The sequence below is a fragment of the Mchenga conophoros genome, linkage group LG4, assembly GCF_057382185.1.
Source record: "Mchenga conophoros isolate Kocher_MC1m ecotype Shallow Benthic linkage group LG4, M_conophoros_male_GT1.1, whole genome shotgun sequence".
Classification (NCBI taxonomy): Eukaryota; Metazoa; Chordata; class Actinopteri; order Cichliformes; family Cichlidae; genus Mchenga; species Mchenga conophoros.
This window is the reverse complement of record NC_140529.1, coordinates 5,087,298-5,159,386: the sequence shown is the minus strand read 5'-3', so window position 1 is coordinate 5,159,386 and position 72,089 is coordinate 5,087,298. Positions and strand designations below refer to the sequence as shown.

The window sequence follows — 72,089 nt, the reverse complement described above, 5'->3', positions numbered from 1 at the left end:
CTAGCATTAGCGTCGGGGGGTATATACACGGCAGTGAGTATGATCGAAGTGAATTCTCTGGGGAGATAATAAGGTCTGCATTTGACCATTAAAAACTCCGCATTAGGTGAGCAGTGACTCTCAGTAGTAGTGGAGTTCATGCACCAAGCATTGTTAATATAAATGCACAAACCTCCACCTCTGGTCTTGCCGGAGTCATCTGCTAGCCTGTCGGCTCGGTGTGTGTGGCGTCCTGCTAACTCGATAGCATTGTCCGGGCAGCTGTTGTTCAGCCATGTTTCGGTGAAAAACATGACATTTGAGTCCATAATCCGTCTGTTGTTAGTGATGGAGAGCCGTATCTCATCCATTTTGTTTGCCAGAGAACGGACATTGGCAAGAAAAATACTGGGTAAAGGCAGCCGGTGTGGTGTTAGCTTTAGCTTAGCCCGTAGCCCTCCGCGCCTACCTCGCCTTTGTTTACGATCTCGGCGCCGTCTGCGTGCACTTCCGCCCAGCCGGGGAGAGTGGGCAGCCTCCGGTGTTCTGGAGATCTCTGGGATGAGTCGGAGATCGGCGATAAAACTGTTGGAGTTGTGAGTCCAGATGTCCAGAAGCTCTTGTCTGCTGTAGGTCAGCAACGCACAGCAATTCTGGACGAATAATCCGGTTAAAAGTAGATAAAAAACCGCTAAATAGCAGATTCTGGAGAGACACTGAGCCTCGCGTTGTTCACGCGCCGCCATCTTGGATCTGTAACGGTCGAGGAGAGAGACCCTTGCCAAGGCGTTGGAGTTATCCAGGTGAGTGCTCTGAAGTTAATCAAAGATTCTGACACTACTCAGTCTTTTACACCAGACCAGATTTACAGAGCCCAGGAAGCAGCTGAAGTTCTGGCAAGGGTGCTCTGGTATAAGTCGCTGGGTAGAAGACCGAGTAGAACTGAGGTGAAGTCAGAGCATCCTGCAGTAGCTGGACTACTCAAGCAGTGGTTGAAGCTTCACGTCGACCAAAATGGTGTCTTGCGTTGCCAAACATCACGCCGAGAGCAGCTACTGGTCCCTAAAGCCTATCGTCCCCTGGTTTTTAAAGAACTCCACCAAGACATGGGCCACTTAGGGGTGGAAAGGACGCTCGACCTGATTCGAGACAGGTTCTACTGGCCGCAGATGGCGAAAGAGGTTGAACACTTTGTTACAGAAGAATGTGAGTGTTTTAAGAAGAAGAAACCGAGTAAGCAGACCCGTGCACCTCTGTCCCCGATCCAGTCCACTTACCCATTCCAGCTGGTGTCCATAGACTTTCTTCACCTGGAAAAGTGTAAGCAGGGCTACGAGTATATACTTGTTGTCATGGATCACTTCACGAGGTTTGCCCAAGCCTATGCAACGAAGAACAAAGCAGCTAAAACAGTCGCTGACAAGCTCTTCAATGACTTTGCACTCAAGTTTGGCTTCCTGACCAGACTACACCACGACATGGGCAAGGAGTTTGAAAACAAACTCATGGCAAGATTGAAAGAACTCTCAGGTATCCAGGGCTCCCACACAACACCCTACCACCCGCAGGGTAATGGACAGGTGGAGAGATTCAACCACACCCTGCTGTCCATGTTGCGGACCCTGGAGGACAAGGAGAAGAATGATTGGGAAGAGTCGCTAGCTAAAGTCGTCCACGCGTACAACTGTACGAAGAATGACGCAACAGGCTACGCTCCATATTACCTCATCTTCGGACATTCCCTACACCTGCCCATCGACTTGCTCTTCGACCTGAAAAGTGATGAAGCTCATGTGGACTATGATGACAATGTTAGCTGCTGGAAAAAGAGAATGCAGGAGGCGTACACAGTGGCTTCTCAAACTGTGACCAAGGAAGCTGCTCGAGGCAAAGCATACTATGACAAGAAAGTTAAAGGGAAGGATCTTCAGCCTGGGGATGGAGTGCTCCTCTGAAATCTCACTCCTAGAGGTGGACCCGCAAAGATCCAGTCCTTTTGGGAGAACCAAGTGAAGGAGAGGAAAGTAGATGACAGTCCAGTGTATCTGATCAGCCCTGAAAATGGCCAAGGCAGAGATAAAATGGTGCACAGAAATCTCCTACTGCCCTGTGACTTCCTGCCATCAACATAGACTATTCAGTAGGGCTGCCACAAACGATTATTTTGATAGTCGACTAGTCACCGATTATTTTTGCGATTGGTCGACTAATCAGATCATCATCCATTGGACGTAAAACGTACAGCTTATTGCACCAGCAGCATCTGCTCTTATATAACTATCATTAGCTTACAGCTTTAAGTGTTTAAGGTGCTAACTAAAAATAAAGACAAGATGATAGTTTATTAAATTTTAATGAAATTTGCAGATTGTTTCGGTGAAGTTTAATAAACTCCTTGCTATCTAAAATATAACAGGACACCAGAGTAAATTCTTGAGCATCTCACACTTCTGATAATCAGCTGTCTGCTTGACGTTTATTCAGCTGTGTAAAAACTATAACTTTAATCTCAGCCAAACCGATTTACTCAGGAACAAATAAAATACTAAAAAAAAGCCAAACAATAACATTTCTAAGTTATCTAAGTGACTTATATATATTTAACCTGAGTAGCGAAAGACGGCGGTGGGTTTGAAAATGATTTGCCGGGACTCCGGTGTTCTCACGGCTCTAGTGACCTTGCCCCCGGCTAGCTATCGAGCTAGTGGGTAACAGACGTCTCCGGAAACGTCGGAGCGCTTTTGAAAATATGTGGTGTCTTGATAAACTGAGCAGATATTTGAGGTTTCCACAGCTACATTCTCGCCTGAAAATATGTTAAACGTTTATTTTGTGACCCAGAAAGAATAATAAGAGTAATATTAAAACTAACTGGTTGTAAACTGAGCTCTTAAATCCTACTACTTATTCCTGCGTCTTTTGTGATCTTTCAAATGACGCGTCGACTATTAAATCAGTCGTCGATGATTTTGATAGTCGACGTAATCGTGACTAGTCGACTAATCGTGGCAGCCCTACTATTCAGCCCCAAAAAGACTCTCCGACTGTGACACGGAAGAAGTTCAAACCTCCACGTAGACAGCAGCAGCCAGGGAATGGCGACACATCAGATGAACACACCATGGCACCTACCAGTGGTACCTCAGGCTGGTTCCAGGGAGACGACAGAGGCAGACTCCGCTTAACCCTTTGGCAGAGTCCTTCCAACCTCAACCTCTCCGCTGTCAAGAAGAGGATGTGCCACTACAGAGCGAAGAGACTGTGCCTGGGCAGATCCAAGGCCCTGACCCTGACATTGACAGGCCACTGAGTTGTGATGCTATGACTGACATTCTAGCTGCAACTGGTGGTGAGACTGACTCTGTGAGGCAGCGACCTCAAAGACAAAGACAGCAACCAACTGCACTGAGCTATGACACTTTAGGTCAGCCAACTTTGGTTCAAAGGAACTGTACAGTGATTACTGCTCAAGTTATTGACTGTAATGGCTTCTGGAGACCATGGGCTGTGGGAGTGTGTTAAAGCTATGGTTGAATAGATGATGCAGACAGAAATGTCAGGAGACATTTAACAGTCAATCGGAGCGGGGCAAGGAAAACCCGACGGCGTCCCTGGCCGTCCTGTCAGTCTCTCCGCTCCGGAGTACTGGAAAAGAGAGGGGCCAGCGACAGTCACTGTTCCTTCGAGTGGACCGGATTATTGCAGCGCAATACGTTTCGGGACTTACCCCGGATGGGCAGAGCTCTCAACTCCGCTCGCCACCTTTCTGTGTCACGCCAGCACTGTGGTCTCGCCGCAGGAGGTAGGGCGCTGTCCCGCTGCCCACCAATTCCCCACTGTAGTGTCGTCTGGCATCAAGCTACTTCAGCAGCAGCACAGCGCCCTCTGCCTCTCCGCTCACTGGTCGTCGTATGCCGTCGCCACGCACTGCTGCACCAAACCGCACCAACGCCGCCACCTCTTGTGGCCGCCGCCGCCTGCCACCATCCGCCATCTCTGCTGCTCCCCGTCTCTTCTTCTGCTTCTTGCCTTCTGCTCGACAGCATAGCTGTACATGCATACAACAGCCCATTTATCTTCATTACTGACACTGGATTGGCCAATCAAATATCTTAATGCGACCGGCCCCTTCTATGCCTTCACTGTCCTCATGCAGCTTGTCAAAAAGTTTTAGTGTGGAAGAAGTGGCGAAAAAGTGGAGCTGAAAAGCTGACAAAAAACAATAAAAAACAAACAAACAAAAAAAACTAAAAATAGATGAAGTAAATAAAATATATGAAGGGGGTGTTTTTTGTTTGTTTTTTCGACTAGTGTTTAAAAAGAACAAGAAAGAAATTAACTGTGTAGCTGTCGATTTGAAATGTAATTATTATGTGACTGCAATGTTCAAAGTTGGGTGTTTTATCTGGTTGCATGTTGTGTTGTTGCCACCTACTGGTGGACTTGAGAGTTGAGAGTGCTTGTGGTGTGCATGCTTTTGGCGGATGTTCAATTAAGCGGATATTCCGCCAGAGACAGAGGACTTGAGCCAGAAAGAGCAAGCTGGCCGTGTACTGATATTGTGGACTGAAAGTGCCCATGGATGTTTGGTAGAAAGGCGCACACACGTAGACATTGAGGGCTAGCAGGAGGGACCATGCGCTTACCTGCTGCTCTCTGGCAGGTAGCTCCATGCCCTCCTGGGTTTTAAATGCACCTTAGAACTAGAGATGGACCGATCCGATATTACGTATCGGTATCGGTCCGATACTGACCTAAATTACTGGATCGGATATCGGAGAAAAATAAAAAATGTAATCCGATCCATTAAATATCAGGAAAGCACCTCACAAAACTTGCAACACGCCGTAACTCGCCTCAGAACGTCGGAGCAGTATGCATCACGTGATAGAGCAGCTGTGGCATGCGGGACCTGTCCGCTAGCAACCTGGCATTTCATCTCCGACAAAGTTATCCCCGAGAGAAGTAAAGCAAGTGTGTAAGTCCATCTCTGAATGTTTGTAAAGCATTCCCACGTTAAGCTTAACGAGCGACTGCCTCTCGCTCTCTGGCTGCTACTTCAATCGTGAAACTGCTAATGATCAGCTGATCGGCTTTTCTGTCATGAGTCTCTCTTGTTTGTTTTTGGTCCACTTTGCGCCAGAAAGAGGAAACCAGCGGCTGAACAACAGCAGCACGTTTAAGCTTGATAAGCTGTTGTTAGAATTTATTTAATATTACTTTCTACACCAGGATCTTTTTCTACGTAGCTGACGCTGGTAACTGTGCAGGGGCGGATCTAGCAAAGTTTAGCCAGGGGGGCCGATAGGGCATTAACTGGGAAAAGGGGGCACAAAGACATACTTTTCTTTCTTATTCTCATTTAAAATGTCTAGCTTTTAATAAATAATTATCTGACACCCAAAGTTTTAATTTGATGTAAAATGAATAGAAGTCAATTACTGTATATAGTGACTATTAAGTCTAATATATATACCCTAGTAAGCTATAGTACATTTTCCTTTGGGAAGGTACCATCTGTGCAGTCTGCAATTTTGTTGAAGAAAGATGTTGAATCTATTTAATATTTCTTGAAAAATAATTGATTTCTGTGCATTTTTTTTCACACTGCATCAAATTAAGGTTGATTACGTTGATTAAGCATCATGAGGTGGAGCTTCCCTATTTTTTATTTATTTATTTTTGTTGTTGCTGGGAGTTGGAACCCTATTAGTTAGGTTGCTTAATATTTACGCTAAGTACTCTTTAAAATACCAGAATAGGGAGGATGGTGTAGGTCTAAGTTTATTAGATTGATCAGTATTGCTGAACTATGAAATATTTTTTTTGTATACAGGTATAACAGAATAGCTTTAGTGTAGTTGTTGTTTTAAACTTGAGTATGAACTTGCAGACTTGCAAAATGCAGCAAGATATTTTAAAAAACAGTTTTGTTGATTAAAAAACACTATATCGGATTCATATCGGTATCGGCAGATATCCAAATTTATGACATCGGTATCGGTATCGGACATAAAAAAGTGGTATCGTGCCATCTCTACTTAGAACACACATGCATCAACACTACAATGAGCGGGTGGAGGGAGGTTTGGAGTCTTCTCTCACCCCCATTCTCTGCGACCTGCTGGAGCGGGGGGGCTAAGAGGAGGAGTTGGCCGTCCGACTGCGGTCTGGAGTGTGGGGCCTTCCTGCTGCTGCGGAGTCGGGGCGGTCTGCCTCCCCCCACCGCAGGGAAAAGGGTAACACCACCTGGGTCTGGGTGCAGTTCCCCCCTCCAGGGGCAAGGGTACCTGGACCCGGTTTGTAGAGTACGCTTGGGGAGTGTGATCATGTGTACAGCGTCTCTTTATGTCTGTCTCCACGTTGGTTGAGTGTGGAGTAAGTGCATATGAGAGCATGAGGGTGGGAATGGATGTTTGTATCTGTGTGTGCCTGTATGTCTGTGTCTATATGTCAGGTTGGGTGTCAGGCGCCACCTCTCTGGGGACATCTCAGGCCCTCCAAGGTTTGGAGGCCTATCTCCCCCTACCACCACTTCCCCTGCCAGTGGCGGACCCCCTCAGACATCGGTGCGTTGGTGGTTCTTTGTGTCCGGGGATGGGCGTCCAGGTACACACCGGCTCACTCCTTGGCGGCCGCTTATCGGGGCCTGGAGCCTGGGGCTCGCTCAGGCCACTTCGGAGGTGGGGTGCCCCCGGCCTCTCGGCCTGGGGCTCGGTCACTCAGGCGCGGCTGGCTGCCGGCGGAGCTCACGGGCGCGTCACTGCAACTCCCCCTGGCTTCTGCTCCGCGGCTGCTGAGTGAGCCCTCATCTGGGACTCTCCTCAGCTCTTTCTGGGACAGTGGCGCGGCTGCCCCTCTGTTGGTCTTCCTTGGTCTCTTGTGTTCTGGGGGCCTCTGGATGTCTGGAGTTTTGATCTCCTCCACACCTGCTTCATGCCCTGGAGGACGGGGCTGTGGCCCCCCCACACCCTCTAGCAGATTATTACATGAAGGAACCTTTTAAAAAACAAAAAACAAGCGCGTCCATGCTCACAGGTGTACACACGGGTGATCACACCCACAAACTACACCCTTTTTAGCTCCTACCTCAAAGCACACTGTGTTCTGTTGATCTTATGTGCTGCACAATAATGTTTAACATTTAGTATTTACTGTCATATTCCCATATATCATTGTGATGTTGTTTATTCTGTTACTCTTGTTCTCTTCTGCTTGTTTTCTTTTTTCTTTCTCAGCAGGTGATCCAGGTGATTGATATATGCATTTTTTTTCTCTGCCCGTTCTGTTGGTTTTTGTCTTTTGCCCTTCTCCCCCGTCCCTCTTCTCAGCTGTTTCTCTTTCCCTCTTTCTTTCTCCCCTTCTTTCCCCCAGTCAAGTCTGTCCCGTATTCAGTAAGTGAAAATAAAATAAACAATAAAAGGTGAATCAAATGGACCATTACGGCAAGGCTGGGATGGTCAATTTGGTAAAGTAAATCCATTGGGCATCTTTCTTTGCCTTTAGACAATAATTCTGATGGCAAAAGAGCCAAACGGAACAGGCCAAAAAAAAAAAAAAAAAAAAAAAAAAAAAAAAAGGCGCACACAGTACGTTTGTATATTTTACTTTGTGTACATTTTATGTTGTAATTTTATTTTGCTGACATAATATCCGTGTTTTCATTTCTTATTTCACCGTATATTTTCACGGTGTTTGCTGGTGAAAAGAAGATTAAAATACTGGTTAAACATAAGTTGGAGCATGGCCCTTTATTCTACTCCAAACATCAAAAAGAATTACCTTCAGGAGCAGTTATAAACTGGACAGTCTGAGCTACCAGAATTTTTTCTGTAATTTTACACGTTTATTTCTTACAATTTAAGACCAAAGAGTTGTGCTGACAGATGTCTTTCTTTGTTGCAGCAGCTTTTTCTTTGTCCTGTGGAAAAACAGTTAAACATGTAACTTATTTATACTGACTGAAGATCCCAGTGATCTTCAGTCAGTATAAAAATCTTTACTGAGGCTGAAGATCACTGAGGTCTGCGGATCACTGAGGTCTGCTCCTGGTTGTCCCGAGATCCAGATTAAAGCACAGAGGAGTTCGGGCCTTTGCTGTAACTGCTCCTAAATTGTGAACCGAACTGGCCCTTCACATCAGGACCTCCCCAACACAGGACACTTTTAAAACCCGTCTGAAAACACACTTTTACGCCATGGTTTTTAAATCAGAATGAGTTTGTTTTACTTTTATTTATCTTACTTCTTGCTCAAATCTTCTTATTTTATGATTGTTTCCTTAACTTTTATCATGTCTGTTTATCATGTTTTATTGCTTTTGATTATCTTAATTGTACAGCACCTTGATCAACATTTGTTGTTTGTTGTAACGTGCTATATAAATAAATTTGACTTTGACTGACTGACTGGTGCGACCCAAGGTCATAGTGGGCTGTTTGACACACCACAGTTGAAGTGTAGCTTTTAATTATTGTAACATTGCTACGGTGTAACTAAGAAATAACCCAACAATAATTGTACCAACCTGATTAACACCCATTTCAATATCAATAATAAAACATATTTGATTAAAAACAAACAATCAAAAGTGTTTGCCCGAATCCTTATTCTAGCAGATAAAGACCAACATTTCTCAAATATAGGACTGCAAAAAATGTTTGTTTTTTTAAAGGCCGGGTTGTAGTACTTCTATAGTCAGTGCAAAGGGTTTTTTTTTTCAACCCCTGTAATGTGATGCCTTCACAGCGGTGGCTTTAAGTTATGTATCAACACAAACATACATCCATAGGCTAGAATACGATGGTCGGTGGTGATGGTTTGCGCCGCTTTGGAAACAGAAACAGTTGGTTTGAAAGCCTGTAGTGCCTCCTTGTGGCGGGACTCCGTAAGATGTCCAACAGTGTCAGCTGTATGCTAGAAAGTCATACAAGAAATTTTCTGGGGTCACCATGAAGAGCTTACTTCTTTTCTTGCTCAGTCTACAAAATGTGGCAGTTAATGGATTGAAAAGAAAAAAGATGACACCCTTTAGTTCACACTAGTGATGATGATTCAGGGTTTTAATTTGTCAGGTTTCAATTTTGAGTCGTCATAAATTTTAACCTCCTAGGACCTGGCATCCACATATGGGGACATCCCATTTTGGGTTGTCTAGACCGCAATACTAAATTTGGTTCTTTCAAATGAGCCATATTGCTCAAAGGGACACAATTGTTGCTTCTTGTTTTGTTTTTGTACTCAGGAAAAATGCAGCTGTTTTCAGACACCAAACACAGACCTATCCGGGTGCCACTTGTGTCAGCTAAGAACAGAAACCTGAGGCTATAATTTGTGCAGGCTCACCAAAATTGGACAATACAAGACTGGAAAAGTATCGCCTTGTCTGATGAGTCTCCATTTGTGGTATTGGGTCAGATTTTGGTGCAAACAACATAAAGTACAGAACCATCCTGATCAGCTCAGGCTGATAGTGGTGTAATAATGTGTGGGATATTTTCTTGGCACACTTTGGGATCATTAATACCAGCTGAGCATTGTATAAACATCACAGCCTTCCCAAGTATTATTGCTGACCATGTCGAGCCCCTCAAGATCACAGTGTACCTATCTTCTGTTGCTTCCAGTTGGACAATGCAACACATGACAAAGCTCAAATGATCTCAAACTGCTTTCTTGAACATAAATGACTTCCACATTCACCAGAGTTCAGTCTATTAGAGCATCTTTGGGATGTGGTTTAGCAGGAGGTTCATGGATCGTGAATGTGCAGCTGACAAATCTGCAGTTTTGCAGCTTTTTTTTGCAACTTTGTGATACTGTTATAACATAGTCAAACACAGAAGCCTTCTTATCTCAAATTAAAGCTGCCATTTGCTCCAGGTTATAAATTAACATGTAGGATTTTACATTTGAGCTCATGTTTCCTGTCTTAATGGTTTCAGATAAGTTAAACTCTGTAGTCCATCCATCCATCCATTTTCTTCCGCTTATCTGGGGCCGGGTCGTGGGGGCAGCAGCCCAAGCAGAGAAGCCCAGACCTCCCTCTCCCCATCCACCTCCTCCAGCTTATCCGGGGGAACACCAAGGCGTTCCCAGGCCAGCCGAGAGATATAATCTCTCCAGCGTGTCCTGGGTCTGCCCCAGGGCCTGCTCCCTCCCGGGTGAGGTTTTCCGGACATCCGGACATGCCCGGAAAATGCCCGGAAAACCTCACCCAGGAGGCGCCCAGGAGGCTTCCTTGTCAGATGCCCGAACCACCTCAACTGGCTCCTTTCAATGTGGAGGAGCAGTGGCTCTACTCTGAGCCCCTCCCAAATGGCCGAACTTCTCACCCTATCTCTAAGGGAGAGGCCAGCCACCCTTCGGAGGAAGCCGATTTCCGCCGCTTGTATTTGACCAGTAAATTGAGAGCTTCACTTTTACACTCAGCTCTCTCTTCACCACAACAGACCGGTACGGTATCCGCATCACTGCAGCCACTGCACCAATCCGTCCGTCGATCTTCTGCTCCCTTCTCCCATCACTTGTGAACAAGACCCCGAGATACTTGAACTCCTCCACTTGGGGCAGGAACTCATCCCCGACCTGAAGTGGGCACTCTACCCTTTTCCGGCTGAGGACCATGGCCTCAGATTTGGAGGTGCTGATTCTGGTTCCCACCGCTTCACACTCAGCTGCGAACTGTTCCAAGGCAAGCTGGAGGCCATCACCTGATGAAGCCAACAGAACCACATCATCTGCAAAAAGCAGAGATGAGATCCTGAGACCACTGAAGTGATAGCTTTCAGCCACTTGGCTACACCTAGAAATTCTGTCCATAAAAATTATGAACAGAATTGGTGACAAAGGGCAGCCTTGGCGGAGCCCATCACCCACCAGGAACAAGTCTGACTTATTGCCGGCAATGCGAACCAAGCTCTTGCAGTGGTCATATAATGACTGAATGGCCCGAAGCAATGGGCCAGGCACCTCATAGTCCTGGAGCACCCCCCACTGGACCTCCCGAGGGACACAGTCGAATGCCTTCTCCAAGTCCACAAAGCGCATGTAGACTGGTTGGGCAAACTGCCATGCACCCTCAAGTATCCTTGAGAGCTGGTCCAGTGTTCCACGACCAGGACGAAAACCACATTGTTCCTCCTGTATTCGAGGTTTGTGCTACTACAAATTCTGTAGTAAAAAGTAAAATGTAACCTCTGCGTCCAATGTTTTCTTGTGTAATAAAGTGTAATAAATGAGAACCCTAAAGGATTTTAGTCACTTCTTACCTGTACTTACCATCAGAGCTTCTGTAAAATGGCACAAATGCTTGCAGCCAGTTCAAAAACTCCCAGAAATGTAGACTTTATTTAAGAATCAGTCACTTTTAGACCATATAAACATATCATGTATCAATGTTGGTGCTAATTTAAAAGCTGAATTGTGCAAAACAAAAACAAACAAACAAAAAACCTGCTCCTTTTAAAGCAGTCCATTCAGTGGCCAATATTGACGACAGCCTTTGTTTCATTATCACAATGAATACATTTATCACTGAATTCCTCATTAACAGACCACAATAAATAATCACTGGTCCAATACACAGTGTGTGTGTATACAGTGTGCTAAGCCAATTAAGTAGATATTATACATGCATAGATGTCCTTTGTAGTTAGACACTTTCAGATTTTATCCTGCAGAAAAGGATCATTGGGACAGCCATGGCACATAAGTGAGGGGAAGAAAAGTTTAAAAATTTAAAAACTAAGGTAAGAAAAGGTGCTAAAATGAGAAAAATGAAACATCCATTCACCACATTCATCTTAATACAGTGGGGCAAAAAAGTATTTAGTCAGCCACCGATTGTGCAAGTTCCCCCACTTAAAATGATGACAGAGGTCAGTAATTTGCACCAGAGGTACACTTCAACTGTGAGAGACAGAATGTGAAAAAAAAATCCATGAATCCACATGGTCCCCTCAGGAGGCAGAAGCTGGAGGATGTCTGGTCATTTGTTCTAACACAAGCTGTTGGGGAATTATATAATATTTTTAACCAGTTTATGAAAGAGGATCCAAAACCAAATTTGTTTAAAGTTGCAAATAGAAATTTCCAGTTAACTCTGTCGAATGCTTTTTCTGCATCTAAAGAGAATATTAGTTTCTAGGTTTTTACTGTATGAGTAGTCTATCAAATTAAGTAATCTACGTGTATTTGTTGATGAGTGCCTACCTTTTATGAAACCAGTTTGGTCAGGATGAATTAAGAGGGGGGTTATTTTCTCCAGTCTCTTTGAGAGAGCTTTGCAGATTATTTTAAGGTCTACGTTTATAAGGGATATTGGACGATAGCTTGAGGGATATACAGGGTCTTTGCCTGGTTTTAGCAGGAGATTAATGTTTGCAGAATTCATATTTGATGGAAGTCTGCCCTTTTCTTTAATTTCCAACAACGTTCTGTAGAAAACTGGTGCTAGAATCGACCAGAATTCTTTGTAGAATTCTGCAGGAAAGCCGTCTGGACCTGGAGCCTTATTATTGGGCATACTTATCAGGGCTTCCTGGAGTTCACCTGGTGTCAGTGGTGAATCCAGTGCCATTGCTTGAGTGTCTAATAATTTTGGAAGAGTTATGTTGTCCAAAAACTGATCAATTTCTTTTTTAGATGGGTTTATTTGTGGTGAACAAAACGTTTTATAAAAAATCCCTGAAAATGTTGTTTATTTGTTTTGGGTCATATATTGTGTTCCCAGATGAATCTTGAACAGCACATATAGTTGTTTTTTCTTTATTTATTTTTAGCTGGTTTGCTAGAAATTGTCCGGATTTATTACCATGTTCATAATTTTGTAGGCGTAGTCTTTGTACTAAGAATTTTGTTTTTTTATCAATTATCTCATTTAATTCTAGTTTTGTTTTCTGTATTTTGTTCAATGTTTCCTGATCTTGGTGGGACACATAGGCTTCTTCTAGTGATTTGATGGTTTTTTCTAATTCCTGAATATTTTTGTTTTCTTTTTTCTTTTTATGTGATGAGAAAGAAATTATTTTACCTCTCATCACAGCTTTCCCTGCTTCCCATAGAACAGAAGCTGATGTTCCGGGAGTGTCATTATAGTCCAAATATGAAGTCCACTCTTTTTTAAAATATTTAATAAAGTCTTCATCTTTAAGCAGTGATGTATTAAATCTCCAGTTCTTACTTGGCGTAGTATTATTCTTGTGCATTAGTGTTCGCGATACAGGAGCATGATCGCTGACAGCTATAGGGTGAATCTCTGTGTCTGAAATGTCACTCAGCAGTGAGCTGCTGACCAAAAGATAATCCAGACGAGAGTAGGAGTGATGGACATGTGAGAAAAAAGTATATTCCTTACTGGTGGGGTGAAGGGAGTGCCATGCTCCAAAGGGTATAATACTTACTGCTAAGAATTATTGTTCCAGCAAAGAAATAATCAACTAAAAACAAATTCCCTGACGTTTGGTGACAAGTAATAAGGTTATATAATGCAGGTAGTGATGTTTTTTAACGTCAGCAGGCTCTTTGGTAGCAAAATACCTAAAATGACTGATCTAAAATTCTAGTTCTACTCTACATTCTAAAGTACATTCAGATCCAGTGCCCATTACAGAGGTTTTTTTCATGAAGTTCTAGAAATGTACTGTAGGTGAAGATACAAAAATAATTACCCAAGTGTTAAAATCACGTATTATCTGTGAGACAATACAATTAAAACATGGGAAACTGATCTGATCTGTTAGCATCTACCAAGAGGCAAATGTCAGAATTTTTACCTTTTTGTAGGTAAAAATTGTTGACAAAGAATATTTGTTTCTTGTTAGTTTCGCTGCAACCAAAAGACTGACCAGGAAAATACAGGGATGGGTAATATACCATTCAGCACTTTCATGAGAGTAAAGTCATAGCAGCCCTCAGTCTGCCCACTGAAGCAAGGGCCTGCTTTGCAGGTATCAGTTAGGTAGAAAACAAAAAGCGCAGAAAAAAGTGCTTTTATGAATAGGTGAATGAGTCAAGTTGTAGAAAGTGCTCTGAGTGCTCAGCATATCACATCTTCACCTGTCTGTATTACCTGTCTCCACTAGTTACTGGTGATCTGTTGTTGACACATAGGATATTAAACACGTACGTAACAGTAATCAGTATGTAGCTTTTTAGGTGATAATCATAATATCAGATTGGGGCAGCTCTAGGACTTAGTCCATCTGTACCCCTGTTCAGCCCAGTTTAATCTGAGCTGCATTTAACACCAACAATAACTCATATAGAGCTGCTCATCACAAGATTGTGGCTTTTGTGTGTCCTGATCATTCTAGTAAGCTGCTTTGCTCATCTGCCCCCCCCCCCCCCCTTTTTTTTTCAAGGTTCAAGGTTCAAGGTTCTTTATTTGTCACATGCATAGTTATACAAGTATAACACACAGTGAAATGTAGCCTGACACGCTCCTCGACATGTGCAAAAATTGGGGGGGGGGGGGGGGGGGGTAGAGGAAGAACATTATATATATATATATATATATATATATATATATATATATATATATATATATAGTATATACACTGGGTGAATGTGCAGTAGTAGCAGCAAGCAGGTGAATTCTGTACATTAATATGAATAGACATCTGACTATTTTACAGGATAGACAATATAAACATATTTAAAATTAAAGGAATTGAAATGTACATTGTGCCTTGGTTTAGTGTCTGGAAGAGTCCTGACTCAGTCAATTATAGATGATGTGAGAGGGCGGGTGTGTGTGTTTAGGGCACGGATGGCTTGGGGATAGAAGCTCCTCTTGAGTCTCTCTGTCCTTGCCCGGAAGATGCGGAACCTTCTACCAGATTGCAGAAGTTGGAACAGTTTGTTGCCAGGATGGGACGGGTCCTTCAGTATCTGCGCTGCTCTAGTCCGGCATCTCCTGGTGTAGGTGTCCTGAAGCGGGGGGAGAGCAATCCTGCAGCAGCGTTCTGCTGTACGGATCACTCTCTGGAGAGCTTTTTGGTCCTTCACACAGCTGTTCCCAAACCACGATGTCATGTTCTGTGTGAGGATGCTCTCCACAGCGCCTGTATAGAAAATCCTGAGGATCTTTGGAGAGACCCTGAACTTCCTCAGTTGTCGTAGGTGATACAGGCGCTGCCTAGCCTTTTTGGTCTGGACCTGAATGTGGGCAGCCCATGTCAGGTCTGAGGAGATGTGGACACCAAGATACTTGAAGGACTGCACCCTCTCCACTGGAGCTCCATTGATGATAATGGGCTTGTAGTCTCTGTGCTGACCCCTTCTGAAGTCCACCACCAGCTCCTTGGTCTTGCTGACGTTCAGCTGGAGGTGGTTGTCCTGGCACCACGATGCCATATTCTTCACTTCATCCATGTAGGCCGCCTCATCGTTGTTGGAGATGGCACCCAACACCACTGTGTCGTCAGCAAACTTCACAATGGTGTTGGAGCCATGGGTGGCCACACAGTCTGAAGTGTAGAGGGAGTAGAGCAGTGGCGAGAGGACACATCCCTGAGGTGCTCCTGTGTTGATGGTGATGCTGTTGGAGAAGCACCTGCCCACCCTCACCACCTGAGTTCTGCCAGTGAGGAAGTCCAACACCCATGCACACAGACGGCTGTTAAGTCCCAGATCCCTCAGCTTTGTGAACAGTCTGCAGGGCACTATTGTGTTAAACGCTGAGCTGTAATCAACAAACAGCATTCGCACATAGTTACCCTGTTTCTTGTCCACGTGGCTGAGTGTGGTGTGTAGGACGTGGGCGATGGCATCCTCTGTGGATCTGTTGGATCTGTAGGCGAACTGCAGCGGATCTGTGGTCTGGGATGGAGGAGGAGATGATGTTCTTCAGCAGCCTCTCAAATCTTGGTCCAAGATGGCGCTGGAGTGACGGCAGCCTTTCCAAGTAGCTCTGCAACACCGCACCTTTTTTGTTAACTTTAACTTTTTTAGACTAGGCTTTTCAAACTTTTTTTCACCTTCCTCTACTTATACCTCTTAGATATAGCGATACAAGATGGATAATGCACTTTCAAAACTTCTGGAACCAGATGGTAAATGGTAAATGGCCTGTATTTGTATAGCGCTTTTCTAGTCCCTAAGGACCCCAAAGCGCTTTACACAACCTGTCATCCACCCATTCACACACACATTCACACACCAGCTCCTTCATCTATTCGAGAGCGGAGCTGCTGGCACTAAGAACAAAGGGACAGACCGGCATGCGACACAACATCCCGACCGAACTAAAGAGGAGCTACAGAGGCTGCAAAGCTGGAGCGAGGAGAGCGGATCACCGGAGGCGATTCAAACCATCAATCCCGACAGTGATCATGGGCAACGTGAACTCGTTACAGAATAAGATTGACGAACTGTGCGCTCTGAACAACCACAGACTATACCGTGAGTGCAGCTTGTTTATCTTCACGGAGACGTGGCTAACCGAGCTAACGCCGCAGGCTAACATAGACCTATGCGGTTTCACATCCGTGAGAGCCGATAGGGACACGCAGGCCAGCGGGAAAAGCAGAGGTGGGGGACTCATTGTCTACGTTAACAACAGATACTGTAACCCTGGACACGTCTCCGTTAAAGTTTCGGTATGCCGTCCGGACCTGGAGCTGCTAGCTGTTAGCTTGCGGCCATATTATCTACCTCGGGAGTTCAGTCATGTGATCTGTGTGTGTGTTTACATCCCTCCGAGGGCCGACGCAACAGCTGCCTGTGAGAAAATACACACAGTCACAGCAAGACTTCAGACACAAAACCCCGAGGCTTTCATTATTATATCTGGAGACTTTAACCATGCCACACTGGACTCTACTCTGGCTGCTTTTCACCAGTTTGTGAATTGTCCCACAAGGAGCAACAGGACAATTGACCTACTGTATGCTAATGTGAGAGATGCATACAGAGCCACCCCCCTCCCCCCACTAGGGAAGTCAGACCACAACCTGGTTTACCTACAGCCACAATACACACCCCTCGTCCAAAGGCAACATGTCACAACGCGCTCCATCCGGAGATGGACCCCAGAAAAGGAGGATGCTCTGAGAGACTGCTATGACACCACAGACTGGGATGTGCTCCTGAGCCCACATGGTGAGGACATAGAGGGGGCGACACACTGTCTTACAGACTACCTCAACTTTTGTGTGGACACAGTCGCCCCTGCTAAGACGGTACGGTGTTATCCTAATAACAAACCGTGGGTAACACAGGAAGTCAAAGCTGTCCTCAACATGAAGAAGAAGGCTTTCAGGAGCAAAGTGAAGGAGGAGATGAAAGCAGCACAGCGGGAGGTGAAACGCTGCCTGAGGGAAGCAAAGGACACCTACAGGAGGAAGGTGGAGCAGAAGTTGGAGAGGAACAATATGAGGGAGGTCTGGAATGGTGTGAAAACCATCACAGGCCACAACACCAAGAAAAGCACAGTGGGGGGGACTGTGGAGAAGGCAAACGAACTCAACAACTTCTTCAACAGGTTTGACCAGCCCACAACCCCCCCACCCTCACCCTCACCTTCACTACAGAGTCCTCTCCCCACTCTCCTGCCTCCCTCGCTTCCCCCCCTTCCTGACACCATGACACCCCCCTCCTCCAATCAGCAGCAAGACATCTCCCCCCCTCCCCTCCTCCCAAACATCTCCCAGTGTCACAGTGGATCAGGTCAGGAGGCAACTGAGGAAGCTTCGCCCCAGAAAGGCAGCAGGCCCAGACAAGGTGTGTCCTAGGATGCTTAAGGCATGTGCTGCTGAACTTGGGGAGCCGCTACAACGAGTCTTCAACCTCAGTCTGCGACTGGGGAGAGTGCCCGCCCTATGGAAGACATCCTGCATCGTCCCGGTCCCTAAAAGGAACCGGCCCAATGAGCTGAATGACTTCCGACCGGTGGCACTGACGTCACATCTTATGAAGACTCTAGAGCGGCTCTTCCTCAACTTCCTCCGACCACAGGTACAACATGCCCAGGACCCACTACAGTTTGCATACAAGGCGGGTGTCGGAGTGGAGGATGCCATCCTGTACCTCCTACACAGAGCCCACTCACACCTGGATGAGGGAAAAGGCACGGTCAGGATACTGTTTCTTGACTTTTCCAGTGCCTTTAATACCATCCGGCCCTGTATGCTTCAGGAAAAACTGAACAGGATGGAGGTGGACCCCTGCCTGGTGGCTTGGATCTCCGACTACCTCACCGACAGACCACAGTACGTCAGGCTGAAGGACATCACGTCTGACACAGTGGTCAGCAGCACAGGAGCACCACAGGGAACTGTGCTGTCCCCCCTTCTCTTCACCCTGTACACCTCTGACTTCTGCTACAACTCTGAATTATGCCATATTCAGAAGTTTGCAGATGACACGGCCATCATGGGGTGTATCTGGGATGATCAGGAAGAGGAGTACAGAAGTCTGGTGAGGAACTTTGTCGCATGGAGTCACACAAACCACCTGCAACTCAACACCTCAAAGACTAAGGAACTGGTTGTGGACTTCGGGAGGTCCAGAGAAGGTCCACTGCCGGTTCAGACAGAGGGGGAGGAGGTGGAGGTGGTCAACAAGTACAAGTACCTCGGGCTGTGGGTGGACAATAAACTGGACTGGTCATGCAACACAGAGCACCTGTATAAAAAAAGCCCAAAGCCGACTGTACTTCCTCAGGAGGCTGAGGTCTTTTAACATCTGCAGGAAGCTCCTGAGGATGTTTTACCAGTCGGTGGTTGCTGGAGTACTTTTCTATGCTGTGGTGTGCTGGGGGAGCAGCACAGCAAAGAAGGACTCATCCAGGCTGGAGAAACTGATCAGGAGGGCTAGCTCTGTGGTCGGCATGAAGCTGGACACTCTGGTGACAGTGGCAGAGAAAAGGACATTAAAGAAACTGATGGACATTATGGACAATGCTGGGCATCCTCTGCACACGGCCATAAACAATCAGAAGAGTCTGTTCAGTGACAGGTTGCTTCTCCCCAAGACAAGAACTAACAGACTTAAAAACTCCTTTGTCCCACACGCCATCAGACTGTTTAACTCCTCTCTGGAGGGGAGAGGGAGGGGAAACAGGAGGACAAAGGAGGGGGGAACAACTAAGCTGTAGTGCCTCTGCACCTCACTGTACAATACCTTGTGCAATACTTTTTGTAAATAGTCAACAGTGCAATAGACTCAATACTTGAAATGTGCAATTCACTTGTATTTTTATTTTTTATTCCTATTTATTCTATTTATCCCCTTTGTATATTTTATTTATATTTGTCTCTGTATTTATATATGTGTGTGTGTGTGTGTGTGTGTGTGTGTGTGTGTGTGTGTGTGTGTATATATATATATATATATATATATAACAATTCTGTAACTGTAACTTCGGTCGTTGCTGTGCTTTTTGGAAGTCGAATTTCCCAGAGGAACCCACCCGAGGGATTAATAAAGTTCTATCTTATCTTAAACACCTTCATTACTACCGAGGTCAGTGCAACTGGCCGGTAATCGTTCAGGGATGAGGGTTTGCTGTTCTTGGGCACAGGGATGATGGTGGATCTTTTGAAGCATGTGGGGACCACAGACTTCGCCAGGGACTCGTTGAAGATGTAAGTGAACACACCCGCTAGCTGGTCAGCACAGCAGTGCAGCAGACGGCCGGTGATGCCGTCTGGCCCCGCCGCTTTCCTTGTGTTCACTCTCCTCAGTGCCGCTCGGACGTCATGCTCCGCGATGCTGGTCACCGGTCTCTCGCTGATGACGTCACTGTCCTCGGTAGTCAGGCGGTAGATAGCATTAGCCACCTGGCTAACCTTGAAACGGGCGTAGAACCGATTCAGCTCGTTGGTGAATGCAGAGTCGGCGTTGATCGGCGCAGTGTCCCTGGCTTTGTAGTCCGTAATGGTGCGTAGTCCGTGCCACATACTCCGTGTGTCGCCCTGGTGGAAGCGGGACTCCACACGTTCCCGGTGCCGGCGTTTGGCATCTCTCACCGCACGCCGCACGCCGTATGAGGCCGCTTTTTTTCCAAATCCAACAAAAGTGGTATCAAACGTTTGTGCTACATTTGTGCTGGTTTGTGCTGCAAAACATTTTGTTTGTGCCACTATCATTTTAAAGATAATAATAAAAATTTCTAGAGGTCATCAGAAGTCAACCAGCAGGTTGTTGTTGCTGCACCACTTGGCCAGATGTTTAGCTTCATTCCTGTAGTAGGCCTCATCATTGTTGCTGACGTGACCTACCACAGTTGTTTCGTCTGCAAACTTGATGAAAAGGTTGGAGCTGTGTGATGGTGTGCAGTCGTGGGTAAGCAGAGTAAAGAGAAGGGGGCTCAACACACATCCTTGGGGAGTCCCCGTATTCAGTGTTCTTGGGCTGGAGGTGTTGCTGCCGACCCGTACTGTCTGCTGTCTTCCTGTCAGGAAATCCAGCATCCAGTTACACAGTGGGGTGCTGATCCCCAGCAGATCCAGTTTGTGAATGAGTTACTAGGTAATGATGGTGTTGAATGCTGAACTGAAGTCTATGAACAGCATTCTAACATATGAGTCTCTAGTGTTCAGATGTGTGAGGGCTGAGTGAAGGGCAGTTGAAATTGTATCATCGGTTGAGCGTTTTGACTGGTATCCAGGTTGGGGGAAAGAGATAATTTGATTTGATGCATGACTAACTGTTCAAAGCAATTCATAATGATGGAGGTGAGTGCAACCGGACGGTAGTCCTTAAAGCAGGAGATAGATGACTTCTTTGGTACACTAATGATGGTGGAGGCTTCAGTGCATGTGGGAACGACAGCCTGACCCTAATGATGTGTCAAAGATGTCTGTGAAGGCATTTGTGAGTTCCACAGCATAGCTCGTCCAAGGATATTATCAGGACCTGGAGCTTTGCATGTATTGATTTTGGCAAGGGATCTCCACACACTGTCTGGGGATTATGTCGCCACGGTTTGCAGAGTGGGCTTGTAGTCTGTGATGGTTTGTATTGCCTCTGATGGCACGTGACAGGTTTGTCCTTGCTGTTCTTAGGCTCACCTAATCCCCAGCTCTGAAGGCTGCATTTCTCAACTTTAGGAGCCTTTAGAACTCACCTGTGAGCCATGGTTTCTGATTGGTAATAGTCCTGGTCTAGGTGACATCATCGATGCATTTTGGGATGTAGGCAGTGACAGTTTCTGTATATTCCTGAAAGTCTGTGGTGTTGTTGTGTGTCGCAGACTGTTTAAAGATCTCCCAGTCTGTAGTGGAAAAGCAGTCTTGCAGTGCCTCTGAGGACCCTTCTGGCCACACACGTACCTGCTTACGAACTGGTTTGGTGACTTTGACCAGGGGCCTGTATGCTGGCATTAGCACAACAGTGATGTGATCAGAGGCACCAAGGTGGGGGAGGGAGAGGCCTTTGTAATCTCCTCTCTGGGTGGTGAAAACATTGTCCACAAAACAATGACACAAATGAACATAATGACACCACAGGGAAAGAGAAACTAAACACATTGAAAAAGACACTCAAGACTAGGGATGGGTATCGTTTAGGTTTTATCCGATACCGGTGCCAAACCGGTACTTTTGAAACGGTGCCGGTGCTTAAACGGTGCTCAAACCGGTGCTTAAAGAATGGAGAACACAAAATTGGTCCAAAAACCTCTCATGTTCAGCTGTTTTTTTGTAAAAAGGTAACAATGTTAGCCTTTTCTGCAGCTATGGGGCATATATGGTATCACTCTTGGCTGGAAGCAGTGCTTAAACAATGGAAAAAACACAAACTTTGTCCAAAACCTCTCATGTTTAACTGTTTTCCGCTTTTTCTTTGGTCATTTTAGCCTTTTTGGCCAGGGTGAAGGGAGTATCTGCCATCAAACAAGAAGACAGCCGCATGTAGCTATGATGATGTTTGCTAGTTCACCTTACATGCATTAATGTAATAACGTGGTTAGCCTACTCAACGTAAATTACACACGAACAACATTAAGCTACTCACGCAGAGAAGAACGGCTGCTGCTGCATCATCATCCTCATCATTTCTGCTACACTGGCAGGGCTAGGGGCCAGGACTCTCCTCTTCGGGTTTTTGGGGGATGTTGCTCCGGGTCCAATAACAGGCACCACACCCACAGTAGATGCGCTCGGTGTGAGGTCTCGCAGCAAGCTATCAAATACGGCGCATTTTTCGGCTTTTAAAAAAAACGCTATGCATTGCCAGGTGTTTCATCAGATTCGAGGTGTTACCTCCTTTGACAGTATCACAGTATCAGCTTAAAGCACTTGTTGCAGGCTGCTGAGTTTGCATCTTTTGCTGTGAAGTACAGCCAGACTTTTGACCGCTTCGCCTTGGGCATTTTTAATCTGTAGCTCTGCTCTAAAAGAACGTACGTACCTGGCCCCGCCTACTATCCTCGGAAACGTAAAATGATTGGCTAGAATCTAAAGTGTATCACAGCTCAGGAAAAAAAAGCACCGAAATAAAGCACCGAAATGTGCGCTGCTTTTCGGTCTGGTTACTACCGTTTATGTCAGAACCGGTGCCATCAAGGCACTGGATACCGGTACCCATCCCTACTCAAGACTCTTTCAAAATAAACCAAGAAAAACTGAGAAAATAACAATAATCAAAGAATAAAACTAGAACACACAAAACACTGTGTCGTAGACCCAGTACCATGACAACATGGTACTGGGTTGCCTCCCTGGCTGCTGTGTCAGTGGGGATGGTGTTCGCTCTATGTTGTAGCGTCCTGATGACACCCAGTTTATGCTCCAGTGGATGATGAGATACTGATCCGTATGCGTAGGTTTACGGTACACGTCAGCTTTTAGATGTCCCCTATTAATGATGGAAATCTCACAGTCTAAGAAGGCTAACCTGCCACTTTCATATCCTCCCTACTGAATTTGATGTGTTGGTCCACCAAATGTGATCCGTAAATTTTGGTATGTCCTGAGATTTGATTTTCACCCTGGTGTCATCCGCATACCTGAACCAATGACTTGGTGGTGTTCCTGGGTAGGATAACTGTCACGGTACTGGGTCTGAGACCCAGTGTTTTGTGTATTTTTGTTTTATTTTGTTGATTATTGTATTTAACTCTGTTTCCTGTTTTATTCTGAAAGGGTATGGTGTGTTTTTGTCATTGTGTTTAGCTTCACTTCCCTGTGACATCATTATGTTTAATTTCAGTCAGTTGTTTCCCCATGTGTTCTCACTTCCCCTGATTACCTCCTGTGTATTTAAGTCCTCTGTTTTCTGTGCTTCATTGTCAGGTCGTCCGTTTTCCTACACCATAGTCTGTTAAATCCAGAATTGAATTCAAAATCCTGCTCCTCACATACAAGGTCTTAAATAATCAGGCCCCATCTTATCTTAATGACCTTGTAGTACCATATCACCCTATTAGAGCGCTCCGCTCTCGCTCTGCAGGCCTACTTGTTGTTCCTAGAGTATTTAAAAGTAGAATGGGAGGGAGAGCCTTCAGTTTTCAGGCCCCTCTTCTGTGGAACCAGCTTCCAGTTTGGATTCGGGAGACAGACACTATCTCTACTTTTAAGATTAGGCTTAAAACTTTCCTTTTTGCTAAAGCATATAGTTAGGGCTGGACCAGGTGACCCTGAATCCTCCCTTTGTTATGCTGCAATAGATGTAGGCTGCCGGGGGATTCCCATGATGCATTGAGTTTTTCCTTTCCAGTCACCTTTCTCACTCACTATGTATTAATAGACCTCTCTGCATTGAATCATATCTGTTATTAACCTCTGTCTCTCTTCCACAGCATGTCTTTATCCTGTCTTCCTTCTCTCACCCCAACCGGTCGCAGCAGATGGCCGCCCCTCCCTGAGCCTGGTTCTGCCGGAGGTTTCTTCCTGTTAAAAGGGAGTTTTTCCTTCCCACTGTCGCCAAAGTGCTTGCTCATAGGGGGTCATATGATTGTTGGGTTTTTCTCTGTATCTATGAAGCGCCTTGAGGCGACTTTTGTTGTGATTTGGCGCTATATAAATAAAATTGAATTGAATTGAATTGAATAGTCTCGTCATAGCTTTTATAATTTGGTCACCATTTCATAGCCTGTCCTCAGTTTAGTAGTTACTGTTTTTACCTCAGCGTTCATTGAATAGAATGAATGCTTTATTGGCCATATGCAGGTTGCCCCGCAGAGGAATAGGACTACCTCCAACGCTTCCGTGACTGGGATGTAAGTGAAGAGAGATATAACGTCTCTCTTCACTGTACAGGTCCTGTTTATAAGATTGGGGAAACCTGCAGTCAGCTGAGACTGAAGAAAGGTTTCTCCCACTGAAAACACTACGTCCAGATGAACAGAATCAACCTTTTGGGATTTACTTACCTGGATGATTAACCCTCTGGGCTCTATCCTGGCCATTTGTGGCCAGTTCACTTTTCTTTTTTCAACCATTTTTGTTCTGTTAATGGAATGAAACTTCCCAAAGGTGTGTATTTTTTTCAGATTTTTTAATTTTCAACATCAGCTCCTTAATAATGTCAATAATATTCACTATACACCAAATTGTTCCTCTTGACTCTATCGTGACCATTTTGGCCAATTGAAACCCATTATAACCACCTTTTTTGATCCCTTGTTATTGGCAGTACTATATCATGCGATTTAGATAAAATTGCTTTCATTCTAAACTCAACACATGAAAGTTGTAGTGTTGTGGAAGTTTTCCATTTAATAAAGCCCACAGACGAGCAGTGAGCGTAGTAATAATCTGACTGATATTCAAAGGGTATAATATCTGAATTTGAATTATATTTTGGCTTTCATGACTAGGACTGGTGCTAATTTAAAAAATCAAGTCAATGAAAGTAGAAAAATGTTTTAATATATATTAATTTTATAGTATTTTGTAAACGCAAACAGGGGGTGGCCATTTTTGGCCACGAACAAGCTGAGAGGGAGTGTTTTTGTTTTTCTGTCACTGCAAAAAAAACAAAACAAAGATGCATAAAACTCATTGATACTTTTAATTATTGCTACACATCTAACCTCCGTCATGGTTAGAAAATAAATCAGTTTGCATTTGGGATTTTATGCTTTTATCTAGGGCTGGGTATCGTCACTGATTTCTAGAATCGATTCAATTCCGATTCACAAGGTCCCGAATCGATTCGATCCACGATTCGATTTAATTCAATTTAATTCGATTTGATTCGATTCTGGGAAATTTTGACAGTCAGAAATATTATAATTCAGATCAGTACATTTACATATTTTTGTATATATTAAAAGGAAGCTGACACACGCAAGACTTTATCAAAGGTGTGAGCGTCACAGCAGAGGCCTTTGTGTCAAAGTAGCTGAAGATAAAACACAGAAAAACATGAAGGTGATTTTCCTGTTCTGGGATTTTATAAAAATATTCTGCAGTACATCAAAAACGAAATAAAACCATTAATCAACATATGAACATCACCTCTGAAGTTACAGCGGTTTTATTAGAGACACGGCTAAGCGTTTTGCATTTTGCTTAATTTTAAAAAGTTTAAATTTGTTCAATATTGAACGGCAGAAATTAGGTTTACTTTTCGGAAGTAAGTAAAAGGGAAAAAAAAAACGTCGGCCGACAGCCTGTAAACAACAGTAGACTGGTGCGTAACAAGCAAGCGAATAATACAGAAAAGAGAGAGAGAGAGAGAGAGAGAGCTGTGCATGAAGTGTGATTTTTATCCTGAAAAGTCAGCAAAAGTCAGAGGGAATTCATGACGATGTTTATGTGAAGCGTGGTTTGGATCTTCTTTTGCTGCTGGTTCGGTCAATATTGTTTGGAGACAGATAAAACTAACAGCCATATGATCAGCGCAAAAAGGCAAGGCAAGGCAAATTTATTTGTATAGCACAATTCAACAACAAGGTGATTCAAAGTGCTTTACAGAGACATTAGAAACAAAAACAAATAAAAAGCATGATTTAAAATTGATTAAAACAAACAAACTAACTAACTAAACACACACATTTCACACCTGTTCGCGCGATCTGAACCCTTATCGTAAGGGGAGCTACCAGTCCTTCTGTGGACGAGCTACTTTCTATTTTAAATTCCCTGAATTTAAAATACTCTCTAGACCCAGTTGGGGAGCTAAAAAAAGGGCGTAAACACACAGCGCGGACCCGCGGATCAGAATCAGCGAGCTGTCGGCTTTCAGCCCCGACTGTCAGCTGAGAAAGGCGACATCTCACTGATTCTGATCCGTCGGCGCTGTGTGTTTACGTCTTTGTGCAGAAGCCGTGTACCTGCTCTCATTTACTGTCTTAGCTGTTTGGTGGTTGTTGAACTTTTGTGATCTTTCACCTGAGATTCTGGCATTTCGGGCAAAATAAATTAATATTAAAAAATCGATTCAGGATTTTAATGAATCGATTTTACGTTATCCAAGCCAGAATCGATTTTAATCGATAAATCGATTATAAAAACCCACCCCTACTTTTATCCCTATGTAAATCATTAAAATTATGTGATTTAACTGGTATTTAAAGGGTTAAAATTATGGTTTTGATTGAAATTTTGGTCTTGATGAACAGCACTGATGCTAATCTAAAAAAAACAAGTCAAAAAAAGTGGAACTTTTTCTTAATACATATGAATTTTATAGCATTTTATAAACGTAAACAAGGGGTGGCCACTTTTGGCCACGAACAAGCTGCGAGGGAGTTTTTATGTTTTTCTGTCACTGCACAAAAATAACAATGCATTATAAACAATGTTGATGTGAATCAATTACATGCCCCAGACTCTACTATTAATAATACAAGAAATTTCAGTAGCAATGCAATTATATAAAATTGCGAGATTTGAGGTTGTCTTCCAGCTAGTGCAGCGGACAAACAAACTGGTGTTTAAAGGGTTAAAAATTTAAAAAGTAATAACTATTTTATATTTATGAAAAGAACTAAAGTTACTTAAAAGCTTTATGCAGAAAAAAATGGCAAAAAACATAAAAAAAATAATAAAAAATTACAGACCTAATGATAGCAGCACAAACCAGCACAAATGTTTGACATCAATTTTGTTTGATTTGGGTAATGGGGGGGCTGCTTGACCTCAGATGACCTCTGTAAATTTTCTTTAATATCTTTAAAATGAAAGTGGCACAAACCACCACAAACTTTTGATACCACTTTTGTTGGATTTGAAGAAGGTGGGGGGGCCACCTTCACTCTCACTGGGCAAGATACTGAGTCCTGAATTTCCCCGATCCATGCATTGGACTGTCAGTATGAGAATTTTAGGTTAAAAGAGATCAGGAATATAACAAAGTGTTTGTGTGAATAAGGCTTGTAGTAACAAAAGTGCTTTGAGTGCTCAAATAGAGTAGAAAAGTGCTGCATAAGTCGCAGTTCATTTATTGGTTACTTGAAAATGACTAAACATAAATAACCTGTACACAATGGTTTCTTACTAAGTCTGCTTTAACTTGCAGCGTCATGCATTTTCCCAATTGAAAAGATTCACTCACTCATGCACGCACGCACGGAGACACAGACACACACACCTAAACAAACTAACAAGGTTGGAGAGAACATTTTAGTACTAGTGCACACTCTCTGTCACTACCATAAGTATTTGTGGGTGGTGAAGAACATTAACATAAAACTGATCAATGTCTGAATTCTGTCACTTTAATAAAATAATGTTATCCCAGATCTAAAAAGTGCTTCAGTCACAACCATGTTGTCCTGGGCTGGTGTTCTTCAGACTGTGGTTGGAGCTTATAAAAGCATCATATGGTACAGGATCTGCTGTCTTTCTTCACAACTTGAAGAAGTCAACAGCCCTTACTAGTACATGCCATACAAATGAAACTAAAATGGCCTCTGGAGGGTGTTGGGTGGTGAGCCTAAGCTGCTTGGACTGTGGAAATTTGAATCATAGGAGTTGGGCGTCAGTCCCACAATGCCCTCGGCTTGAGGCGTCTCTCCACATAGGAAGTCATCCTCATCCTCCTTCGAGCCCTGAAACACACAGAATGAACAATCACAGTCAGGCATTTACATTTTAATGTTCTCATGAGTTTTAATATTTCCCCTTGCAGTTGGTTGCAGTCTGAGGGGGAACAGTATTGAGTTCTTATATAGTGCTTTTCTACTCTCCTGGAGTACTCAAAGCGCTCTATACAACATGTCACATTCACCCATTCACACAAGGACTTTCTTCTATGCTTTTAAGTGCTCCCTAACTACCATTCACACAGATTCTTACTGCAATGGGTTAATATGAAAGATATTTGGCATGCAGATTGGGGGGAGCCAGGGATCGAACCACCAACCATCTGATCAGTAGATGACCTGCTCTACCTCCTGAGCAGGTCCTCCAACTGCTAGCAACAGCAGCCTCCTGTAACTGTGCAGCCAGGTTTCTAGTAGTCGTTGGTACTACTCTTCACAGTGCAGCAGGCCCAACAGCTAACATGTTGGCTATTTGACAAATTTAGCTGCATTTATTATTAGTTTCTTTTTATTGTCTTCTCTCAGCTTTTAGGTCTTTTCCACACAAATATTAAAAGCCTGTATTTGTCATGTCTACATTTTCTATGCTGTTAAGAATTTATGCTTGTGCCAGTGCAAATACACCTTGCTGGCTATAGAGATATAATCTCAGTTTGTTATGATCGAAGCAGATAGTGCTCTCTAGTCAGAGGCATGCACTTTCACTGCACCTGCAAGTGAACAAAAGTTCCACCAGAGAATGGTACAAAAGAAAAGATGATGGTGTGGGTTTGTTTGTGGATCTGACATATATAGTGTGGCTGAGGTGGTAGATTTGGTGGTCCATCGCAGGTTGCTCCAGTCTGTATGCCCGAGTATCCTTGGGCAATATACTAAACCCACGTTGCTCTAGATAGGTTCAACTCAGAGTGAATGTTAGATAAAAAGCCCTTAGATGTTGAAAAAAAAGTGCTTGTGTGTGAAATGTGTGTGAAAAAATTGTAAAAAGTGCTATAAGTGCTCAAGCAGAGTAGACAAAAGAAAAGCGCTATATAAGAACCATAAGTCCATTTATCATACTAGCATAAATGTAACTTGATAATCTCTAAACTATAAAAGAGAGAAAAGTTAACTATTCATTATTTTGCTTTTACATGTTAGGCAGTGGGAAGCGCAGTGGTGTGATGATTAGCACTGTTAGTGGGGTTAGGTTCATTGGTGCTTTAAAAGTTTATGAACCAGGTTATAATTTTATGCATGGTATGTGTGCCTCCACACCTGGGTGTGTAACTGTTCATTTTGTCTGTTGTTTCAGGTGGCAGCTGATCAGTGCTTGGAGACTGAATAGGGCTGAGTATAATTTGGGACCTGTCCAGACTGGCAGGTGACGCTTTTCCATCGTGCATCAGAAATTTCTGCTTTTGTGGCACCACCATTGTTTAAAACCTTTTCTCTTGTTTAGGTTAGGAAGACTGGTAAGATGCTTGGATTTTCTTTTGGATTCTCAGGTCGAGTATCAGACGCCACCTCTCTGGGACAACGCAAAGCAGGAGATGAAGCATCGCTGAAAATGTTTCCAGAGCAACTTCATTCTAAGCCAAAGACTAGAAAACATGGTGAAGCAAATCTTCCCTTTGGCTTCACCTGCACAAGTGCCGAGGTAGGTCTCCCTGCAGGATTAGTTTTTCCTGTGTCGGGAGCAGCGCTGGGCTGTTCAAATCACAGATAAACAGGATCCCACATTCTTGACTTTTAGTTCACAAACACTTGTTGTAATGACTAACTGCTCCTGACATGTTGGAGATGTTTGCTCTTTCTACAGTAAAAGTTACAGCTGGATACAAATAACATCAGGCTGATCCTGACACGATTTGTTCCCTCGGTTCAAATCACGGACAAACAGGATCCCACAGCTGTTTATGTTTTTAAACCTATTTTGCACAGAGAAGCATTTTTTGAAAAATGTATTGATGCAATGTTGAACATTATTACTCAGGAAAAAAACAACTACAGTAAAATAATGACACTGTGACGCCTCTGCCTTTGTAAATGGAGGGACAGTACCTGCACGTAAAACCTGCAGACAGTCAGATTAACAGTATTTTGTCTCTGTCATTCTGCAATTCATCCCATGTAAACAATAACGTGGCCACAGCGTGACGTGAAAAAGGCACATACCTTTGATGTTGTGTGACCAACTCTGTATTCCTCGTCCACACGGAAACGTAAAAAAAGGAGTTTTTAAAAATCTCAGTTTTCGGTGATTCGAAACGCCGTTTACATGGACGAAACAGCTGCGTGTTCAAAAACACCCGTGTAGGTGCGGACGTAGCGTAAAAGAGTTAGTAGTTCATTTTCTTACTACCTGTAATTTATTGCAGATTATTGTATTTGCTTAATTGTTTACTAAATGTTTGAGGTGTGAAATAAACCACAATGGAGCAAAATATGGGCGTGTGTGGTTGGAGGATGTGTGCATGTGCACGAACATTTTTCTTGTAAAACAAAGGTGGGCCCAGCAAAAAAAGTTTGGGAACCACTGCTCTAGCAGATCATTACATGAAGGAACCTTTTAAATAAATAAATTCAAAGCACACTGTGCGCTGTCAAACTTACGTGCTGCACAATAATGTTTAATATTTAGTATTTACTGTTATATTCCCATATATCATCGTGATGTTGTTTATTATGTTGCTCTTTTTTTTTTCTTCTGCTTGTTTTCTCTTTTTTCTTTCTCAGCAGCTGATCCAGGTGATCGATATTTGTATTTTTTGTCTGTTAGTTTTGTTGGTTTTTGTTTTTTGCCCTTTATCCCCGTCCCTCTTCCCTGCTGTTTTTCTTTCCCTCTTTCTTTCTCCCTTTTCTTTCCCCCAGTCAAATCTGTCCCATGTTTAGCAAGTGAAAATAAAATAAACAATAAAAGGTGAATGAAATAGACCATTACGGCACGGCTGGTATGGTCAATGTGGTAAAGTAAATCCGTTGGGCATCTTTCTTCACCTTTAGACAACAATTCTGATGCAGAAGAGCCAAACGGGACAGGCAACAAAAAAAAAAAAAAGAAGTTATAGGCCTGCTTATTTTTTTGTCCTGTCCAAATCCCCTACTTTTAAAAAACCCCTCATAAATCTGTTACAATCATCATCTTACCTGTTGCCCTCTTTTGGTGGGAAATGGCTCTGTGTCTGATAGATCATCCCAAACCTGGTACAACGGTTCAATGAGCTGACCAGACCTGTAAATATACAGTTTATATTTACAATCCTGTTTGTGCAGACATAAGTGCTGGGAAAACTATCATGCTTCAGTTTTTTCCATATAATCAGGAATCAAATTTCCAATAAACATATTGGAAAGAGTAAAATAATCTAAGTAAAATGGTTTAACTGCTAAATCGTGGAAATAGTAGAAAGAGGACTAAACAGAATAATAGAAGTGCGAGATGCACTTAAACAATGAATGTATGGAAAATAATCAAAGGAGCTTGCAAAGAAAAGCGTCTGGACTTCTGTAAGTTGCTTGAAGACGATTCACCTCTCATCCAAGAAGCTTCTTCAGTTCTAAGGTCAAATGGTGGAGAGTCCCAGATATAAACCTAGTGGGAGTTTCCCCCCACAGAGGGACAAAAGGACCCCCTGATGATCCTCTAATCGCCTGAGCCAAGGTGTGAAACTGGGTGTGGGTCCCAATCAGCCAGAGTTTCGGGTGTGTTCATTGTGAAACCTGGCCCCACCTTATCATGTGAATTCCTGAGGTCAGATGGCCCAGGATGTGAGTGGGCGTTAAGGCGTCTGGGAGGGATCTCAAAACTGGATTATAGATGGCAGAGAGTTGGTGTCGTAAGCCCCGCCTCTGTTCAAAGATGGTCGCTCACAGTGGACATAGATGCTTCTTTCACTCCTCTTTCAAACCATCTGTCCTCTCTGTCCAAAATGTGAACATTGGCATCCTCGAAAGAGTGACCTTTGACCTTAAGATGCAGATGGACTGCTGAGTCTTGTCCTGTGGAGGTGGCTCTTCTGTGTTGTGCCATGCGCTTGTGAAGTGGCTGTTTGGTCTCTCCGATGTAGAGGTCTGAGCATTCCTCGCTGCACTGTACAGCATACACCACATTGTTAAGTTTGTGTTTTGGAGTTTTGTCTTTGGGATGAACCAGTTTGTGTCTGAGCGTGTTGCTGGGTCTGAAATACACCGGGATGTCATGCTTGGAGAAAACTCTCCTGAGTTTCTCTGATACACCGGCTACATAGGGGATGACAATGTTGTTGCGTCTGTCCTTATCCTCCCTCGCTGGTGTCTGGTCTTCTTTTCTGTGCCTCTTTGCTGACTTTAAGAACGCCCATTTAGGATAGCCGCACGTTTTGAGTGCTTCCTTTACATGTGTGTGTTCCTTCTTTTTCCCTTCAGGCTTAGAGGGAACATGTTCTGCCCGGTGGTGTAGGGTCCTGATTACTCCAAGTTTGTGTTCCAGAGGGTGATGGGAGTCAAAGAGGAGGTACTGGTCCGTGTGTGTGGGCTTCCGGTAAACTTCGATGTTGAGGTTGCCGTTCTCTTCAATGTGCACAGCGCAGTCCAGGAAAGGCAAACAGTTATCCTTTGTGTCTTCCCTGGTGAACTTGATGTTTTTATCCACAGCGTTAATGTGCGCAGTGAAGGATTCCACTTCTTGTGTCTTGATTTTGACCCAGGTGTCGTCCACATATCTGTACCAGTGGCTGGGTACTCTTCCTTTGAAGAGGCTCTTGGCTCTTTCAAAGGAAGAGTACCCAGCCACGATGACCTGGATGACTGAGAACCTTCACAGACGTATGGAAAATAATGGAAACGTAGCAGAGCTTCCCGTTCGTTTCTTTTAATGTGAGAAAAGTTACATTTTCCCCATGTCTCCAGCTTCTGCTGGAGCTGAAGTCACATGCTTCAAGTGGCTGATTTAGTACAAAACGTACAAAAAGTGTACGTTTTGTACTTTCAAGCAAATATGATTTTAGCTGTTTGTTTACTCTCGTACTAATTTTCTTTTCTCATCATGGTGGAAGTGGGAGATAAACTCCCCCATGGGTGTTCCCCAGCACCAGTGTCATAGTGAAGGATGGATAGCACCATCTTCATGGGTGCACATTAACTCGACCCCTCCACTCCAGAGACTTTGGTATCAGTATTGGTGATGGGGAACAAAGGGAGCAATCGGAGTATGAAGAATGTCGCTTAAGCCTAGCTGCTGAGTGCGTAAACCAAAATAAATGGAAATAAATCAAACAATGAGTGTACCTCTTGAGCAGGTAGGGGTCGAAGGGGAAAAAACTGTCGAGTGGGTTGGTGTTGGTGGTCACACAGTCTCCTCCTGCAGAGCTGCGGACCACTGGCAGCACACACCGGTTGTTCCTCTCTATGATGGTGTAGCAGAACACCACTTGGTACTTCCTGCAACAAAAACAACTGCTGGTAGGAATGACGAGGAGGAAAAATACCAGCATTTTATAACTGATGCAAAGACTTTCTTCTAGTCTACACACTAGTGCGTGCACTGTGATCTACTGACAATGCTGTACACTTTAGCGTTTTTACATCAGTTAGAAAACAAATGTAGAGCTTTTACTTGAAGTCGACCAGAGGCCCCCTCAATATTAGCATGTCTAATAATCATTTAGTTCTTGAAAAGTTCCTGGAAAATAATCTAGAGGGTTCAGGATTACAGGAAGGTCAATGGTATTTGGGGGCATGTGCACCTTGTGATGGCAGCAAACATGTTGGTGATTGAAGGTAGGCAGACTCTGAGAGGATTCAGCTGACACATCACCACCTGCTCCAGGTTCAGACTCTGCAGGTATTCCAGACCTGACGTACACACACCCAGTGAGGAGGAGTCAGAACATATTCGACAAGGTGTGACCAAAAGGTCCGGAGAGCATCAAAAACAAAAACCATACCTGATTTAAAAACAGTTGATCAAGCTCATGTGTTCTAGTCAGTCTAAATGAATTCCAGCATGTCTGCCATTTTCCCTAAAATCCTCATTCTGACAGCTTACACTGTGCGCTATTCTTTATCATGGATATCTCAAACTGACTGGAATTTTGCATAAAGTATCGTTTCTGGTGATGACCAAGCAGTTTTCAAGTTAAGAGGCTTAAAGTTAGTCAACGCCAAGTTCTAAGAAACATCCTGAGGCATCTGAGGGAGAAGAGTCACAGGAAATGTCCTAACGGGCGATCGTGGCTCAAAGAGTTGGCAGTTCGAGCCCCGGCTCGGACAGTTTCGGTCGTTGTGTCCTTGGGCAAGACATTTCACCTGCCGCCTACTGGTGTTGGCCAGAGGGGCCGATGGCGCGATATGGCAGCCTCGCTTCTGTCAGTCTGCCCCAGGGCAGCTGTGGCTACAACTGTAGCTGCCTCCACCAGTGTGTGAATGAATAGTGGCATTGTAAAGCGCTTTGAGGGCCCCGAAAAGCGCTATATAAATCCAATCCATTATTATTATTATTATTATTAAACCATGCTGTGTGCCATTGTGTCATGGTGCGTCAGCACAGTGCTTTGAAAACAATCTTTGTTCCCCATCTGGTGGCCTCAACAGATCTGACAGCCATCTACTTCATGAAAATTAAAAAGGATCACTGTTGTGGCACGCAGGAAGAGAGAAAGCACCCATCCCAGAAATGAAGGGATTTCTACAGAGTGAACTCAAATAATTGCCTTGCTGAAAGCCATTAAAATACATAATGAGACATCTTTAATGTGACACTAGAGACAGTTAAATCAGGTAATGATTCAGACCCATTGCTGAAACCTGTGCTTACATCTAACTGATTTTAGTAAATTAAACCAAGCAGCCTGAGGTAATTTTTGCTCCCATGCTATTTTATTGTTGTTGTTTTTTTACCTGTAATTAAAACAAATAAACTGATATTAGCTCAAAGTTTTCTATTCTACCTTTCTTCATGTTGGCCTCTAGCAATGCTCTGTGTCTGAAGATGATCGTGTAGAAGACAGCCTGGCAGGAAGTGTAGAAGGGCCCGTGCAAGCTGACGTCACAGCAGACTTGTTTCCCACAGCTGTCCTGGCTGTAGATGTACTGATGGATCCAGGAGCTCAGTAAATCAAGACAGGCCCGCACAGTGCTATAGGAATCATCATTGACACAGAATGAGAGAAGAACCCGTTAAAAACCTGCACCTGCTGCATTTGTGCTGTCTTAAGCAGGTGTCGCATAAACTCACCTCAATGGGATGAACTTGGCTCGGGCCAGGAAACTTCCCAGGTATCCAGCAGCAGCCTGGCGAAGGACAGCAGGCAGAGACGGGTTCTGCAGGATCTTCCACAGGTGATCCAAGAAGGCCTCTGCCAGGGCCTGTGACATATATCACAGGAAACACATAATATACACAACTCCAGAAGCTCTTAGTCTCAAAGTAATGAATGATAAACGTCAGTACGAATAAACCAGCTAAATAAATACATGCATTATAAATCATATATTCTGAATGTTGAGGACAAGGATGATTTAGAAAAAGCCAGTCTACCCATGAACATGAGTAAATATAATATGCGTAGCAACGTCAGTGGCAGCTGAGATATAAGAGACAGGGCACTCTGAAAGCCTGAATCTATGGAAGAGCTCTACAACAGCAGTAGGAGACACACTGGGCAGCACTCCTGTCAGATCCAGTCTCACCAAGACTGGACGATAGAAGCAAACTGTAGTCTGGTCTGATGGATCCATCCTGTATCAGTCAGGCTAATGGTGTGTCATGTTGTGGGGCGTTTTCCTGACTATAGTCAGGGTTGGATCAGGTGACCATCCCTGCTGCGATAGGCTGCTGGGGCCTTCCTATGATGTACTGAGCGTTTCTTCTTCACTCTCTATTAGGGCTGCGTATCATCACTCATTTCTATAATTGATTCAATTCGATTCCATTTGGACTCAGAGAGAAATATTATAATTCTGATCATTATCCATATCAGATACATATTTTTATATCTATGTATAAAAACAAAGTTGGCACTTGTGAGACCTCATCACAGCAGAGGCCTTTGTGTCAAAGTAAGTGAGCATAAAACAGAAAAACATGAAGCAGATTTTCCTGGCCCGACTTTTTACAGCAGCCTTAAAAATATTCTGCAGTAGAACAAAAACTGAAGAAAACCACGAATCAGCATCTGAACATGACCTGATGCTGCTGAAGTCACAGAGGTTTGATTAGAGACAGAGCTGAGAGTTTTGTAAAAGTTGACATTTCTTCAGTATTGACAGCAGAAATGAGGCTTTCTCGTCCAGAGTCGTTTTTGAAGTTTTGCTGTACAAATTAGAGATGGACCGATCCGATATTACGTATCGGTATCGGTCCGATACTGACCTAAATTACTGGATCGGATATCGGAGAAAAATAAAAAATGTAATCCGATCCATTAAATATCACGAAAGCACCTCACAAAACTTGCAACACGCCGTAACTCACCTCAGAACGACGTTAGCACGTCGGAGCAGTATGCATCACGTGATAGAGCGGCTGTGGCATGCGGGACCTGTCGGTGGTCTGGATAGCATGTGGAGCGTCGCTAGCAACCTGGCATTTCATCTCCGACAAAGTTATCCCCGAGAGAAGTACAGCAAGTGTGTAAGTCCATCTCTGAATGTTTGTAAAGCATTCCTGCGTTAAGCTTAACAAGCGACTGCCTCTTCTTGCTGCTACTTCAATCATGAAACTGCTTAATGATCAGCTGATCGGCTTTTCTGTCGGGAGTCCGTCTCTCTGGTTTGTTTTTGGCCCACTTTGCACCAGAAAGAGGAAACCAGCGGCTGAACAACAGCAGCACGTTTAAGCTTGATCAGCTGTTGTTAGAATGTATTTAATATTACTTTCTACTCGAGGATCTTTTTCTACGTAGCTGACGCTGGTAACTGTGCAGGGGCGGATCTAGCAAAGTTTAGCCAGGGGGGCTGATAGGGCATGAACAGGGAAAAGGGGGCACAAAGACATACTTTTCTTTCTTATTCTCATTTAAAATGTCGAGCTTTTAATAAATAATTATCCGAATCTTACACCCAAAGTTTTAATTTGATGTAAAATGAATAGAAGTCAATTACTGTATATAGTAACTATTAAGTCTAATATATATACCCTAGTAAGCTATAGTACTTTTTCCTTTGGGAAGGTACCATCTGTGCAGTCTGCAATTTTGTTGAAGAAAGATGTTGAATCTATTTAATATTTCTTGAAAAATAATTGATTTCTGTGTATTTTTTTCACACTGCATCAAATTAAGGTTGATTACGTCGATTAAGCATCATGAGGTGGAGCGTGAGGGGTGGTTCCCTATTTTTTATTTATTTATTTTTGTTGTTGCTGGGAGTTGGAACCCTATTAGTTAGGTTGCTTAATATTTACGCTAAGTACTCTTTAAAATATCAGAATAGGGAGGATGGTGGAGGTTTAAGTTTATTAGATTGATCAGTATTGCTGAACTATGAAATATTTTTTTTTGCATACAGGTATAACAGAATAGCTTTAGTGTAGTTGTTGTTTTAAACTTGAGTATGAACTTATACAAAATGCAGCAAGATATTTAAAAAACAGTTTTGTTGATTAAAAAACACTATATCGGATTCATATCGGTATCGGCAGATATCCAAATTTATGATATCGGTATCGGTATCGGACATAAAAAAGTGGTATCGTGCCATCTCTAGTACAAATAATGCAGAAAACAGAGACTGGAAGCTGTTCCTGAAGTACACAGAGAGACAGAGCTGCGCAGGAAGTGAGATCTTATTGTGGTGGAAGCTAAACAGCCAAAGTCCGAGTGAATTAATGACGATGTTGATCAAACATGTAGTTTGATCTTCTTTTGCTGCTGGTTCAGTGAATTTTGGTCCGAGTGATGAAACCTGCAGCATCAGAGTCTGTGAGGTGTCGGCGTTCAGCAGCGACGTGTCTGCACACGTGCTGTCGGGGCTCCATCCACGCTCCGTGTTTACATCTTTGTGCACAATCCGTCTTCCTGCTCTCATTTACTGCTTTAGCTGTTTGGTGGCGGTGAAATAGTTTCGTGAGCTTTAACCCGAGTTTCTGGCAAAATACATTTATATTTAAAAATGGATTTAGGATTGAATGAATCGATGTGGCTTTATTCAAGCTAAACTCGATTTGAAACGGAAAATCAATTTTTTTAAACCCTCCCAGTAGAGCTGGGCGATAGAACGATAACGATATGTATCGCGAAATAACTTTTTCTCGATAGAAAAATTAAACTATCGCGATAGACCTCACCGCTCTTGTCCTCTTAAAAAAAAAAAAAAAAAAAAAAAAAGAACAGCCAATCCAAATTAAGTAGTGCAGAGCCGAACCAATCACAGCCGCAGCGTCACGTCACGTGACTTGTTACGTACAGCGCAAGTGCCAAGCCGCACATGTGTATTTGTTTGGGAAGCAGCCAGCAGTAATGGAGGAAGTGAGTGCGCTGACTAGAGAAAAATCAACGAGAGCGTGACCGAAGAGAAAACAGATGATGGTTCCAACGCCGGAGAGATTGTTGAACAGAAGAGCCATAGAAGTCCCGTAGTGTGAAGGTATTTCGGCTATTTCAAGTCTGACAAAAACAGAGTAGCGTGCACTGTAAATTGTGCCGAAAGCAAGTCTGGAAATACAATAAAGCGGTGCAGCTCAGTCTCTGACTGGAAGCGCTGATTCGTCATTCGGCTTTTGTCAGACTAAAGTAACTGTTACAACTGTTTGAAAAGCTCAGCTATACAACAAGGAGAGATTGAGAATTTCCTTTTAGTTCTCAGTTTATTTGATGTTGACAAAAGTTAGTCAGTTTTGTCTGTTCTTCTGTAAAACAAACTAAGATTTATTTTTAGAATTAATATTTTGTTTCTAAGTGGAATTGACAATTTAGTCTGTTTCGTTTGTTCTATTTTGAAACTTAAACGCTTTAGCGGCTGCCTTTTGTGTAGTTTGCAATATTTGCCTTTATTTATCTGAAAAAGTCTCATGTTCCTTAAGTACATCTACCCTGTTGAACTTATTATGGGAAATAAATATTTAAATAAAAACAAGCTGCTGATTATTTCACATTTTACTTGTGAGCAACGGCACATTTAAATCTTACAAATATAGTTATTTGGCTTATATCGTGATAGATATCGTTATCGCCTGAAATGAAAAAAACATATCGTGATATGAAAAAATCTTATATCGCCCAGCTCTACCTCCCAGTGAGAAAGGTGACAAAGAAACACCCAGTGCATCATGGGAATCCCCGGCAGCCTACGTCTATTGCAGCATAACTAAGGGAGGATCCAGGGTCACCTGGTCCAGCCCTAACTATATGCTTTAGCAAAAAGGAAAGTTTGAAGCCTAATCTTGAAAGTAGAGATAGTGTCTGTCTCCTGATTCCACAGGCACCCACACCAGCTGTACTTACCATACTGTGCCATTTGTGAGGTAAAGCAGCCCTTACAGATGCAGAAAGTGGTGTTTACATCAGATAAAGCTATCCTACTTCTAGGCTGGAATATTACAATTTCTAATTACCAGGCTGCTCCAAATGCTCCTTTAAAAGCCTTGAGTTGATCCAGAATGCTACAGTAAGAGGACTGACACAATTAATATTATTATTATTATTATTTTTCTCATATATGGCTTCTCTTCTCCAGAATTGAATTTAAAATCATTCTCAAATTATCTATTTTATCTTTATCTAAGATGTAAGAGTTTGGAAACTTTCCTGTGCCTGTACATCTCGTCGCTGAAACCCAGACTGCCAGTAAAATGCAAAAACCAAAGTTAACTGGTCCCAGTATATGTGGGGAGTACTGACCGGTTTGAAGCTGCAGAGGTAAAAGAGAGTGTACTGCACATGACAAGAAGCATGTGTTGGCAGAATGAGCTTGTCAAATACAGTCAACAAATCTCTGTACAGCTCCTTTGTCCTTTCCGCATGAAAAGACCCTGAAACACGAGACAATACAATACATAAAAATATTAACGTACAGCTTAGTATAAATATTCTCCATCTTCCTACATTACAAAAGTTTAGAAACTGAAGGATTCAGTATCAGTCGGGCCTGGAAAAGATGGTCTAATCTTAAGAAGTCAGGGTTAAACAATGGTTAGTATTTGGACTAAAATCAATCAATAAAGATGTGATTGAATCAGGCTTTGAGCTTCAATTCAATTACTTAAAGTAGTGCATGAATGCATTAGGAGCCATTTTTATTTAAAAAAATAAAACCCTTTTCAAAGGTTGCTTGATTTAAATGCACTTTAGTAGTATATAAAGACAAAACGACAAAAATATAGTCACTGTCCAAATATTTATGGATTTACATGTATAAAAAGCTTTTTTTCTGCATCTACCATCAACGTAGCAGACATCCTTGATGTAAGCCATAAGCACGGCCATGAGAGTATCTAGTCTTTCTGCCACTGGATGGGCCATCACAGTCGTCCTGGTGGGCTCATCTGCTGACACGTCTTCATCCTAACAGAAACCCAGATACACACAGAGGTTATCAGGATTAAAAGAAAGAATAAAGAGAACAAATTCAAATTTGGGTCCAGGACGCTGCCCATGTTTCCTTATTTAGATTTTATGTCTAGGAATAGTTTTATTCAGGCTGTCCACTTAGATGTTTCAGTTATAGTCCAACACACCCAGGTCTCATGTTCAGATGACTTCATGTGGTGCCTTACACATGCAGTTTCAGTGGCGAGGTGTTGGGTTCAACCACAGACTTAAAGACTGAATGAATTACTGGGTCTTTAACGTATAAAGGAGGACAGTATGTGAGCAAAGGAAGTGTGACACACCTCTCTGTGCTCATGAAACACCAGGAATGTTAGATCAAGAAATGTTATTAAATGGAAAATGTAGATCATACCACGCTCTCCAGTTCGGGGTCACCTGAAAGACCAGCCAAGGTGTGGAACAATCATCTGCTCCAGAGCAGTATGAAGGTTCTGACACCATCTTGGTTTCTGCCTCACAGACACCACTGACTCAGCCTTACTGCTGCCACCTGGCTGAACCTCATCGGCTCCCAAGACTGCATTAAGTCATGGTGGTTGGTATTGGTACTTCTATGGTCTGACGTGTGGCCGTACCTTGTGCTCTGCTGGTGTCTGTGTGACAGATATTGCTCCAACTAATCTGCAGCTGTTGAAAACCACAAGGCCTTTGCAATCGTTGTCCATACTAATGACTTCTGTCAGCCTGTGAACTTCAAACGAGACTTTGTGCACCTTGTGGACAGCCTATGGGCCACTGGAAAGCAGCGTATCATCTCCGGTCCACTGCAGTGAAGTTTAGCCATCTCCATCATCTGCATATTTGGCTTTATGAGTTACTACAGGAACAGAGATCTTCCCTTCGTCATCTTTCCTCAACTGCCCTGAACTTTTTAAACAAGATCACCTGCACACTAAACCACTGCACTGACCTAACCCTACACCCACTCACCCACTACAGCCTGACACTTGCACCACTAGTACACCCAGACTCAACCTTTTAAAAGAACAGCAGCCTGACTTTTTGTGCAGAGTCGTTATGTTTTACGCAGAAAGTACATTTATTGACATTTTCTATATTGGTGTTTTTTCCCTTAAAGCCTGAAAACTTGGTTTTAAAAAACTGTCGCTGATTTAACAGCACAACAATCAACAACATGTCACCTCCTGCACATCAGATTTCACATGTGCCAAAAATGTCCAATAACCTAACCCAACTACAGTTTCATTTGAGCTCTCATACATGCTGGCCGAAAACGTTGACTTCTTAAGTTATTTAATTTATTCACTGTCATGACAATTATTCATATGCTTTGGAATAAGTCATTTTTATTTTATCTGTGGAAAAACATTACTATCATCAAACCCTGCTGGCTCTTACCATGTCAAAAAGACACTCCTCAGTCTGCTCCTCTGCTTTCTGGGTCTGCACTCGGTTTTCTTCAGCCTCCTCAATATGTGTGCGGGATGCGTTCACCTAAAATGTACCGCACACATGTGCACCTTTGACATATCTCACCAGTTTCCAGAAGAAAGCAGCAGGTGATGTGTGAACTGATGCTACTTGTTCAGAAAAAAATGAATTGATCAATTTTATGTCTGAACATGTCCTTCTGCAACAGATAAGTCAGATATGACTAATTTATTTGCATGCATACGTTTCTACATATTTTGGTATTGACAGGCCTCTAAGAGACTATACAACAAGGTCCATAAGTTTTTGAAAGATGATACTTTTGTGTAATTTTGTCTCTCTAAAGTCCCATGTGTTCCATAACCGCATTGTTCCTCCTGGATCCAAGATTCGACTAACTGATACTTTCCTCTCCAGTATCCTGGCAAGTGTTGATCCGGAGGTACTGTCGGTGATTCCACATTAATCAAGTCCACTTGTGACTCGGTGGAATCACAGAGTACACATATATCAAATTCAGGGAGAGAGAGTTTCAGAGTCTGGGGGCTACTGTTGCAAAAGCTCTGTCTCTTTTAGTTTAGGTACAATAAGTAGGCCCTGATCACAAGGCCTCAGGAACCTGCTGGAGATGCATAGCTATGAAAGTTCACTGATGTAAGCTGATGCTTCTCCATGAAGAGCTCTAAAAGTCAGAACCACAATCTTGAAATGGACTCTGAATTCAAAAGGTAACCAGTGATGCGGTGAGCAGGAAGTTATGTGACAGAAATGTCTCAAGGAAGACCAAAATTATTGCTCCAGGCTCTCAGTGAATTACTCCCATACCCACATTTTTGCTTCAGCCTTTCCCAGAGACTTGGCCTGTCAGCTACCTCCACATTCCACGGGCTAACAAGTTCAACAGGACTCGGCGGTAGATCTGATGTTAATAACACAATTATTGACTTGTGACCTAGGTTGTCTTGTTACTAAGTGCATGCTCATGCTGGTGATTTCTATGGACATAAACTGCAGGTCTCAGTCACACTGCCAAACAGCACCCGAGACTCGAAAAAGACATGAAATGGTTATTTGGCACATAAGCAGAGAAAACAGTCCAGACTCCACTGTGGTGAAACCCAATGGACAGGCACCAAATCAGTGGGATATGAGCGCTGTCTCTTATCTTTGAGCTGGAGAAGTGAAGAGGGCAGGACCAGAAACTTCTCTGAACTTCCACGCGCTGAAGCAACTACCAATAAGAGTGCAGGACAGTGCTGAGTGAGATACAGCCATTAAAGGATTATCTATGAAACTGGAGCCTCAAAATGATGCGTGATGACTGAATCACTCCCTGTATGGATGCAGCTTCTTTTGTTAAACCTCTTGAATGAAAGCTCTGCACTACAGCGATAACCAGAGACAAAATCAGACAAACTGTATCACTATCCAAAACTTAATAAACCTACCTGAGCACCTACCACACAACTCATGTTGAGTTACTACTGTTACGTTCAAATTAAACTACAAATAGCAGAATTTGGAGGTGCACCACTCACATCCAGCTTCAGCAGTTTTCCAATGATCAGCTCAAGTAGGTCTCGTCGAATGGAGGGGACGTACACTGTTATCCTCAGGAGGTTATGGACGTAACACTCCTGTAAAGCATCCATCAGTTAACAGAGACGTACACTTTGAAAAAGAATCAAAAGCTTTTTTGATAAAACTGATGACGTCCCATTTTGTACAGTCTTTTTAATCTCCTCAATGTCTAATCTACAAAAAGTTACATTAAAAAGCCTTTGATAGGACCCAAATTAAACAAACAAACACACACAAAAATATTCAGAGGTACAAAATGACGTCTCAAAGGATCAATAAAAACACATTAAGCTGAAAGAGCTGTTATTAAGACTAGAGATCCCAGTCTGTTATGAACTACAATAAATACAACTTTAGAGGTTATTAGCAAGAGTTCTAAAACAAAATAATAATGAAACAAAAAAGATGAAATTATGTAAGGACATTTAATTAGGTGAAATGAAAAGGGAAATAGCACCTCCTGGAAGGAAGAAGTTTTAACAATGATCTACAAAGAAGACAGAGTGGACTCTTTAAATTATAGACCACAGCCTATTAATAGTATGGGGACGTCAGGGTCTTGCCTGTATCTTACCAGTGTTCTTGAGGATTTCTGTATGAAGGGAAAGTTTTCTTGCAAAATGGGCATCAGAAAGCGACTTGTGCTAAAAGAAGAGGAAAAATCTTTACATTACAAAAACATTTAAAAAATGTAACACGAGGGGTGAAAATCACAGTGAAACCACAATGCAGGCTGACTGACATCAAATAAAACAAAGTGTATACAAAGTATCCATTTATGCAACAACATTAGTTACAAGATAACTTTTTTTTACAGTAACAAGCTAGTGGCTACTTGTTTGTATTAGTAGGTAAATTAATGTCAAATAAGAAGAAGAAAGCAAGTTATACTATAATAAAGCCTGCTGAGACAAAAGGGAAGAAATACACTTGCAGCAATTACAAGATAAGAATACCACCTTAAAGGGAAAAGATAAGCTAGTTAAATCAAATCCGTGGGCAGATTTGGAAATGGGATTTTGCCAGATTTAAAGCTAGCTGGATATCTATATCATACTTGCTCATGTTATGACTACCAAAAACATACCTAGCATGTGAACATGTGGACAATACTGCAGTTTATTAAAGGTCAGTACCACCAACCCCGTGGTTTTGTGAGGTTTTGTGAAGTTACAGCACTAGAGACATTACAACCTTTACACACAAAGGGGTTGAAAGAATATGGAGGACCAGGAGTGCCAAAAGGAATTGATTAAATACACCATTAAATAATTAATTAAATCTTTCATTAATTCATTAAAATTGGAATTAATTAAATAAATGTTTAAATAATTCAATAAATGCCCATTCATTTCATTTAAAACATTTAATAAATTATGTGTTTATTTATTCCAAATTGTATTTAATTCATGACACATTTAATTATTTCATTAATGACAAATGTAATTAATTATTTAATGATTTTTTTGGCACTCCTGGCCCTGCGGCTGTGTTCTTGAATCAATGTTATCTGTCAGCCTCACCCAGCAAACCCGGGGGCGGGGTTAATGCTGCCGCTGCAGCTTGTCTAACATCTGATTGGTTACTGTGCAAAGTTAATCAAGACAGGTCGATCCTAGATAATCAATCACTATGAACTGGTGGTAGTGTGGGGAAGCAGGTATCCCAGAATGCATTTCAAAATGTAGTGGCGTAATCTTCACATCTCTGGTCAGGTTGTCAACATAGAACATGATGTTTCCGGCAACGTTCCAGCTGACTGTTAGCAGAGCGTACTGTGAACAGAGTGTACCGAGCTCACAGCCCCGGTGTTCCAAGTTAACTTTAGTTAAAAAGTCCGACAACTTTTTTGTAATGAAAAACGTAAACACTCATATCGCCAGTAAGTTACAAAAGTGCCAGCTGTTTAATGTACAGCAGGGTCCTGCTGTAAAACTGTGAAACACATGGAAATGTGTTGATGATGAAAACAGCCCGTCTGCCTCCAGTCTTTGTGTTTCCCTGATGGCTATCAGTAATATAAAGTCACAGACACAACTATATTTAACTGTCTCATGTTGGCCAAGAACAATTTTACATATATGATCTTAGAACAGGACACAGACACTCTAATTACTGACCTCATGTCAAATGTGTACGTAGACCGAGTCTGTGTTTTATATGAAATCTTTGCTCTTAACCTTTAAACAGCAGCGAGTGTGCAGCTGAGACAACACAAACTCAAACAGCAGGTTTGATCATTGCGATTATAAATCAGCTGGAAGCGCCACGTTTTCACTCAGTCTTTTATTTACAGCATGTTTGAAGTGTTTGAAGAATGATGTGGGGAACATGTTTTAAATGCTGTACTAAAATCACTGCGCAGACAGTGCGTGGCATTGTCGATTGCCATGGAATTCGATTCGTAGATGACCGTTAGATTCGTTTGATGCTGCCGACACTTTCATGTGCCCGTGAAGCTGAGTTAACTCAGAGAGCTGATAACCAGCTTCATGTGACCGTCCCAGTGTTAGGGTCAGTGATTCCAGATAACCGAAAGATATCCTGGATATGCTGACCTCACTCCGTGATGGCGGCAGCTGGACTGCCCGTTTAGCCTCATGATTAATATTCACAATTAAAATATTAGTCAAACATTTTGAAATCTGTGTCTCACAAGCTTTGTACACGTAAACCTAACAGTTACTACATGACAGAAACCAGTGATGTCTCTTTCTATAAAGATTACTGATCACTGATTATTTATTTGCTCTCTTCTCCTTAAACATGTTTTTAATGTTAGTTATGATTCAGAATGGGCGACTGAAACAAGTATGCTTAATGTTATTAAATAATTAATTAAATGTGTCAATAATTAAGCTGGGATAGGCTTAATTATTGATAGGATAGGCTGGGATAGGCTCCAGCGCCCCACCGCGACCCTGAAAAGGATAAGCGGAAGCGAATGGATGGATGGAATAATTAAGTACAATTTGAAATAAATAAATAATTTATTAAATGCTTCTAAATGAAATCAATGTGCATTTAATTAAGTAATTAAATATTTATTTAATTAATTCCAATGTTAATGAATTATTTAATGGTGCCTTTAAATAATTTATTTTGTCACTCGGGGTCCTCCACAGAGAAGTCCAGTGATGAATCAAAGCTCAAGTGTACAAATTCAGAGTTTAAAGGCCAAAAACAGCAGCCAGCAGAATAACAGGTGACACAGACTTACGAGGGCACGTATCTGATGATGAGCTGCAGCGCCTGGTGACAGTGATCGAAGTTTCTGGGTAGATCTTAAAAAAAAAAAGCCATACAAGCTCTTAGTGAACATAACGATGCTTTACAAAGCACACCTGCATCTCGCTTCTTTGTGAACCACTGCAAGGTTAAGATGTCTGAAACCACCACTTCATAGGAGAGGAGAAAAAACTTACTCTCATCTTCATCATCTGAATCGGAGATATCCACTCCTCCTTCACAGATGGTCACTCTCTCTGAAAAAACACACAAGTTGTTTCTCCATCATGCAACAGAGATGACAACAAGAAAGACAACAATACTGTACAGGGTTGTCAAAAACTGACTATCAGATCCTAAAAGTGACTATCAGATCAGATACTCATTGGTTACAGTACAGACACTGCCTTTGCCTCATCCAGCTGTCACACAGCTGCCCGTCTGCACACAACCCCTCCCCTCATTACACCTGAACACGGAGGAGGAGTTGACATGCAGAATTTCAAGGGTTAGTAAAGTTCCCATTTCCACAACACTGAAGTATTAAATATGTTCTTATGTTTCAGGTACATGGGCCATGCTTAGGCTGCTGCCCCCGCGACCCGGCCTCGGATAAAGCGGATGAAGATGGATGGATGGAGTATTAAACAGTTATCATAAAAGTTAACCTGGCCGGCACACACATTAGCATTAATCATTTAACCCTTTAAGTCATCTCTTCAGTTACCATTAAGTTAGTGGCGATCGCTAAAAATATAACACTAACATTAATTTAGGAGCTAAGCAGTGAAAGTTATCAGTCCTGCTCCTCATAAACTTGCAATGTTTGGTGTTAATTTAAAAGGATAACACAATTATATGTGACCGGTGTTCTTTTTCAGACTGAAGCTGGGAAAGGTCTATCATCGACTACACAGAAATGTGCAAACATGGAGCCGAGTCACCAGAAGCACAGCACTACCTGAAAATATTCTTGACTTTTGTTTGTTCTCCACATCTAACAGAATTTGTGACTATTTATCACATATATACATCTGACAGTCATGTATTTCCTTTCCATCCTGTCGACCATCACAAGCCTACTACTGTAACACGTTTATGAATCATGATTAATTCAATACCATCAGAGTAACATACTGGGGGTGAAGTGGGAGACCACCATGTTAAGGCAGGCACACAAGTAGACAGTCTGTGCTGACACCAGGTTACCCAGAAAGGCCAGGTACTCGTCCACCACAGCCTGGCTCCGGCCCAGCCAAGGAAGCCTCTATAAAACACACACACACACACACACACACACACACACACACACAGTGTGTTTATATGCTGAAACAATCAGCTTTTTGGACGTCTGCTGATTCACACCACATGAAGGGTGGACTGAAGGGTTTAAAATGTGCACCAAAATGACAGAATAGATGACACATTACCAGCAGCATATCATACTGACAAAAGGCTTGTAAAGTTTTGTCCATGTTAAATCAACCACGGCTTTTCCTGGGAATTTTTTTTTCATTTTATATTTGACTCTAATATTGGTCCTGACTCAAACTTGAATGCTGGTGGGGGAACCAGTGATCAAGGGTTATTGTCTGGCTACTACAGGAGCAGAAGGCTAAATGGGTGTGGATTCAACTAAGAACAACGGGTCAGCGTTCTGGATGTGTTGTTCTCTCTAAGCTCTGATCACAATAATACTTTCCCTGTTGACTGTAGAGGCAACTGCTGTTGTGATTTGATGCAATATAAAGAAAATTGAATTTCATATTGGAATGAGGTCGTAACAAATTTGGTGAAGGCATACATGTTCCATATCTTGTATATCTACCCTCTTTTTTCTTGGCTCAATTTAATTTCTTTGTTTTATTAATACACACTAGTTTAAGACGTTGCTTTAAAAAGCAAATGATCTCTCACCCACACTAAGGAGCAGGGCTGGGTTATAAGTTATATAAATTTTATATTTCAAAGAAATATGTGATGACAGTCATGACAATATAATAAAAATATACTAATCAAGGTATTATGAGTGTGGCTTGCAATAGGCATTTATTTATTAGAGAAAACAAAATAAAAGGCATTTCCAGCCTCTTTTTGAATGAGTCTATAATGACAGACTGCCTCATTCAAAGTTTGAATTTACTGCCACAAGATGCCAGCAACAGCATTGGTCCTGTTTTTAGGCTATAATAGTGCTGTGAAAAAGTATTTGCCAAATTCCTGATGACTTTGTTTGGATACATTTTTTAACATTTACATGTTTAAGATCAAACAAATTCATTTTTTCTCTCAGTTGTGGGGCAGTTTGGGTGGGTTGCGAGGCAGCAGGTCCTACACAGGCCAGTTCGTCTTGCACTCGCTTTTTTTGCCTGTTGCTGACGGAGTGGACGGCTGGTGTTACGGCTCAGTGTGCAGGTGGGCCCCACACATGAGGACTACAGTTCATCCTGTGTTTGACTCTATGTTTTTGTGTCACGTGACATTTGTTCTGTAACTGTGGTGATTGGTGTGAGTAAGTTAACTTGGGGTTTGCCCTGCGCACTCACATGACAGGGGTGGTGTTGGCAGTATCTAACTAAACTATAATGGGCATTTCACATGTCATGTGAAAATCCCACAGTAAACAGAAAATTCATCACAGCTCCAAAAGAAACATTATCAAATAAATGTAAAAATCGACAGAACATATAAATATAGTGGTAAAATGCAACATGTGATTAATGCTGCAGAAACTGGTTAACCTGGTCATTTAGTGCACTGCCTGCACTCAGAGCTGCTGTTTAGGTCTAAAGCTGCATATTAAAGCTCTGATCCATTTAAAAATTAAAGCTTATGCCACTTTTCCACTCGTACCTACTCTGCTCGGTTTTGGTCATTTTACAATATAACTGAGAACCACCTCAATGTTCGTGGGTTCGTTACAGCGACACCCAAAAATGAGCTCATTTAAACACTACACAACAATGGCGGACACTGAGGCAACGGTACACCTGCTGCTGAGCCGTCTGCTTGCCATGCTGACAGGCTAATCAGCAGCATACAGTTTGTTGATGTGATGTTTGTTTCAGATCAACTCAGACCCCCGGTGGAGTAAATACAGTACTCTTCTCCTTGCATCATGTTAATATTTACACTCACCAGTATAGTATAAATGAGCTGTTCATGATCCTTGGTCAGGTGGGTCACACTAGACCGAAATTCTTGCAGCCAGTTGATGATCTGAGCATCCTGTCGGAGGAGAGGGCGTTCATTGAGAAGCAAAGTCCACCACACCACAGGGTGCCCTCACACTGACGCTTACCTTTATCTCAGGATCAACCAGCTGATGTTTCAGGAGTTCATAATCACTCGAGTCTCCCTTAAAAACAAGCAGAAACAGCAGTTCGCCAAAACCGTAAGAAACGTAGAGGTGTTTGTAAACAACTTTACGAAGGTCAGCAGAATCCACAGACAAGCCAGCAGGAAGGTCTAGATTCATTTAATAACTTAGTGGACCATCTCGTGGATGTGTCACCAAAATCAACAACCCTAATATCTCTCTTTATCATTTTCCAAGAATGACAACCCTAAGATACAACTCACGTGTTTGTGTTTCTCTAACGTCTCCGCAACACTACCTCCAAACCTGACCGTCTTCACAGAAGGGGTCTTCAGAAAGTCTCGACCGTCTATTTCCATAACCCACCAGGCAGCTAACGCTGGTCTTTGCTTGTTAAGCTGAAAGACAGAGCTGGAAAGGAGACTCGCTCGTTACATCTCTCGCACCGTACAGCTCTCGATACTGTGGCGTTAACTAGTTTGATCAAAGGAATCACGCTTCCGGAAAACAAAACCACGCGAAAGTAACAGGAAGAGAACTGCGTGTTTACGGAAGTGATTGTTCGGAGCAGCAGCGTCACATTAAAGGGGGACGTTCGAGGAATCCATTTCGCTCAGGAAGGTTCCTACCTGAGTGAAGTAACTTTATTGAGCTTATGTACAAACAAACAAAGGCTGTGAGTCCAGGCTCACACCGTAACAATAACACAGGCTGAACAAATACAACGAACGAACAAATAAAGAGAATAAATGTAGCTGGTATAAACCAACAAAAAAGGAAAGAAACGCAGAGTAAACAGATTAAATCAAGGTTAGAGCTAAGATAACACATTTTTAACTCACTATCACAGAGCATGCAGCCATTTACATACATTTCTATCAAGTCAGCCAAATTATTATCATTGGATAAAATTCATGTATCCAACAAATTATATGCACCACTGTCAAAGAAGCACATATCAGTATGAATATTAAAGACCTCATACTACTCTATATCACCCCAATGGAGCACTCGCTCTCACACTGCAGGCTTACTTGTGATTCCTGGGATATTTAAAAATATAATGGGAGGCAGAGCCTTCAGCTTCCAGGTCCCTCTTTTTAGAAACAGCTCCCAGTTTGAATTCGGGATACAACAGTATTTTTTCTAACACTTTAAATAATATCTTACTGTTCAAATAAGAAAAGAAAAATAGAACTAGAACAAAAAATAAAATCATTAAAAGCTGCCTAATGATTGCCTTGCCTCGCCACAAGAGCACATTATTAACAACCCGAGAAAGCTAAAACTAGAATGAAGTAATTAACAAGAAAACGTGATTTCTGATGCAAAGGCTGTGTTTGGAGTGCTTTAAACAAGGCAATAAATCTGGAAAATTCTTTGCTAAGTTAAAACTAAATAAAGAGAAAAACAACTATTAATTATATAAAGGATTTGACTGGAAACTTTACTTATGATCCTCAACAAATAAATAAATCTTGAGACTTTTATATAGCTTCACACTCATCACAGTGTTATCTCCAATGACATCTGATGCTGTCAGATTTGGGACTCGTCTGCAAGACCACCCTTTGTGGTGGGGGCAAGCAAAGACCAGCGTAGCGAGGCTGACAAACAGTCAGAGCTCTGTTGAGCCAAACATCCCTTTAACGTTAACTAGTAATGACTTCATGAACTTCTTCACAAATAAAATTTTACTCATTAGAGAAAAAATTACCAATAATCATCCCACAGATGTAATATTATCTACAGCTACTCTTAGTACCATTGATGTTAAGTTAGACTCTTTTTCTCCAATTGATCTTTCTGAGTTAACTTCAATAATTACTTCCTCCAAACCATCAACGTGTCTTTTAGACCCCATTCCTACAAAACTGCTCAAAGAAGTCCTGCCATTAATTAATTCTTCGATCTTAAATATGATCAACCTATCTCTAATAATCAGCTATGTACCACAGGCCTTCAAGCTAGCTGTAGTTAAACCTTTACTCAAAAAGCATCTCTAGACCCAGCAGTCTTAGCTAATTACAGGCCAATCTCCAACCTTCCTTTATATCAAACATCCTTGAAAGAGTAGTTGTCAAACAGCTAACAGATCATCTGCAGAGGAATGGTTTATTTGAAGAGTTTCAGTCAGGTTTCAGAGCTCATCACAGCACAGAAACAGCTTTAGTGAAGGTTACAAATGATCTTCTTATGGCCTCTGACAGTGGACTCATCTCTGTGCTTGTCCTGCTAGACCTCAGTGCAGTGTTCGATACTGTCGACCATAACATCCTATTAGAGCGATTAGAACATGCTGTAGGTATTACAGGTACTGCACTGCAGTGGTTTGTATCATATCTATCTAATAGACTCCAGTTTGTGCATGTAAATGGAGAGTCCTCTTCACACACTGAGGTTAATTATGGAGTTCCACAGGGTTCAGTGCTAGGACCAATTCTGTTTACATTATACATGCTTCCCTTAGGCAGCATCATTAGAAGACATATTAGTATTTAGTATTTAGTATTTATTTATTTATTGTCATTGTCAAGAACAATAAAATTGCGTTTGGGGCTTCCATACAACCCAAAAAAAAGAAGAAAATAATAAATACCCCTTAAAACCCAAGTGTACATATTTAACCCAGTGTGACTCCATAGCATACATTTACACTGCTATGCAGATGACACCCAGCTCTATCTGTCCATGAAGCCAGATAACACACACCAATGAGTTGAACTGCAGGAATGTCTTAAAGACATAAAGACCTGGATGGCCGCTAACTTTCTGCTTCTTAATTCAGATCAAACTGAGGTTTTTGTACTCGGCCCTGAAAAGCCTAGAAATATGGTATCTAACCAGATTCTTACTCTGGATGGCATTACCTTGGCCTCCAGTAACACTGTGAGGAACCTTGGAGTCATCTTTGACCAGGACATGTCCTTCAATGCACATATTAAACAAATATGTAAGACTGCTTTCTTCCATTTGTGCAACATCTCTAAAGTTAGAAATATCCTGTCTCAGAGTGACGCTGAAAAACTAGTTCATGCATTTATTACTTCCAGGCTGGACGACTGTAATTCATTATTATCAGGAAGTCCTAAAAACTCCCTGAAAAGCCTTCAGCTGATCCAAAATGCTGCAGCAAGAGTCCTGACAGGGACTAGAAAGAGAGCAGATTTCTCCTGTTTTGGCTTCCTGTTAAATCCAGAATTCAAAATCCTGCTCCTCACATACAAGGTCTTAAATAATCAGGCCCCATCTTATCTTAATGACCTTGTAGTACCATATCACCCTATTAGAGCACTTCGCTCTCGCTCTGCAGGCCTACTTGTTGTTCCTAGAGTATTTAAAAGTAGAATGGGAGGCAGAGCCTTCAGTTTTCAGGCCCCTCTTCTGTGGAACCAGCTTCCAGTTTGGATTCAGGAGACAGACACTATCTCTACTTTCAAGATTAGGCTTCAAACTTTCCTTTTTGCTAAAGCATATAGTTAGGGCTGGACCAGGTGACCCTGAATCCTCCCTTAGTTATGCTGCAATAGACGTAGGCTGCCGGGGGATTCCCATGATGCATTGAGTTTTTCCTTTCCAGTCACCTTTCTCACTCACTATGTGTTAACAGACCTCTCTGCATTGAATCATATCTGTTATTAATCTCTGTCTCTCTTCCACAGCATGTCTTTATCCTGTCTTCCTTCTCTCACCCCAACCGGTCGCAGCAGATGGCCCCGCCCCTCCCTGAGCCTGGTTCTGCCGGAGGTTTCTTCCTGTTAAAAGGGAGTTTTTCCTTCCCACTGTCGCCAAAGTGCTTGCTCATAGGGGGTCATATGATTGTTGAGTTTTTCTCCTTGAGGCGACTTTTGTTGTGATTAGGCACTATATAAATAAAATTGAATTGACTTGTGTGGTGGAGATAACAGATCACTTGGTTGGATTACTGGTTGGTAATTTTTGCGTCATAGTATCTGTGTTTGGGTAATCCTTTTGGTTTTTGGCTGTTGTGGTCAACTTAGTGCTATTTACATGTTACATTTGTGTCTTCAGTGCAGGAGCTTGTGATTGTCATGTAGAATCATACATGTCATTACAGGTTTTTTTTTAAGAATTTCCAAATTGAGAGTATTTAGTTTTGCTGTGTGGTAAGATATCTGCTGATTAACTGCTCAAGTATGTCCTTGCTTGTTAATAATTGGGCACTGCAAAGATGAGAATTCTTAAAGCTTTAATGATTTTTTCTGTCCAGTCAGTCCACTTAATGGCTTGTGACCATAAATGCCTGCAGTTTGCTTCAAAGGGCATCACTGATGATAGTCTATAAAACTGAAAACTACTTCTTCCCATTTTTTTTATAAAACAGCCTAGGAACTAGATTAATCTTAGTGTGTGGAGAGGTGTGTCCATTTACATACACAAATTGGAATCTGTTAGATATGACAGGACTTACAGGTACTGTGCTGTAGTGGTTTAATACCTACAGCATACTCTTATCTCTTTAATAAAACATTATAGTCAACAATATCGAATGCTCCGCCTCTGGACTCTGTCATCCTACTGGAAGAAGTCAATGCTGATGAGCAATGAAAGTGAGACCTGCACAGGTGCGATTGGCTGGAATGGCCTGCTGGATCGGAACCTGAGTGTGGTTTTTTTTGTTAAGAGACTTCACTGCAAACCACAGTTTGTCTATAATAAACACTGTGTTTGAACATAAGAGAGCCCATAAGTGCACGTGGCACTAGGACATTGTAGGCTGCAGGTCAGTGATACATTTTGTAATCATATCATTGGATCTGCGGCAGTATGCTCTGGACATTCGGTCGAAGAGAGGTGCTGAGCTGTCAACTGACCTGGTGGTGAGTTGGATCAGGTAAACATCTAGTGAGAGTGTGCTGGGAAGACCGGGGAGAGGTCTGAGAGATCTTCAACTCCCACCTCCGGCTGAGCTTTGACAGCATTCCGAGAGAGACTGGGGAACAATGAGTCCAAATGGACCATGTTCAGAACCTCCATTCCTGAAGCTATGCCCACAAGGTTGTTGGTGCATGTTGTGGTGGTAACCCCGAAACAAGATGGTGGACACCAGAGGTGAAGGGAAACGTCAGACTGAAGAAGGATTCTTATCGGGCTTGGTTAGCCTGTGGGACTTCTGAGGCAGCTGATAGGTACCGACAGGGCAAGCGGAAGGCGGCTCAGGCAGTGGCTGAAGCAAAAACCTGGGTGTGGGAGGAGTTTGGCGATGCCATGAAAAAAGACTTTCAGACTGCCTCAAAGAGATTCGTGTAAACCGTCAGTTGACTCAGGAGAGGAAAGCGGTCTTCTACCTGCACCGTGCGTAGTGCCAGCGGAGCACTGCTGACTAAGGGTATTGTTGGGCGGTGGAAGGGATACTTGATACACCTCCCTAATCTCACCGGCACATCTTCTGTAAAGGAAGGAGGATGAGGGGGACGACTCTTCTATCACCGGGGTGAGGTCACTGATGCAGTTAAACAACTATTAGGTGTGTTTGGTGTATTTGCAGTTAGTGAGCTGCTCTCTCTTTTTGACTTACGTTTTACTTTATAAACCAACGCTTGAGTTTTGTTGGTTTCCTTAAATGGTGATAGCGGCTTGTCCGTCTCTTTTAGTTGAATATTAATAGGAACTTTAATAAAACTCTTTAATTTAACCATTTTACCTCTTTCTCCTTTTTCTGACCAGGACACATTTTGTTATTCCCTCCCCCCCTCATCGCCTAGACCCCTTTTAGGGGAACGTAACAGGGGGGGTGGCACCTCAGGCAGAAGAGATTGAAGGACACGCCCACACAGGCACCTTCAGGAGGAGGCCCTGCAAGGGCCGTAACAGGTGGAAGAGTTTTGCCCCGAGTTCCTGAAGGCTCTGGATATTGAAGATCTGTCTTAGCTCACATGCCAATGTTTAATGGAGATCAGGGGCAGTAGCTCTGGATTGGCAGACCGGGGTGGTGATTCCCATCTTCAAGAAATAGGACTGCTGGGTATGCTAAAACTAAAGAGGGATCGCACTCTTCAGCTTCCCTGGGAAAATGCCACGGTGCTGGAAAGGAGAGTCGAATCTCTGATAGAGGAGGAACAATGCATGTCCTGGTCGTAGAACACTGGACCAGCTGTTTATCCTCCCCATGATACTTCAAGATTCAGATTCAAGATTCATTATTTGTCACATGCATAGTTATACAAGTACAACACACAGTGAAATGTATCCTGACACTCCTCGACTGTGCAAAAGGGGAGAGAAGAACATTATACATTAGGTGAATATATACATGGGGGACATTGTGTGCAGCAAGTAGGTGAATTCTGTACAGTAAGTAAGTAGCATTTTATGCAGTAAGTATTATGTGCAGTAGTAGTACTTGAAGGTGCATAGGAGTTTGTCCAACCAGTCTGGCTGTGTTTTGTGAACTTTGAGAAGCCATTCGACCTTGTCCCTCAGTGTGTCCTGTGGGAGGTGCTTCAACAGTATGGGGTGTCTGGCCCATTGCTACAGGCCATTCGATCATGTACATCCATTACAAGAGCTTGGTTCAAATAACTGGCAATGTTGGACTCCTTTCTGGTGGGTGCTGGACTCTGCCAGTAGTAATGGGATTTCCGTCTCTTTTTGGAAAACCGGCTCAGCTCACTAAAAAGAGCCGGCTCTTTCAGCTCCCAACCAGCTCTTGAGGGTGTTTTGTTGCTTTAATTGATTTATTGTCAACAATAATATAAAATTATGTACAAAAGGAATTACTGATGTAAAAAAAAAAAAGTGGTTTTAATTATATATGTTTATAAATATATGCGGTGGCTCCTAGAGAAAGCACGTACAAACTCCAAAGCACATTTCTAGCGTTAACTGAACTTCCAAAACAGAACTACCTAGATCACTTAAATTACACAATTGAAAGCATATGTGTATGGTTTGTGTATTTATACACAAGCACTCATATGTAGCGAGTAAAAGCCACCGAGTAACCGCTAAGAGCCTCTATACTACTCGTGCAAACTTTCAGGCCCAAAGCTCTTACAGGAACGAGCCCAGAATAAACGGGACAAGAGGGTCAAATATCAGTCAGATACGTTAAAATTTATTATTTTAAAAGAAAACAAAGGGTTTGCAAAAGGCCTAAAACATCAAAATGGAAAAAGTCACTAACGACCACAATATAGTCTTATTGGTGCAACCTGCCAGCAATGCAACTTTCACCTGTGGGCTTGCTCTCCCTCGGCGGTCCCAGATGCTCGTTGCTTTAAAAGAAACAAATCCACCTCAAATAAATACAAGCCTGTGATGGACCAAGCAGTGAAAGAAACTTAGGCACAGGTTAAAGTCCAAAAAAATGATTTTTTTAATTTAGCCCAAAAAACATAATTGGTTAACTCATGCAAAAAGAATCAAAATCTTGGGCTCATAAAAGAGGTCAAAATAACAAAACTCTACTCAAAGTTGACAACACAACTGATAACTCAAACAAACTGACCTAACTTAAGGAGACAAAGGGGAAACTTAAATAGTGGCTGATCAGCCCACAAAAACAGGAGAAGGGGTAAAACACACAAAACCTAACTAAACCTAACATAATGAACTCCAATTCCCCCCCATGGTCCCGAGTTATGGCATGAACCAATTTGCAGTCTTCCTTTAAAGCTCGCTCCGCCCCTTTTCCACCTCTTGGCTCCTTAATCAAGGGACTGGAACAGCTGCAACTAGTGATGGCCAAATGAAGCTTTCCGAAGCACTGAAGCTTGTATTGAAAAACGGTTCATTACTCGAAGCTTTTCAACACAGTCCTCTCCGGTGACATCTGGTGGTGAAAATTTTGAAGAGCAGCTTGAATCTGCAAAATAAAACGGACTGCTCAATCATCGCTGCTCACTCAAGAGTGGAGTTCTCTCTGATATTGGGCCACCGTTCCGTTGCTTTGAACATGTAATTGGTTTTGTTTTCTCGATTGGGGGGCTGAAAAAAATGTAATGCGTATTTGCGTAATACATTTTGATCAATAAACTTTCCCTATTTAAACATGCACTATGGTGGCCTTTCTCTGCTCATAACTCCTTGATGTTGGTAAATACAATAAGTGAGCAATATATATAATATACATATGAGAATGCACAGCACATTATGGAGTATGCCCCTGCTGTGAAGTCCTGCCTCCATCTACTTGTCGTTTAATCACTGGACAGCTTGACAGGTTCATACAAAATATTAGATTAGGCCAATTGTCCTATACATATTTTTGACCTAGGGGTGGGATTGATTGTGAACTGGAAAGGGAAAATGCTTAGGAAGCCGAGTACGGCTGCATCGTCACTGATTTGTAGAATCATTTTGATTCGATACAGGATCCGATTCAATTTGATTGGAATCTGGAAAGTTTTGCCTCAGTCAGAAATATTACAAGTCTGATCATTTAACAGTATATATCCATAATTTCGTATCTATTAAAAGAAAGCTGACACATGTGAGACTTAATTAGAGATGTAAACAGAGAGTTATGAAACCTGCAGCTGCAGAAGCCAGCGAAGAAAAAAGAGGCAAACACAGCGCGGACCAGCCGACACATCAAAATCTGACTCTGACGCGTCGGGTCCGCGCTCTGTGTTCACGTTTGTATGCAGAATCCGTAAACCTGCTCCCAGTTACTGTTTTAGCTGTATGGTGTTTGACGACATGTTGTGAGGTTTAACCTGAGATGCTGGCGTTTCAGGCATAATAACGTTAATTTACAAATCGACACGGGATTTTAATGAATCAATATCACTTTATTCAATTTAGCATGGATTGTAATCAGAAAGGCGATAATCAAAACCCACCCCTAATCAAGAACTTGCAAAGTAAAAACATGATCTATGTCAGGTAGCCCTTTTGTTATTTACAGTTAAAAAGAGGATTAGTGTTACTGTGCGCTGGCTGAGTCTGTTTCTTTTCTTAGAAATAGTTTCTCCTGCCCTGGAGAAAATCCACTTGCATGGAACAGAAGAGGCTGTGGAGTGCAGGAACTACACTGCAAGCTGGTAGATATGCAGGTATTCCTGGGTCCTGCAGACTATCACCTAAAAACAATAAACAAAATGATTTTCTAAACTGTAGCAATGTAATGTACGTATAGTGTCAAATACATTTTTGTAGTCTTCATTAGCTTTAATTCACATGGAAGTGTTCCTAAAGTCATATGCTGTAATGATATTTCCATTATGAAAACATGATTTTGGACATTTCAAGTTTTTCACTTCGGCAGATAAAATGAATTGAGCAAAATCAACTCAAAATATTCCCACACGCCAGAACGTCCTCTCTTCCTCGCTGGCTCCATATCTATCAGTGGAATGATCACCTCGTCGCTATCTGTCACCATCAACACACTCCACGAATCCCGTGGATGATTCACTTCCTTATATCTGTTTGAATCAGGTACCGAAGCAGTTACGTGCGTAATGAAGCTTCGGACGTCACTGGTCACGTGACTTTTGCCAAACGAAGCAAGCCTCGACACAGTGCTTCTGAACCAGTGTGTTGTTTTTTTCGACACACGCTCCGGAGCGTCAGCTTCAAGCGGGCCATCACTAGCTGCAACTAAGGTAACTCAGAAAACAAAAGATTAATCATACATAACAGTGTAAACTAAAATGTGCGCACTTATTTTAGAATGCAGTGTTATGTGGATATGTGAATGAATTCTAAACCAAAACCAGTTATTTGTCCTGTAAATTAATTCCTATATTTAAAGAAAGACAAATGTGAATGCAATGTTACTTATAAGTCTCTACACTAACATGGTGGGTATTACCACTGTGTGGCTGTAAGTGCAGCCATCACAGAGCCCAACAGAACACTTATTGCATGCACTCGCAAATCCACACAGAGCACCTCTAAAAGACCTAATTCCCCTAAAGTAAGAGCCCAGCTCAGGGATTGCACACTGCCCGACTAATATTGCACCAGCCCACTGAAAATAAAAACAAACCCAGCATAAAAAACAAACAGTTTTATAAGGTGACCCTACTCTAAAACCAACCTGGGAGAAAAATGCAACGAAAAAGAGAAGGAGGAAAAAACTGACAAATTCACATGTGCAGCCTGTCCTGCAGGAGGCAATACAATATAAATTAGATTGTAGCGCATAAATATACTTTTTTTTATGTCAAATATATTAAGTTAACATACCTCCAGCAGACAACTGTGTTTGCTGCACACCTGGCTTGTCTTCTAAAATCACTACTAGAAACATAAAATACAATAAACATCAAATACATTTCAACGAATTTAAAAAAGCACTAAAAGAAAAACAGCCTGTACCTCGAACCTCTGCTGTGGAGGTTTAAAACAACCGTTTGTGTATGTTACAGGCATGGTCCTTTAAGGGTGAAGCCTGATGGGAAATGTATGCGGGTGTGTGTAGCGGAACTGCCTGTCGGGTGTGTGAGGGTGAGCGGAGAAGGAAAAGAAAAGTAACGGTTAACTACAGAAGAGACGAAGAGAAAGTAAATAAAAGGAATATAATAACTCCCTCGGCAGCCAAAGTTGTATCGGCGATGCCCGCTGTGAGTAAACTGTTTCAGCCCACTGTACGCGGTGTTCGTGCCTTGGAGGAGAAATAAAGGTTCGGTAAAGCAGTTTCCTACGCCTCCCTCGATCTTCTTGCTAGCGGAGTTGACCTGTATAGTAAGCTGTTGCCGGCTGCGAGTCAAGTAACTGCCAGAGGTTTCCTTACTACGGTTCGGGGCCGCGGATCTGGCGCGGTAACACTGGGGGCTCTTTTCCGGGATAAAACTCCGCAAAGCGCCGAGAGAGAGGGAGCGAACTTTCTTTTTCTCTTTTCCCTCGGACGACAGAGAAAATGGCGGCTCCGAGAGATGCTGAAGGGGATGGCATGGGAATGTACTTCAGTAAGAGCAGCAACCCATTTTTGCCAGAAACCCCAGAGAGTGGCACAGCTAATGTGGACCGTGCCACTTATGTAAACAATAGAATCCACAGCAGCAACCCCTTCATCACGGACATAGAGTTAACGCCAGCGGCGAGCATAGCAGCAGTCTATACGACGGAGTTTGAGGCTGCATGGCATCTCACCCCGCCACCTTCAGCTCACACCAACCCTTTTTTAACACCAATAGCGAAGCAGAATGCAGTGTGCAGTGAGTTTAAGCAGTTGCAGTGCTCAGACTGCGGAGGCCCTGGTAACACTGCATCTACACCGCTCACAGTGGGACAGCATGGCTCGCATGATCACCCACCTCGGATTGTTACATCTCGGCCATGCAGCCAGCCATTCACCGCCATGAACTGTACCTGCAGTGTCCCTAGAAAAACGCCGTTTACTGAGCCAGCGAAGCTACACATTATGCCGGGTATACCCCAACCTGCGCAGTACAGCTATGAAATGCCAGCTCAGGGCTATTTTTCCCCAACAACTCGCATGGCAATACCAGCACCAGATGGGGGGTGTGGGCTTTGCAAGCATGACCAGGGTCACAGTTCAAAACAAGCCATGCCAGGGCCACGCGGCTGTTTTCCTGGTGTAGTGCAAGACGGGGGTTTTGCAGATTGTAGTGCTGATGGACAGACGAGGGGCAAGGAGAAAATTCCCACATTACAACCAGACCATTTCGATGGGTCAGGGTCATGGAAAGACTTTCTCTATCAGTTCGAGACCTGTGCAAAGGCCAACTGCTGGACGGAGAACACCATGGCTGTCCAACTGAGATTCAGCCTGAGGGGCGCAGCTGGAGCCATAATCCACAAAAACCCCAAATCTGCTCGCTGGAGTTACCAGAGGATTGTGGAGGAGGTGGAGGCTGCCTATGGGCCGTGTTCAGAGCATGCAGCAGCCATTGGCATTGAGCTACGGCAGAGAATCCGGAAACCAGGTGAGGCCCTGCACACCCTCAGAGATGATATATACGAGAAGGTTTCCATTGTGTATGCCAACCGCTCCGAGCTGGAGCAGGACTGCATTGCTGTAGAGATCTTCACTAATGCTTTGGCAGATGCTGAAATGGTCCAGAAATTGTTGGAAGAACAACCACGCACCCTGGCAAGAGCCTATGAAATCGCCCACAGGTTCGAGACAACAAAAAGGGCCGCCAGGGCAGTCACACAGCTTATGCAGCCAGGGCCACGAGTCTCTACAGCACAGGGGACCCGAACAGCTGCATTACGGGAGAGTGTTCATATGCTAAGTTATGAACCACCGGAGAGGGCCCAAAGACCTATCCAGCGTGGGCGCCAAAGCTGGAGCACATCTAACAGGTCAAGCAGGAAGGAGGCTGTTTGCCATAACTGCTCCGGCATAGGACATCTACAGAGGAACTGCCCCTCTCCTCGCTCACCTGCCCAAAAGCCTGTAAAAGCTGCTAGAGGCCCAGCCCCTGACCCAGGCACAGTGTTCTACAATGGAGGCCAAGATGTGATGTGTGTCCAGATAGCAATACAGGGACGGGAAATACGGGCCTTGCTGGATTCTGGTGCACGGCGGAATGTGCTGCCCCTCCACTATTTTAACACCATCCCCGCAGAGTCAAGACCTCAGGTGCAGGCATCCATTGCTCAGACTCTACAAGGCATTGGTCCAGAGGGATTGGCCGTTCTGGGCGAGGTCATCCTGCCTGTACAGGTGGGGAGCGGTGTTGAAAATGTAGACTTTCTTTTGGCCGACATGGCTGAAGGCACTGAAGTTATTCTGGGGCACCCTTTCCTGCAACAATCGTGCGCTTGCTTAGACTACGGCCGCCAAGAGATAACCCTGTTTAATGAAAAGATACCATGTTCTGGCGTGGGCCCTCGACCCCAGGTGCTTGTTGTTAGGGTGGCACGCACTACGGTTTTGGAACCAGGCTGCGAGTATGTGGTCCCCGGGTTTTCCAGCTCCCACTGTGCCGCCCATAGAGACATGATGCTAAGCCCTACAAAGGGCTTTGTGGAGAAGCACCAAGTACTGGTAGCTCACGCAGTTGTGCAACCTAGTAAACCCTCTAGCATCCCAATCAGAGTCTTTAACCCTGGGGCCGCAGCTGTCACCTTAAAGCGTGGTGCCGTGGCAGGGGTTCTTCAGCCCGTGCAGGTCCTGGAGGGGTCGGGGGGTCGCCCACCAAGGGTCCTGGCAGCCCTCGAACTTAATGGTACTCCCCCTGCTTCTGTACCAAGCCATTTGCAGGCCCTTTACGCCGAGAGCAGCCCCGGTTTGACTCACGTTGCCCGCTACGATCTGGCAGGCCTGCTGAGGTCCTACAGTGATGTCTTCTCCACTGGCCCGAATGACCTTGGTCGCACTGGTGTTGTCCAGCATGACATCCTGACCACGCCAGGGCCACCAGTTAAGCACCCGCCGCGCAGGATGGCAGGGGACAAACAAATAGCGGCCGACCAGCAAGTACAGCAGAGCTTGGAGGCTGGGCTAGCTCAACCTAGCAATAGCGGCTGGGCTGCTCCAATTGTGATGGTGAAGAAGAAGGACCAGAGTCCCAGACTATGCGTGGACTATAGACCACTAAATGAGCGAACCCTTAAAGACGCTTATCCCCTGCCACGCATCCAGGACACCCTTGACACGCTTTCTACTGCCAAGTACTTCAGTACACTAGACCTGACTTCAGGGTACTGGCAGATAGAGGTGACCCCCAGAGCCCGAAAAGCAGCTGCATTTTGTACCCGTAAGGGATTGTTCGAGTGGAATGTGATGCCGTTTGGACTGTGCAACGCACCGGCCACATTCCAAAGGCTTATGGACAGAGTCCTGGCTGGGCTGCAGTGGGAGACATGCCTAGTGTACCTAGATGACATCATTGTCCTGGGCCAGGATAGCACCCAGATGCTGGAGCGGCTCGAGCAAGTGTTCATCAGATTGCGTGGAGCCAACCTAAAACTGAAGCCATCTAAATGCTGCCTGTTTCGGGAGCAGGTGGCCTATCTGGGCCATATCATCTCTGCTGGAGGTATTTCCACGGACCCCCAGAAAGTCCAGCAGGTGACGGACTGGCCTGCACCGCGGACCGTCACAGAAGTGCGTCAGTTTGTTGGCTTAGCCTCATACTACCGCTGGTTCGTGGAGGACTTTGCCACAGTGGCTAAACCCCTCCACGAACTCACTAAGAAGTATGCCCATTTTAACTGGACTGCCGACTGCCAGGGAGCATTCCAGGAATTAAAAAGACGGCTTACGGCAGCCCCTGTCCTGGGTTACCCACTGGACCAGGGTGACTTCTTCCTCGACACTGATGCCAGCAATTGTGGGATTGGAGCGATTCTCTCCCAAGTGCAAGGGGGCGAAGAGCGGGTCTTGGCCTATGGGAGCAGGCGGCTGTCGGCTACCGAACAAAACTATTGTACGACCAGGCGAGAGCTTCTGGCGGTTGTGGCGTTCACTTCCCACTTCAGACAGTACCTGCTGGGTAGGCCGTTCACTGTCCGGACTGACCATAGCAGCCTCCGCTGGCTGACCAGGCTGAGGGAGCCCAAGGGCCAGCTGGCCCGCTGGTTGGAGAAGCTGGCAGAGTATAACTTCCAGGTGCTGCACCGACCTGGGAAAAACCACCAGAATGCGGATGCACTTTCCAGGAGACCCTGCCGCGCTTCATGCCCGTGCACACTCCCAGAGCCCACCATCAACAGCGACCGGTTCGAGCATAAAGGTGTGCAGTGTAACTTAGAGGACTGTGGTACCAGCATGACCCCCCCAGGGCAGCCCCCAGTGGGGGTAGTGGGGCCTGATGGTACCGATGGGAAAAGCCGGGTAGCAGAACCAGAGTGTGCACCCGTAGCAGCAGTGGACTGTTGTTCCAGTAGTAGCCACGACACCTGCCCAAATATCCACCGGGTGGATGAGTCCCATCACACTAGCTTGTTCAGTGGCTGGACCCCAGAACAGCTCTTGGCTAGCCAGAAGAACGATGTGGATATAGGCCCAGTTTGGAAATGGAAGGAAAAAGGGGAAGGTCGGCCCGTCTGGGCCGATGTAGCGGCATGCAGCCCCGCAACCAAAGCCTACTGGGCGCAGTGGAAGAGACTGTACCTAAAAGATGGAGTGCTGGTGAGGAAATTCCACTGTACAGAAAGTAATGTGTTTTTCCCCCAAATCCTTCTGCCTCACGCCTATCGTCACTCCGTAATGCAGCAGATGCACGATGGCCCAGTGGGTGGCCACTTTGGGGCAGAAAGGACCCTGGCACGCTTGAAGAATAGGTACTACTGGTACAACATGAAAGATGATGTGACCCTGTGGTGCCGCACTTGCACCAGTTGTGCTGAAAGGGCGCGGCCCCCAAAAACCCCCCAGGCAGCGATGGGCATGGTACGTGTTGGCGCCCCCATGGAGAGGATTGCAGTCGATCTGATGGGACCGTTGAACGAAACAGAAAGGCATAACCGATTCATATTGGTGGTACAAGACTACTTCAGCAAGTGGGTGGAGGCTTATCCAGTCCCCGATGCACAAGCGCCCACGGTGGCAGGAAAGGTTGTTGCGGAGTGGGTATGTAGATATGGAGCCCCACAGTCTCTGCATAGCGACCAGGGCACCAACTTTGAGTCGGCTGTGTTCCAGGGGATGTGTGAACTGTTCGGAATCAAAAAGACACGCACCACGCCCTTTCATCCACAGTCCGATGGCCAGGTAGAGCGTTTTAATGCTACCCTGCAGAAGGCCTTAGCCACCACCGCGGAGCGCTGCCACTGGGACTGGGATATAATGATCCCCTATGCTGTCATGGCTTATCGGGCAACTAAGCACAGTTCCACAGGATTGACCCCAAACATGATGCTTCTGGGCCGAGAGATAACCGAGCCTATTGACCTGGTCGCGGGTCTGCCGGCCGACGACACCCCCAACTGCACTACACCACAGTATGTGGTGCAACTCAGGGAAAGGCTGGAGCTTTCCCACCAACTGGCACGGGAGGCTCTCGGGAAATCTGTTGAGCGCGCTAAGAAACAGTACGATAAGAATATCTGCCAAGTTCAGTATCCAGTCGGCGCTGCAGTGTGGCATCTGATCAAAGGGACCAAGAGAGTGCGGCACAAGGTTCGCAAGTTTCTGCCTTCCTATGAGGGCCCCTACTTCGTAGTGGGCCTGTTGGATGATTTAGTCTACTGCATTAAAAAGGGGCCCCGAGCAAAGGCTAAAGTGGTTCATCACGACAGACTCAAGCCTTATCACTCAAGAACGCCGCTGGACAACAGCTGGGTCTTCCAAGACTCCGACCAGGCAGCACCCACCGAGGTGCCTCCTCCAGCGCTCGACGAAAGCGATTCTGACATTGATTTCGGCCCCTTCGACTTGTGGGAGACCCCAGCTGGGGCAGATCAACCAGATACTGGTGCTTCCCTGAGAGCTGGCTCTCCGCCACCCGCTCAAGGAGATGGTAGTGGGTTGCCAGCCAGCCCTGTTCAGCCTTACGTGGATGGGGCTGAAGGACCAGAACAGCACCCTTCCTTCAGGTCCACACCCCGTTCCAGACCACGGCGTGTGCGGCGGGCGCCGGACATGTTTGGTGACTGGGTCAGTCACTAGGCTAGTATGTCCTAACTGAGTCGGGGTGTAGGCGGATCGCTGCCCTGCTCAGTAGTTAAAAAAAAAAAAAAAAAAAATTGTTCATGTTACATATGTTAAGTGATATGACTGTTGTAAATTGAGTTGTTACAGGGGGCTATTCTTACGTGTACTGTTGGGCTTGTTTGTCTTGCTGTTTCCTGGCAACATGGCTGTCGACGGGCTGCAAGTTATTGTTTGAACTGTTTATACTAATGAGGTAAAGCTGGATATAGGGGTAAACGTTCAGCTGTAGTGCCTTAATGTCTTTCTTTATGAATACTGTCTATGTGAAGGGCGGGATATGGACATTGACTTGCACCCTCCTCAAAGTGAACCCTGTACATCCTATGTTTTCTTGTGCTTAAAATATGGACAGTTGTCTACTTCAAGATTGTTCCATCCTAAGGATCGCCATTTTTGGACTGGGGGCACGAATGCTGTATGTTTCCTTGTTAATGGGGGGTTCATGTGCTGGAATGATGTTAAGGGTTTAATTATCATCCAGAGTGGGGGTAGTGTTACAGGCATGGTCCTTTAAGGGTGAAGCCTGATGGGAAATGTATGCAGGTGTGTGTAGCGGAACTGCCTGTCGGGTGTGTGAGGGTGAGCAGAGAAGGAAAAGAAAAGTAACGGTTAACTACAGAAGAGACGAAGAGAAAGTAAATAAAAGGAATATAATAACTCCCTCGGCAGCCAAAGTTGTATCGGCGATGCCCGCTGTGAGTAAACTGTTTCAGCCCACTGTACGCGGTGTTCGTGCCTTGGAGGAGAAATAAAGGTTCGGTAAAGCAGTTTCCTACGCCTCCCTCGATCTTCTTGCTAGCGGAGTTGACCTGTATAGTAAGCTGTTGCCGGCTGCGAGTCAAGTAACTGCCAGAGGTTTCCTTACTACGGTTCGGGGCCGCGGATCTGGCGCGGTAACATGTAGAAGACAAAACTTCTCAGGCTCTTCACCTACTCACACAACCATTGTTCACAGCCGCTCGTCAGTACAAATGAGAGAAGAAGAGCACCTGCTGCTACTTCCTCTTTTATACCCTCCCTTGGAGCCTCTGGGTCCTAAAGCCTTCCCATTACATATATTCAAATAATTTAAAAAAAAAAAAAGTTCATTTACCTGTTGTCACTACCCGATCCGTACCGGAAACCCGATCGGTACCCCGCATGCGCGAAAGGTTTCTACTTCCGGTCGTAGCGTTTTACGATAGTTATGGGTCAGAGTATCTGTTAAAATGTTAAGAATAACAAGTATATCTTAAAATGTTTGCAATAATGAAGCATTTCAGTACAATGTAGACAAAAACGAAAAATAAAAAGAAAGTTACGGATCAGGACTCTCCGATCCTTACTGCGCATGTGTAAAGTCTGACCGTACAAATCGGGTCTACCCGATCCGTACCGCGCATGTGCAGATGTTTTCTTCTTCTTCTGTTCTTTTAATGGCAGTTTACTCCCCAGTGTACGAGGATACCGCCACCTGCTGACCGAGCGAATAAACCCTATTATAAACTGAATTATCGTCATTACAAACGTGTGTTAAATCTGATTTAGCGAAAGTCGAGTGTGTTTATGCTTGTCTGTGAGGAGAGGATTGTTGGAATAGTGATGATGATGGGCGCTATCACTGTCAATTGTCAGTAAACACTTAATCTGGCTGATGAATCTACACGTGAGATATTACAAAGTCTGCATTATTAACTCTGTAATTAGGCGCCATTCTTCTTATTTTACGGCGCTGCTGCTCAATCGGGGGACGCTCTCTGTTGAGGAGAAAAGCATGAATTTCTTTGTATACGGATTATCCATTGTTTAAATGTCCCGGGCAGTCGAAAAGGAGGCAGAGCTGTTGAGAAATGCTAGGAGCTAACTGGGCGCTAACCGTACCATTCAAATATATTGAATGTCGCAATGTTGGCAAAGAGAGGAAGTGACGTAAGATTTGCGCATGCGGGGTACCGATCGGGTTTCCGGTACGGGTCGGGTAGTGACACCTGTTACTACTGTCACACACCAAATCCAGTCGTGAGTGGAGAGAAAGATGGCGGAATAAGCGGTTGTACAATCTGCGGGTCTGATTAAGAAACGTGATTTTGATGTCCTGTAAAATACTTTACTGACAAACTGTTACTCCAAAGGAAGTAGAACGCAAGCGAAACCCCCTGGAAGTTACTTTGACAGACCTTCAGGCAGACACAAAGATAAACTTAGAGCGACAAAAATGGCTAACCCCAAGCTAACAGGTAGCCTCTCCGACCATGATTACAACCTTGCTGCTATGCGGGAAGCATGTGAGGATGAAGATATAGAAGAGATGGAACTTCAGAAAGAGATCGGAAGACCCATAGGTGACCACACTCCGTTACCAAGTCCCAATCCCAAAAAAATGAAAAGCAAAATAACTGAGAAAAAGGTGAGCATCGAGAATGTATATGAAGTTTTACTTGGCTTCACAAAGAGATGCGAGGAAAGGTTTGATTCGCTTGAAAAGAAGTTGGAAGCCTTCGAACAACGCATTGAAGTAAATACACAGGCGACCCAAAAAAACAGAGAGGAAATTGACAAGCTGAAGACGAAGGTGGAGTCGCTGATGAAGGAAAACAAAGAATTAAAGGAGAGCTGTCGGGAGAGTGCACGTTACCGCAGAAGATGGGACCTCAGAATTTTGGGTCTGACAGAGAAGGACAACGAGAATACACGTGAAACAGTGATCGGCATTCTAACAAGAGTGGTTCCTGTATCAGTGGAAAAACTGCAGCTCATGGTTGATACAGTACACCGACTGGGGAAGAAAGACAATGCAGTGAGCAACAAGGTGCCAAGACCAATCATCATACAGTTCAGCATGAGGACGGCAAGGGATGAAGTATGGAGGAAATCCAAAGAGGCCAGGGTCTGCAAAGAACTGAACATAAAATTTAAAGAAGACTTCTCCAAAGAAGACCGTGAAGCTCGGATCACGCTGTGGCCCAAGGTGCAGGAAGCTCGAAACAACGGCAAAAGAGCATTCCTAAAGGAGGGTTATGCAATAATAGACGGTAAAAGGATCGATCTGTGAGATGCACTTGAAGAAGTCACTACAAGTTAACCATAAAATGTGGGTATGTGTGTGTGTATATATATGTTTATATATACATATCTGTTAAAAATACACAAATAAAAAATAGGAGAGGGTCAAAAAGCAAAGCCGTAGTTAAACGTGGGCTATCCAGAGCTAAAATTGCCGCATATATAAAGGGGTAGTACTGTGATAGGGTCGGAGTACTGTTATGATTACATGGGTAGGACACTAGGCTTATTCCTGCTTCAAGCACTTTTTTTTCTTCTAGTAAGTGCCAAGGAAGCCGTTACTGTTCTTGTTTTGTATTTTGTTCTTGCGTTTTTGTTTTTGTTTTTTCTTTATCTTATAGATGGCTGTTCTATTAAGTTCCTTAAATGTTCGAGGCTTAAAAAACAATGTCAAACGTAAGGCCATGTTCTTATTCTGCAAGGAAATTAAGGCAAACATTTTGTTTTTACAAGAAACACATTCTGGTAAGGAAGAGGAAACATTTTGGAAACATCAATGGGGAGATAGTATTCTTTATTCACATGGTACTACTCACTCAGCAGGAGTTATGATCTTATTCAACAAATTTGCAGGGAGAGTTATTGATCATAAAAGCGACGGAATGGGGCATTGGATCATGGTGTTGGTAGAAGTCTGTGAACAGAAAATTATTCTTATTAACGTGTATGGATACAACAACAGGTCTCTAAATAGAAATATGATGTCTAACTTAAGTAAATTAATTGCAAAGTGGAGTACTACATATGGTTCTACCCAGGTGATAACTGGAGGCGATTTTAACTTGGCTCCTAACTCATGGCTTGACAGACAACCACAAAGAGGAAATCAACCAGAACACGATAGCATTATTTGTGACTTTTGTACGACAACCAATATGATCGATTATTGGAGGATGACAAACCCAAATACGAAGAAATATACTTGGTTTAGTCCATCAAATAAAAACGTATGTTCAAGATTAGATTATTGGCTTGTCTCCCAAACAGTATCATCATATGTTACGAAATGTGAGACCCAGTCAACCCCACTTACTGATCATTGTCTGATAAGTCTCTTATTATCTCTACGTAAACAACAAAGATCTGACAACATATGGAAATTTAACAATAGTTTATTACAAAACGAAGACTTCTGTAAACAAGTTAAAGAACTTAAATCAGAAATTAACAATATGAGCATGACTAATGTCAGTAAATGGGAATGGTTTAAATATAGTGTGAAACAATTAGCTATGGAAACGGGAAAGAAAGTGTCTGCCCTACGCGTATGTGAACAGAAAAATCTAATTGAACAAATTCATTTATTATGTGGTAAACCCTGTATGACTGCGGAAGAGTCAGAACGCTTACAATCTTTACAAAATAAGCTAGATGAGGTGTACTTGATTAAAGCTAAAGGAGCATATGTAAGGTCTAGAGCCAAGTGGATTGAACATGGAGAAAAAAATTCATCTTATTTCTATAGTCTAGAGAAGCGTAGACAAACAAAGAAAAAAATAACTAAATTGAGTAAGGATGGTACTATAATTGAGGAACCAAACAAAATAAGTGAGGAAATTAACATGTTTTATAGTAATCTGTATAAATCAAGAACTGAAAAAGAAAATGCAGATATCTTTTTTGATATGATTAAAGATCAGGTTAAAAAATTGGAAGAGGATGATAAAACATGGTTAGAAGAAGATTTGAAAATATCCGAATTAGATACAGCTCTAAAACAAATGAAAAATGGAAAATCGCCTGGAATTGATGGTTTAACGATTGAATTTTATAAAACCTTTTGGCAAGACATTAAAGATTTGTTATTTAATGGCTTTTTGGATTGTTTAAAAAATGAAGAACTATCCCCAACAATGAAAACAGGATTAATAACCTTATTACCCAAACCAAACAAAGATTTACAAATGCTAGACAATTGGAGACCCATAACACTTTTATGTAACGACTACAAATTATTAGCCTTAGTATATGCAAATAGGCTTAAAAGCGTCTTAACCAAATTGATTGATGAGTGCCAATCAGCGTTTATTAAAGGAAGGCAGAGTCATAATAACATAAGATTAATATTAGATATGATTGACTATCGATCCTTTATTCATTCAGAAAGTTTAATACTATTTATTGACTTTTTTAAAGCATTTGATTCAATAGACCATAATTTTTTATTTAGATCTTTAGAACTTTTTGGATTTGGAAACAAATTTTGCAAAGTGATCAAACTGTTCTACAAGCAAATTTATAGTTATGTTTCGCTCAATCCAGGCATAACATCTAGGATAGACATATTCTGTGGAATTCGACAGGGTTGCCCAATTTCTCCAAAATTATTTATTCTTTGCACTCAATTAATGGCTTACCTCATTGTGAACCATTCAGACATCGAAGGAATAAACATTTTTGATATTGAACTGAAAATAAGTCAGTTTGCAGACGACACAGTAATATTTTTAAAGGATAAATCAATACTCGAGAAAGCATTGAATGTCATTTCAATTTTTTCTAAAGCTTCAGGCTTGTGTCTGAACCTGAAGAAGTGTGAACTTTTGCCACTTTATG

General features: G+C 43.3%; 2 protein-coding genes across 2 annotated transcripts; one reads left to right on the top strand and one right to left on the bottom strand.

The window, feature by feature from the left end:
* Positions 1–25,768: 25,768 nt before the first annotated feature.
* rrn3 (RRN3 homolog, RNA polymerase I transcription factor) lies at positions 25,769–50,508 on the bottom strand. The gene is made up of 17 exons (XM_085270022.1): positions 50,212–50,508; positions 49,931–49,987; positions 49,768–49,857; positions 47,767–47,896; positions 46,827–46,886; positions 46,622–46,685; positions 43,976–44,045; positions 43,359–43,457; positions 41,788–41,883; positions 40,257–40,380; positions 39,718–39,848; positions 35,115–35,245; positions 34,828–35,015; positions 33,625–33,733; positions 33,167–33,319; positions 31,049–31,133; positions 25,769–27,925 (listed from the first exon to the last, which is right to left on the bottom strand). The coding sequence occupies exons 1-17, from the start codon at positions 50,305–50,307 to the stop codon at positions 27,776–27,778; spliced, it is 1,833 nt and encodes a 610-aa protein (XP_085126148.1). The 5' UTR covers positions 50,308–50,508; the 3' UTR covers positions 25,769–27,775.
* A 10,271-nt stretch (positions 50,509–60,779) lies between these two features.
* LOC146575362 (uncharacterized) lies at positions 60,780–66,446 on the top strand. Its single transcript, XM_085272480.1, has one exon. The coding sequence runs from the start codon at positions 60,780–60,782 to the stop codon at positions 66,444–66,446; it is 5,667 nt and encodes a 1,888-aa protein (XP_085128606.1).
* The last annotated feature ends 5,643 nt before the right edge of the window (positions 66,447–72,089 follow it).

Excerpts from the sequence above, each read along its gene's own strand:
- rrn3 (XM_085270022.1), bottom strand. The coding sequence starts at position 50,307 with ATGGAAATAGACGGTCGAGACTTTCTGAAGACCCCTTCTGTGAAGACG. Across the intron at positions 44,046-46,621 it reads ATCATCAGATACGTGCCCTC|CACAAGTCGCTTTCTGATGC; the intron begins GTAAGTCTGTGT and ends CTCTTCTTTTAG. Across the intron at positions 35,016-35,114 it reads GCCAAGTTCATCCCATTGAG|CACTGTGCGGGCCTGTCTTG; the intron begins GTGAGTTTATGC and ends TGATTCCTATAG.
- LOC146575362 (XM_085272480.1), top strand. The coding sequence starts at position 60,780 with ATGGCGGCTCCGAGAGATGCTGAAGGGGATGGCATGGGAATGTACTTC.